This window comes from Pinus tabuliformis, chromosome 7 (genome assembly GCF_031772625.1).
Source record: "Pinus tabuliformis cultivar Carrire ecotype Pingquan chromosome 7, CPIR1, whole genome shotgun sequence".
NCBI classification, from domain to species: domain Eukaryota; kingdom Viridiplantae; phylum Streptophyta; class Pinopsida; order Pinales; family Pinaceae; genus Pinus; species Pinus tabuliformis.
The window spans coordinates 319,644,738-319,716,826 of record NC_142293.1 but is presented as its reverse complement, the minus strand read 5'-3'; the positions used below and the strand labels follow the sequence as shown (position 1 = coordinate 319,716,826).

The 72,089-nt window shown below is 37.6% G+C and overlaps 1 protein-coding gene and 1 pseudogene across 1 annotated transcript; both read left to right on the top strand.

Annotated features, from left to right (window-relative positions):
- The first annotated feature begins 37,901 nt into the window (after positions 1 to 37,901).
- LOC149247218 (uncharacterized) lies at positions 37,902 to 38,448 on the top strand. The gene is made up of 3 exons (XM_089443614.1): positions 37,902 to 38,007; positions 38,128 to 38,225; positions 38,395 to 38,448. Exons 1-3 carry the CDS (start codon positions 37,902 to 37,904, stop codon positions 38,446 to 38,448), a joined length of 258 nt encoding a protein of 85 aa, XP_089299740.1.
- Positions 38,449 to 41,861: 3,413 nt separating this feature from the next.
- LOC149247217 (general transcription factor IIH subunit 2-like) lies at positions 41,862 to 43,466 on the top strand (annotated as a pseudogene).
- Positions 43,467 to 72,089: the final 28,623 nt, after the last annotated feature.

The following is a 72,089-nucleotide window of genomic DNA, read 5'->3' as shown; positions in this document are numbered from 1 at the left end:
TATGCATGAAAGGTTAAATCCTGGAGGTTGAATTCCTTCAAAATATCTTTGTGTATTGTTGAATTCCAATTTGACTTGTAAATTTAGAGTTTTGTATGATCTGGTGTTCTCGTGTTTAAATTCCTCATTCACTGTGTATTAAGTTAATTCGAATGTTTTTCGACCCACAGAACTTTAATTAGCTAAACTCTAAATTCATTAGTGAAGATCTAAACCTGGCGGAAGCACTAAAATCATAGCAAAATGGGAAAAGTCTAATAAACTTGTGAGGAAACCCAATGAAGCCTAGAACCGTTCGATCGACGGAACCGTTAGATCTACCGTAGTCGCGTGCAAACAAATGCCGGAGTAAAAGAGGAGTAAAGCAGTCTTCATAGGTGGAAGATGTTTTCGTGTGGGCTCAAGGAGGTAAGCATTATTTTGGGATAGTCACGCAATTCCATTCAGCAGTTGACATGTAGCACGGAGAAACTACTTTTCTTGTGTGCTCTCGGCTTGATAAACTTCGGCAAGAATTCCACGCGATATTAAGCGTCAACCGTTGGATCAAGCGGGCTTGATCAATGGCGAAGGATTGCCCGGCTAGTTTGTAAGCAGGGAAGGCGACAACCATCGGATTGAAGAAAAGGGGATCGACAATGGAGAATTAACGCGATAAAGGCGGGGAGAAAGGCAGAGATGAGAAGTTTATGAATGGGGTGCTATTTTCCTTTCGGGTCCGAGGTAAGTGAAGTTCTGCAAATTTGCGGGTAATTTTAGCAATTCTGCTATTTTAGTAGAATATCTAAGTTTGGAGGCGGATGACTGAAACTCCAAGGGAGATTGAAGAAGAACTTCCACTTGCGCTTAAGGAGATCGTTTCAGGATTTGAACGATTATCCCTTACACCTAAAACCAGACCACCATTTCCTTTCCATCACAACAATAATTAAATTGTGGTTTTCTCCCTTTATGGGTTTCCACATATATCTGGTGTCAAGATGTGTCATTATTATGTGCTGATATGATGTTTTGGTTTTCTTATTAATTTTTGTTCACATATTCAATATGTTGCTCATCATTTGTTAAGTTGCTCATGTAATAGTTCAATTAATGAGATTAATGAATATAATTTTAATGTCCATGAATATACTAAATTGATTCACCCCCCCTCTTATTTTATTCAAGTTTTCATCAGTCATTCATGAATGACTAGCCCCACTTTAACATAGCTCCGTAGCTTTATGGGTCTTGCCAACTTCTACCACATGTTCATGTTGGAGTTATCTCATATTCTTGGCATTTTAGTCAAGTCATCAAGGGAGGAGTGAAAGCAAAGTTCTTTTGGTTTGAATCCCAACAAAAGGAGTTTTCCAAGTTGAAGCATCGCCTCTGATCTCCACCAGTTCTCACATTACGAGACCTGCAACAACCATTTGAGATAGAAATAGTTGCCACCAACTATGCTATTGGTGCAGTTATTACCCAGTAGTGGCATCCAGTGGCATACCACAGCGTGACACTTTCAGACACAATTTGAAAGTATCCCACCTATGACAAATAGATGTATTCAATTATACGAGTCTGTCGAAAATGGAAGCATTACATTCTAGGGAAGGAAACAGTCATCCAAATAGACCACTGACCCATGCAGTTCATACAAACATAAGGGAAGTTGGAGATCAGTCGCCATCAGAAATGGTCCACATACCTGCAACAATTCCATTTGAACATTAAGTGAAAGAATGGAAGCACAAAAAATGTTGTAGACTACCTTTGCCGACCGCCGGTCATGGCATTGACCACTGTGCTAAACTCTTGTGGGTGTGAGACTGCGGGGTGGCTGCATCTTTACAAGAGTGATCCAGAATTTGGAAACACATCCCAGACGCTCTTAGAAGGAAAGCAAGTTCTAAAATTTCACCCCCATGATGCATTGTTATGCCACCTGGTACACCTATGTGTTCCTTCAACCGAGCGTTCCAAGATGATTTTGGAGGCGCACTGCAGTCGAGTTGTTGGACATTTCAAGGTAGAGAAAATAGTGGCAATGCTACAAAAGTATTTTTATTAGCCAAAGCTTCGACAGGATTGATCCAGTGGATATTGGTGGCCACCCACCAAGTCCACTTGAACCCCCACCATTGTTTCTTTCAGCTTTTCAGTTTCCTTAATTGTAGCACAGTTTACTATTTTTAGCAGTTTTTCGGGTCCTGAACTTCCAGAGCCATTTTGAGGCCCTAAATGAAATTTTTCGGGAAAACTAGGAGAAACATGGGTCCATGGACCGATGTTGCTCTTCCCAAAGTTGTAGTTCTCGGATAGATATTTCTAACGAGATATTGTGCACATCAAACGGAGATCGTATGCCAAAGTTATGACCTCGGGAAGTTGATGTACCAATTTACCCAAATGGGGCCCACAGTTTGGTGTTTCATCTTCTATGGTTAGGTTTTTGGATGTTTAGAGTTTTCCATTGTTTTTCAACAATAAATAGGCCTTCGAGCCTCATTGTAGCAGAATTCAGAGATAAGCTACCATCACCCTAGCTAGAATATTGCCATTTCTGTTTGTAACCATATTTCAATATTTTACAGTAATGAAGTGAAGTATTATTTCCGTTGCATCTCTATATGTATGGTTATATTTGATATTTGTTTCATTCCTGTTTAAATCCAAATCAGGGATGTTGGGAAGTACATCATATCCTCCATTGCCTGCGCCATTTCCAAATCGACCATCAAGAAGAAAGGCATATATATTCATCTGCCTACTCTTAGTTGACCTTGGGAATCCAACTCCATGGATTAAATGTCAGGCCTTCCTTTTACTAAGCATGGCAACGACTTTTTTCCGTGGTTGTCAACAGATTCTCTAAGATGGCCATTTTGGCGGCCTACAAGAATAGTATCAAAGCATAAGCCATTGTTAAGCTCTTCTTTGAACGAGTGTGGTTACACTTTGGGATCCCACAGTCCATTATCTCATATCAGGACAAGAAGTTTCTAAGTACATTTTGGTCAAGTCTCTAGTCGATGTTGGATACCAAGTTCACTAAGTCCACGACTTTCCACCCCGAAACGGATGGCCAAACAAAGGTCATCAACAAGATGATCGTACACATTTTGCGCTTGTACAACTCAAAGCATCCACGCACATGGGATGAAAGCCTCCCTTATGTCCAACACAGCTACAACAGAGCTCTCCATAGCTCAACTAGCCACAACCCCTTTCAGGTGGGATTGGGATTCCAACCACTATGTCCCAATTATGTGGCCATACCATTTGTAGCTACTGGTGGGCTCCAGTATTGCAACAATAATGCTGCAACTCCTGGGACTCCCTTCTTTACTTTTATCAACCCGGTGGTTCGTAACAAACTTGGAAGCGACAATGCTATATGCACAAGTACTAGCTCTTGCCGTAAGCTGTCACTGGATCAGTTGGCACAAGTCCGCTAGGAGCTTAAGCCAACTTCTATGAGCTCTTAGAAGAAGCTTTTAACTGTGATGGATGAAAGTAACTCAAAGGAAGCTAATCTACTTGCAGAAAGAGGCTGAAAGCTGAAAGGAAATGCAAACCCTAGCAAACCCTAGTTTTATTGACTACCCCTACTGGTGCAAAAAAAGAGGATGAAACTACAGAAAGGGATGCCATTGACTCTTGGGGAGGTAAAGTGCATGTGTCTAAGGTACTTCTGCAATGAAATCTGAAAAGGAACATCTGTTTGTATTTTTGAGTAATTTTGTAAAAATCATATGTGCATGTGTTTTAACTCCCCAAGAGTCAATGGCATCCCTTTCTATAGTTTCATCCTCTTTTTTTGCACCAGTAGGGGTAGTCAGTAAAACTAGGGTTTGCTAGGGTTTGCATTCCATTTCAGCTTTCAGCCTCTTTCTGCAAGTATATTAGCTTCCTTTGAGTTACTTTCATCCATCATAGTTAAAAGCTTCTTCTAAGAGCTCATAGAAGTTGGCTTAAGCTCCTAGCAGACTTGTGCTAGCTGATCCAGTGACAGCCTGCGGCAAGAGCTAGTACTTGTGCATATAGCACCGCCGCTTCCAAGTTTGTTACGAACTACCGGGTTGATAAAATTAAAGAAGGGAGTCCCAGGGGTTGCATCATTATTGCTGCAATACTGGAGCCCACCATATTTTTGGCGCCATTGCTGGGAAAGCGTCAGAGTATTTGTGATTGCTGATTTTCTTCTATTTTCTACTACAATCTTCTGCTCAGTAGTTTATTTCAGCAAGCGTAGAGTAGTTGTTTCATTTCCATTCTGCAATTTCATTTCCGCAATTTCAATTCTGCAAGCGTAGCTTAGCATTTCATTTCCGCAATTTCAATTTTGCAAGCGTAGCTTAGCATTTCAATTCTGCAATTTCAATTCTACAAGTGTAGATTAGAATTTCAATTTTGCAATTTCATTTCAGCAACATAGATTAGTCATTTCCTGCTTTCATTTCAATTCTGCATTTTCAATTCAGCAAGATAGATTTTAGTTAGTTGTAGTTCAATCTATTTTAATTTTGCAAGTACAAGTAGAAAAGAAACACCAAAACTCCACCAAAAATATTCCATTTCATGCCTCGTAGGAACAGAGACAATACAGGGAAATTCTTACCCAACACCCCCACCACATCACTGAGTCACCCTTCTCTCTTCTTCGGTGGCAGTGATCCAAAAAAACCTATAGGTGAACCTCCAAAGATATACAAAGATCCTATAACAAAAGAAGAGCAAGAAAACATTCCTCTTGAGACCATGGCTGAACACAGAAACGGTATAGGAGATGAGGAGAGAATAGAAGGTGCCTTTCCCATCCGAGAGACCAATGGGACATGAAAATGAAAAACATAAGTCCCTCAGCCTTACCTCACTTCCATGGATTGACCACTGAAGACCCTGATACCTTCCTGTTTGAGTTTGTTGTCCTTTGTCGAACTTATGACTATGTAGAAGACAAGCAAAAGCTGAAACTCTTTCCCTCTACCCTCAAGGATGTAGCACTACGCTGGTTCATGGGGTTACCTGGAAACAGTATCACAACTTGGGCTCAGATGCAACAAGCCTTTAACAACAAATACCGGGACTACTGTAGGTCAAAGGAAACGAAGGGAGAGATCTTTCGGATGACCATGGGAAGTGATGAGTCTTTAGAAGACTATGAAGAAAGGTTCCAACTTAGTTATAAAAGGGCCAGGTGCACACTTGACCCTGAATCTCTAAAGTTGGTTCTGCTCCGAGGAGTCCCTGAAGACCTTCTAGATACCCTCCATTTTCTAGCTGGAGGAGACATCTACCAACTACCTTATGAGGACATAAAGACTGTGTTTAGAAACCACTCTAGGGTAGCCCGGAAAAGAGGTAGGGGGAATCCACTTTCAACTAGTGCCACCTTCTCCAAGCATGAGTTTGCAAATCAGATGGAAGACCTCAAAAGTGAGATGAGACAGACCATTGCCATGCAACTGGATACTTTCCGAATCCAACAGAAGAAAGAGGAAGCTGAGAAGGCTTTGGCCATCTTTTGTCCTAGATGTACAAGGAAGCATCCTAAGAACGAATGTCCATTGCACTCAGTGGAGGTATGTTTCGTTTGTGAGGAAGACCACCCCACAAACCAGTGCCCAACCTTACCCGAACTTAAAGCCATGTACCAAGGGGCTGAAGGAGCCACTTAACCACTCTACTTCCTAAACCAAAGGAGGCTGCATGGATCCAGACCTTACCAGCAGGGGATGCAAGGGACATCCCAAAATTATTACAACCCCAACCAATCCACTCACATGCCTTCTTGGGGCCCCCCTGCTCATCCTTCCTGGTCCGCACCTCCTCCTTGGTCTTATCCATCTCAATACCATACTCAACCTGCTACTCATTCATTTCACTCTCATGTTCAGCCACAACCTCAGTGGAATGCACCTCAACCGGGCTGGAGGCCCCAATGCAAATCTCCTCCCGTTATTTTGCCTCCATCACTTTCTCAACCACAACCATTACCTCCTGCTCCTCCAAGACAACCACGGATGCCTGCTCAACCGAACCCGAACCCCAACAACAGACAGGCCCAGCAGGTATACACTGGAGAGACGACATGCCCTACCTATGCTGTGGAGATTCAGGAGATCAACCTTCGATCTGGAAAGGTCCTTCCAGATTGCCAACCTCCTCCCCTGGAGGATGAGGAAGGGAAATAGGAAAGTGAACCCAAAGCCATTCCACCCTTTCCTGAGAGACTAACAGTAGCCACGCAACCAAACCCAGAGGAGACTGAACTTCTGGGAGAACTTAAACAGTTGTGTGTGAAAATCCCACTTCTCCAGGCCATAAAATATGTACCAATCTACAACAAATTGATCAAGGAGAAGTGTTTCAGGCACCCAGGTAGGCGCAAGAGAGATGCCCTGACTATCAATGTCATAGGACAAATGTCCAATCTGATGTTGGGGCAAATAATTTATCCAAAATATTTGGATCCTGGGAGTCCTGTAGTTGATGTCCACATCAATGGCACCATAATCCCCCACACCCTGATCGATCTAGGGGCTACCATTAATGTGATGACCAAGGACACTATGCTCAAACTCAACCTTCAGAGTTCCTTAAGAAAGACCTTGACAGTACTGCAGTTAGCAGACCGCTCCACCGTGACTCCCAGAGGGATTGTGGATGATGTCCTGGTCTCTGTTGATTCTTGGGAGTACCCTGCGGACTTTTTGGTCCTTTAGCGAAAGGAAAAACTCACTGGATACCCCCTCATTTTGGGAAGGCCTTAGTTAGCTACTGCGAATGCTTACATCAGTTGTCGAGCTGGGAGCATGACCATCAAGAATGGGCCTATGTCCAAATAGCTATTCCTATATCCTCCTGCCCAACCTTTGCTAGAACATGACTTACCTTTTTGGTTGGAGGAGGAGGATGAGGATGAATTCTACTCTGCACTAGTGTGCACAGTGGAAGCCACCAGGGGAGGGCCTCAAACTGAGGATGACCTAATTGAGAATTTGATTCAAAATCCACCTCTCGGTGTGCTGCCATTAAAGGAGTTAGTGGAAGGTACCCAAGCCAGCACTTTAGTGGACCTTTGTGTGGCTGATCCGACCTCTCCCAGAGTTAAGAATGTGGAATTTGGACTTGAAAGAACCTTGAAGATCAGCTCATCCTTATCTCCCTCTCAGGAGAAGGAGCTGTGTAGCTTATTGAACGCCATTTGGATGCTTTCGCTTGGAGCTATAAGGATATGAAAGGAGTCCATCCGTCGGCCTGTACCCATCACATTTACATTAAAGAGGATTGTAAACCAGTCAGGCATCCTCAGAGGAGAATGAATCTAGCCCTTAAGGACATTGTTAAAGAAGAATTGCGTTGGATGCAGGATTCATCTACCCCATCTCAGACAGTGAATGGGTTTCTCCTCTGGTGCTTGTGCCCAAGAAAAATGGGAAGTGGAGAATCTGTGTAGATTATCGAGAACTTAACAAAGCCACCAAGAAGGACCATTTCCCTTTGCCTTTCATAGATCAAGTGCTAGATGGGTTGGCAGGGAAGAAGTTCTTTTCTTTCCTAGATGGGTTCAGTGGGTATAATCAGATCCAAATCAGCCTAGAAGACCAAGATAAGACCACTTTCACTTGTCCATGGGGTACCTTTGCCTACCGGGTCCTTCCCTTTGGGCTATGCAACGCTCCTGCCACTTTCCAGAGAGAAGTACTGAGCATATTTGCTGAGCTGGTTCATGATTCGGTAGAAATCTATATGGATGACTTTACTCCTTATGGATCCAACTTCCATGAAGCATTGACTAACCTGGGAAAAGTTTTAACCAAGTGTATTGAAATGAACCTGTCCCTCAGTCCTGAAAAATGTGAATTCCTGATGACTGAAGGGACCGTGCTAGGTCATACAATCTCTCAGCAAGGATTACAAGTGGATCCTAAAAAAATTGCTATCATCCAAAAGGTTTCACCTCCTCAAAAGGTAAGAGATGTTCAGAGTTTTCTAGGCTTAGCATGATACTATAGAAGATTCATTAAAGATTTTGGTAAGCTAGCCTCGCCATTGTTTGGTCTTTTGGGGAAAGATGTTGAGTTTAAATGGACTAACAACTGTTAAGAGGCTCTGGATGAGTTGAAAGATAAGCTGGTAACTGCCCCAATCCTGAGAGGTCCCAACTGGGCCCTATCCTTCCACATCCACACTGATGCCTCGAACAAAGCCATAGGGGTAGCTTTAGGACAAGTTGAAGAGAAGCTACCATATTCCATATACTTTGTCAGCAAAAACCTGTCCAAGGCTGAATTAAACTATATTGTGACCGAGAAAGAGCTCCTAGCTGTAGTCCATTCCCTAAACAAGTTCAGACACTACATAACTGGTTATCAAACATTTGTACACACTGATCATGTTGCGATAAGGTATTTGATGAATAAACCTAAGGTGAATGCTCGTATCATTAGATGGTTACTTTTATTGCAGCAATTTGACTTAACCATTGTTGACAAGCCAAGAAAGGAAAATGTTGTTGCTGATTTTTTGTCTAGATTAGATTTGCCTGTAGGTGACGAAGGGATGGTGGATGATCAAATGCCAGATGAACACCTGTTTGCTATTTCAGTACTCTCTCCATGGTTTGCTGATATAGCAAACTACTTGGTCTCAGCACAGTTCCCTCCACACCTATCCTCAAAAGAGAAGAGCATAATTGTGAGGAAAAGTGCCCCCTTTACTTGGATTGGGGGCAACTTGTTTAAACTCGGCCCAGATCAAATCCTGAGGCGTTGTGTTAGGGAGGAGGAAGTTTTTGACATTCTCCTAACCTGTCACGATGGACCCTATGGAGCCACTTTGTAGCAAAAAGGACTACTTTCAAAATTCTACAGGCAGGCTACTATTGGCCCACTCTTCATCAAGATGTCAGAAGATACATCAGCCAATGTGACCAATGTCAAAGGATGGGGAAACCGACTCTGAGGGATGAAATGCCCCTCCAACCTCAAGTGACTTTTGAGCCATTTGAGAAGTGGGGCATGGATTTTGTGCGTCGTATCAACCCTCCTTCAAAGCAAAAGTCTTACATCATTGTGTGCACAAACTACCTGACCAAGTGGGCAGAAATAAAGGCAATCAAGGCAGCGATAGAAGAAAAAGTAGCTGAGTTTTTAAGGGAAAATATCTTCTACAAGTTTGGCTACCCAAGAGAATTAGTCACAGATCAAGGAATTCAGTTCACCTCTAACCTAATTGAAGACCTACTCGCTCATCACAAGATCAAGCACAAAACTTCTACCCCTTATCATCCACAAGAAAATGGGCAGGTGGAAGTCACTAATAGGGCTTTAGAAGAGATTTTGACTAAAGTGGTGAGCAGAAGCAGAAAGGATTGGGCATATTGCTTGGTTGAGGCCACCTAGGCCTACAACACCACTTGGAAAACCACAACAGATTTCACACCTTATGAGCTGGTCTACAGGAAGAAGGCTTTGATGTCCATAGAGTTCGAGTACAACACATTAAGGTTGGCAGCTCAGCTGGACCTGGATCTCAGCCATGCGCAATAGGAAAGGTTACTACAGCTGAATGAATTAGATGAACAGAGAATGCAGGTCCTCCTCCACTCAGAAGTAGTTCAACTCCAGAGAAAGATATGGCATGACCAGCACCTTAACGAAAAGCAATTTTAGCTAGGAGATTGGGCGCTGTTATATGACTCAAGATACAAGGATTTCAAAGGGAAGCTGAGGACAAGGTGGCTGGGACCATATGCAGTGGAGAAATGCAACGACAATGGTTCAGTCCTTATCAGGACCATTGATGAAGAATCTATCCCCATGCTCGTCAACGGGCATCGACTGAAAAACTAAAGGAAGCCCCTTTCCAAGCAAGAGTTCATTGAAACTATGGATAAATCAGTGCTGGTAGTGGAGCATGGCCCTGTCTCTACTCCACCCACACCTTGATCAAAAAAAAAAAGAGAGAGAAAAAAGAAAAACAGAAAAGAATAAAAAGATCCTTGGGTGAAAACCTCTTAGAGGCGCCCGGGGCAGACAGTGAGGGTGAAAACCTCCTGGAGGCGCCCCAGCTGTCTCACCAAAAAAAAAGAAAAGAAATAGGCCTAATTTCTGTTGAATAATTGCAGGTTGCAGGGAAGACATTGCAGGTTAGGAGGGTCGCGCAAAACAAGGACAGAGGTCAGCAATAGGCTGCAAGCATCCCTCACAGACACTTCCTCCATGACCACTCCCCTTTCCTAGGATTTGATCACATTCGGGTTAAGATTTCACCTTCTACAAGAAGTTTTGGGCCTTCTACAGGAAGTTCCATGTCTTCTACCGGAAGATCCTGTAGAACCTTCAGACAGGCCAAAACTGATCTTGGAAGGGAATCCGAAGGTTGGAATCTTCCTGTTAGGCCTGCAAACACCCCTATTTCCGTCCATCACCACATGTCACCCTATTTCATCTCTTTACACCTCCGTTGCACCCATCCTGTTATTTGTTCCTGCATAGTCACACAAAAAAAAAAACCCTGTTTTCCTCATACTGCCAGCAAAACCTTTTATTGACAAATCAAGAGCAGTTTTTTTCACTTACCATACCTGTCAATCTCCATCTGGACTCCTCATCAGCCGAACCCCTCGACAGCAGTATAGCCCTGCTCATGTTAGCTTGCATCCCAGGAGGAGAAGCAGCTACAGGACATCCTACAGGAATCCTGTAGCAGCTGATCCCTCTGGGAGACATACTCTGGAGACAGGGACAGCCGAAAACGACAAAGGAAACATGCAAAGGGCTCATCTCGAACAAGAAAATATCGTCAGCAGCTGAAGCCAAGAAAAACCTGTGCATGTAGCGGTAGCAAACGAAGGAATGGGTTCCAGAACCCGTGCATGCAACATCAACGAAGGAAGTAATGGGTTCTAACACCTGTGCACGAAGCAGCAACAAACGAAGGAGTGGTTCCAAGACCCGAAATCTGCATAACGCAGCCATGACCACGCTGGTAAGTGTCTAAACTCATTCGTCAATTGCATAAACTATATTTTAAGAGCTGCATGCCTATGGAAATGGTTCGGATTGAATGGAATCGATGGCCAGTCAACTCGCCACCCTCGGCTAGTTACATAGCCTCGTGGGATCCAAACGAGTCAGCTACATTCAAAATTGCCGACGAAGTGTGCAGCCGACACGTATGGAGTGTCCATTCAAGAAGAAATCGTTGGGACTGATAGTGCTGGCGGCGGTTAACGGCAAAGGGGAGGTGATGGCGGCCAGAAACACGCAGAGAAATTATGGTCGTGACGTCAGATCAACGATTCGGTCCAGCCACCTCATCCCCTCACCACGAATCACGCTGCAGTTAATAGATGCTCGACTCAAACTCACACCACCTTCTGTTCATTTTTCACTTGCAATGTCCTCGACTGAAGTACGCGTCCTCTACTTCCAAAAACTGTTAACCAGTCATCCTCCACTGGTTTTTCTACCTGTTTTCAAGAATCTCCCGCGTATCGGGCTCGCTCAGAGGCACAGAGACATTCTACAGGAACCGGGGGGTCTTCTACAGGAAGGGTTCTACAGGAAACCCTGCATAGCTTTCTGGAGCAGAGAAGCCTGGGATTTTTCTTCATCGAATTTGGAGCTCCAAACGAGGTAGGCTCGAAAAACTCTTCTATGCATGGTATGATTTGAAAAGGTGGTGAATTGAATGATATCAGATTAGGGAATCAGAGAAAAATATGCCTGGGAATTGGAAGTGAAACGTTTTCCTGTGTGTTGCAATGGGTTTCTCAGTTGTTTCTGCATCAAGATTCTCCTCCATGTTCCTATTTTTAAAATTCTCCTGTAGGGAAGATATGCAACTGTGGGGGCCAGCTTGTGTATGAAAAATTTTGAATTTGTATATCTGTATGTGTGTTGAGAAGAAAATTGATCTCTGTACTCTATCTGTAGAAACAAAATTCTTCCTTTCATAAACAACCAGCCGAGTTCTGGGCAACAGTAGTCTTGAAAACCAGGGAATAGTTGCTAATTAATAGTGGATACCCGAGAAATCCCCTCTTGAGTTCAAGGGGAAAACCATAAACAGCATTCCTTTTTCTAATCAAAGCATAAAAAAGAGCACTCTCACCATGCCAAGGGGATTCATAAGGAAAGAACCCTCGGACCCTAGCAAACTGCATGAGCATCCTGAGGTGGTGGACCTTTTCACCCGAGCCAATTGGATGTCATTCTTTGACAAAATTCGGGGTCATGACGAGGAGATAACGGAGGAATTTTTAATGTCCCTGAGACCTCAATCAAAGACACAGGCCACAGTTAGTTTTAGGGGTTTGACCCTAGAACTTACCCCTAGGCTCATTAGTCGTGTTACTCGTCTACCATTAGGGCTCCCTTGGAGCAAAGAAGAAAGGTCATTGGGCCAAGTTGCCAAGAAAACATTCTTCCTACCCGAGGAAGATCCTGTAGAAGACAAAAACGAGGTTCGAAGAACAAGCTTGCCTCCTCTCTGGAGTGACGTCAGTTTCCAAATTATGAAGTACATTACATATGAAGGGAGGTTTAGCATTGTCTACGGTTATCATTTCAGGTTGTTGTGTGAACTACGACATGGAATTTATCTGCCTCCAGACAAGAAACTGAGCATCCCCTATTTTCTTCTTCAGTCACTAATTGAATGTGGTACAAAATCGAATGAAGGGATCCCAGATCAGTTGTCCCATCATGGGCTCATCAAGCTATGAGTGGAAGATGCCTTGCACATCTACACTGTCCCCATATCTTGGGAAATCTTCTGAAACATGTCCCGGGATGACGATATTAGAATTTTGGCCGAAGACATCACCTCATCCAGCAGTGAGGAGGGAGAACACACTAAAGAAGGTAAGAAAACCAATGGTGAAGGAACACAGGACATTCAAGCACAACAAGGACAGAAAGAAAAAGGGGGAAAGGGCCAGATTGCTGAGCCTAAAACAAAGGAAGAAACAACAGCACAAACACCAAGGGAAAAGAGAATGCAGAGGAGAGCAGAGAAGGCAGAAAAACCCCAAATGAAGGTTGTCACAGCCAAAGCAGACACACAGAAACAAAAGGGAAAGACACATCCTGAAATGGCTGCAATACAGACAGAAATAGTTGACACAGGGACTTCTACAGGAAGCATGGAAAAAGAACAGAAAAAGGAGAAATCACTTGAAATATTGGCAAGGGAGGCAGCAGCTGTGCTTGCCACCTTAAGCACACCTCCAATACAAAAAGGGAAGCAAAAGAGGCAAACCTCCATGTATTTTAAAGCAAGGAGGAGCACACGGATCAAAGTGGGTAGACCCCAGCCACAGTCAAAGGAGCCAATTGTCATTGAGGACACAACACCTAAACCAAAAGAAGGGTCTCTTTCAAAGATATCCGTCACCTATGAACGAGGAAGCCCAAAAACCTCCACCTGGAGAGAGATAATTAAGGCAATGGACTCAAAGACAGCTCTACAGGAAGCTGAGAAATCTCTACAAGAAACTCGGGCTAAGCTAAAAGAGACTGAGAAATTGGAGGAAAAAGAGGCCAAACAATCACAGGAAGAAGAAAAGACAGAGGAAATATTGGAACCAAGCCCTCAGCCTAGCTTGGGCTCATACTATAACCTGTTAGAAGCCGGGAAAATAATTCCCCAGAAATTTGCGGTGCCACTCTTCTTTGCACTAGAAGAAGAAAGAATTAGGACTCACACTTGGATGAGGATCGCCAAGTCCAAGGGTGTGGAAGACATAGGCCACCTGGAAGAACAACTCAAGGAGTCAAGGAAAGAATTGGCCATGGTGAAGCATGTGGGAAGCAGTCAAAGGACCAAACTACAGGAAGAAAATGAGATGCTGAAACAACAGCTACGGCTACAGGGACGTTATAAGGAAGACCGACCCTCCATTCTAGGAGAACAACAGCAACAGGAAAAGCCTCCAGTAAACAAAGAAACCTCTGATGAATAGTAGAGAGTGGACGGGCTGCAAGTTGAGGTTGAGGCGCTAACAAAACAACTACAGGAGAAGGAGTCACAGGCAGCAGAGGAAATACAGTCTCTAAAGCAACAGGTACAAGAGAAGGAAGCCCAACTGGCCTGCATGGCTAGCTGGGCAATAGAGGCCTTGCAGTGTAGGCAACCTGCCAAGTCATATGCCTTATATCTTAAAGATCAATGGTTGCAGTTCCAGATTAACACCTTGGCCCAAAGGGGCACCATTCCATTTCAAAATTACCATCAATTCATGACTTTGTGTGATAGCAGCTCAGCAGAAGATAAGGCCAAGTTATCCGAATTCTATTTACACAACTTGGCCCTTCCAAACATGACTCTGTGGGACCCCAATGCTACATTGGGAGATGTGCAACTAATGGCCATGGCCTCTTGGTTAAATCACGAGGAAAAGAGGGCAGCAGAGATTCAGAATATTATGAACAGAGAGCTAAGTGAACCACTCATGATCAAGGCAAAACCAAAGGATACATTAGCTTTAATATATTCCCATCAGCACTTGGCCAACAACCCTCAAGTTTTACCAGATTACATTGAACGACAAGCTCAAGCCATTGCTCACTTTGAGGACATGGAAAGATTGTTGGGGGATAACTGCATTCATGCTTGCATAAGGAGGTGGAACACACTGCCCCACAGTCTAAAAATAAGAGAATACCACTCCCCAACCAGGATGAGGGAGGCCTTGGCAAGGGTACCCCTCTATAAACAGTCAATGCAAAATCTGTAGGCCAACTGGATTGGCCTAAAGTTCAGTCCTCCCTTGCTTTTAGGACTTCTGGAAGGAGTCAAAGAAGAAGAGGAACACAGGCAGTGGGAGGAAGTAGAAAGAAAAGCAGGATTTCATGACCGAGAAGAAGACATCACCTCGGAGGCCTGGGATGTGGGCTCCAGTATTGCAGCAATAATGCTGCAACTCCTGGGACTCCCTTCTTTACTTTTATCAACCCAGTAGTTCGTAACAAACTTGGAAGCGACGGTGCTATATTCACAAGTACTAGCTCTTGTCGTAGGCTATCACTGGATCAGCTGGCACAAGTCTGCTAGGAGCTTAAGCCAACTTCTATGAGCTCTTAGAAGAAGCTTTTAACTGTGATGGACGAAAGTAACTCAAAGGAAGCTAATCTACTTGCAGAAAGAGGTTGAAAGCTGAAAGGAAATGCAAACCCTAACAAGACCTAGTTACACTGACTACCCCTACTGGTGCAAAAAAAGAGGATGAAACTATAGAAAGGGATGCCATTGACTCTTGGGGAGGTAAAGTGCATGTGTCTAAGCTACTTCTGCAGTGAAATTTGAAAAGGAACATCTGTTTGTATTTTTGAGTAATTTTGTAAAAATCATATGTGCATGTGCTTTAATTGTTTTTAACTGTGCAGAGGTTGATTGGCGAAAGGAAATGGGGTAGGTGCTTGCAGGAGGTTGGGAAAGTAAGAAGAGGGCCTAAGATGTCCCTAACACCATTCCAGAGAGTTTCACAGTGTTCAGACCTCGAAAAATCACTCACGTGATCTTCTACAGGAAGTCTGCAGGGGTTCTATAGGATGTTCTACAAGATGTTCCGAAAGGGGATTTTGAAGGGTTGATGGTGGAAGAAAGGTGGAAAAGTGGAGATGGAGGTTGGATGAGGATGTGGAGGGGTCTAGGACCTAGCAAATGAAGCTGAGAAGTGATGAGGATGGCTAGATTTGTTCAAGGATGGATAGAGCAATGTTGCACAAAAATATGGAAATTATGTCAAAGTGAGAAAATTGGCAAACGAAGGGCAAGAATCTGAGTTAGGGGATGGAGCAGGTTGCACTGATGGAGGAAGGGTAGACAGGGAGGTATCACAGGTGTTCTGCACACTATTTCTTGAAACTAAGCAAACAAAGACGATGCAAACCAAATATCTAGCTATTCAAACCTACTTTGACCTAGGAACCAGCAACCATGATGAACAGAAATTCATTGGTAGGAAATCATGTAAAACAACTATGAAAACCAAGCAAGAATGGATCTAAGCATGTAATCGCATCTGGTATCAAATTTTGCAACTGAGAAACTAACACTAGCAATTGCATGAAGAAGCAAGAACAGTGTTTTTGTGGCAGCAAGGACACCTTGGTCTCAGCTCATGGTCTCGAGGAGGGAGAGGTGCGATCCAGGGTCGCCTGATGGCCTTTTTCAAAGATATTTTCTGTTACCAACCTATCAAATCACTCTGAAACATGAAAATCTTTTTTAATCATCAAAAATGACCTAGGTAACCAAGCAAGATTTTAATCTACTAGCAGAAATTATTTTATGAAGACAGAAAAAACATATAACAGTACACAAAGGAAGACCTGGCACTTGGGTTGGGCCCAACCCCAACATGCTCCTAAGAAGAAGCTCAGAGCTGATGCGAACTGAAACTAATTTCCATTACTCAGAAAATAACCATGTCACAACAAATGTTTTACAGCAGAAGCTCCAAAATGAGCTGAAAAGTAGTGCAGCACTAAAGTGAAAAATACAAAATGTTCCAAAAGTAAACTACAAAGGCTGGAAGCCTTCCTACTTATGCACTACGAGGACCTCCAACAGTCCTCCTTAATTCAAGGGGCTTAGCTGCTCAAAACTGCAAGTACTCAGCCACTTCACAAAAGCTACTCGGCTGCCCTTGGAAATCAACTGTGGTGGGCTGCTGAACTCTGAGCTGATGGTGGAGAGCTCGAGGAAGGGCCATTTAGTGCAGGAGACACCCTTCCTACGAATCCTCTTGTTCCCTTGTATTTGGCTGTCAAATGGCTCATAAATGCTTGACCTTGGTCCAAAAGTTGTCCAAAAATCTGCAATAAACACGTATTAGCCTTCATGGTCAAGTGACTATTCTCATTCATCCAATTAACATAAATATACTCAAAAGCATGCATAAACTATGAAGAATGGTGGATTTATGGAGAATAATAGGCAAAATGAACCCAATAAGTTACCCATTTTTGGGGCTCATCAGCTACTCAGGCAGATTCAACTCAGGTCCAGTCTGAAGCTGATAGGGGTAACAACTTCATTGATTGCATTCATCACATCTGCCACTAGGTATGTTACATATTAGACAAAGCCAATGCTAAGTAAAAGAAATGACATGATTAGCATCGAGTGTCACACAAGTTCCAGGTGGGCGGCAATGTTTGGCTACATCTATAGAAGGAACGCCTCGTTGGGCCCCACCACAAGCTTTGCCCACTCTGATATGGGTCATACACCATCACCAAGGTTGTAGGGGACAATGCCTTTAAGCTCAACATTCCACCATTTCTTGTACTGCGCCTAATATTCAATGTGTTTTGCCTTCGACCATACTTTCCACCATTGTTGGACACATCCAACATTGTAGAGCAACTCACACAAATGGAGTTAATCCTCGATTGCATGGAACTGACCACAACTAATCAGATCATGGACACATATATCAAGAACACTCACTAACAGAGGATCTAGCTATATTGATTTGTCAAGGCAAACCAACTCCTTCACCAAGGCAAGTGGTTCACCAGGGACCAGGTTCAACAAAAATTTCCTCACCTCATGGAGCCTTTGCACATAATGGGGACCATTGCTTCCTAAAGAGAGAGGGTTGATCTAGGTGGATATTGGTGGCCACCCACCTATTCCACCTAGACCTCCAGTCTATTTCATCAGTTTCCTTGTTTATAGTAGCATTTACTATTTTTAGTAGTTTTTCGAGTCTTGAACTTCTGGAGCAGTTTTGACCCCCTAAACGTTGTTTTTTTTTAAGGTCCGCAATAAGCACAATTCCAAAGGAAGGTTATTGCAGCAAATATTGTAGTACTCAGAGAGATCTTTCCAATGAGGTATCGTACGTGCCAAACAAATATAATATGATCAAGTTACGACCTCAGGAAGTTGGCTACCCAACTAACCCTGACGGGGCCCACAAACTCTTCGTGTTCCATCTCCTGGGGTTAGGGTTTTGGTTGTTTAGGGTTTTCCCTTGTTGTTCAATAATAAAAATGCCTTTGAGCCTCATTGTAACACAATTCAGAGGCATGTATCTGCCACATCTCTTCTTAGAGATAAGCTACCATCACCCGAGATAGTTTATTTTCATTTTTGTATGTAAGCATATTTCAGTTCTTTGATATTAATGAAATGAAGTTTTTTTTCTTCTGCATCTTTGTGTTTATGTATATATCTATATATGTATTTTGTTGCGTTCCTGCATAATTCCGGATTAACCCTTCTTAAGATTGTAGCTCATGAGAACTTTTCATAGTTTTTTACTTTTGGGGATTCCAAAAACACTATTGACTGGAATAATAGGAGAGTTATTATGCATGGACTTCATCTTGAATGTTGGTAGAGGAAGATAAGGGAATTGCAAGAACAATATGATGATTTACTTCTCAAGCATATCTTCAAGTATTCTAACTGTGTTGCCGATATGTTATTGAAAGAAGTAATGCTCTTAGACGTTGGTGAATGCCATCTAAACTATTAATATATGGGCATTTGTAGCTCAAACACTATTTTTTTTTGTATTTTGGTAGGTGTACTTAAAGGGTCACCATTAGATTTTTTGTAATAATGGTTGAATAGTACAATGACTAGTTATATATTAAAAAATGTAGGTGTACAATTTTTTAAAGCTAAAAACACTTGTATCTTTTGATTTAGTAATAACAATTTTATTTTTTGCCAAGAAAAAAAATCACTTTACTTCTTAAATTGGATCAAACTATTTTTCAGTGTTAAATAGATTAGATCAAACTATGTGTCAATGTTAAATATAAATTATAATCAATGTTAAAAATAAAATATTTAAATTAGGATAATGTTAAAAATTAAATAAAAATTAAATGTGTTAATTATAAATTTATAATTATCATATTGTAATAGTTTTATATAAAATAAAATTTTCATTAAAAATATTTATTAATTAATATGGATAATTATTTTTTTCTTTTAATTTATATTTTACTTTATAATATTTTGATATATATTTTTCAAGTAGCTTAAAGAGGCCACATTTTTGTCTAGAAAATAGTGGAAATTTTGGTAAGATTTTGATAAAAATCTGGAAGAAATTTTGGGAAATGTGGGTTACAACTGTCAAGTTTCAGGATTTTGGGTACCCCATGGGATTTTGATGGTATTGAATCCATTTCCACTATCAAAAAATGATTTAAACACTCCAATGGTTGGATTTTTTGGAAAAAACTTGACCAGATTCTGGCGAAAAATGACTTTTCGGGTAAAATTGTGGCCTCGTAAACAACGCCTATATTTTTTAACTTTAATTTTTATTGAGCCGAGAGATGCCTTCGAACCTAGTATGATAGAGATGTAATGTAATGTTTAACATTTTGACTAAGTCAAGTTACATAAATAAAATAAAATAAAATAAATTGATGTAATTTAATGTTAAACTCTTAACTTAGTAATAAAAAAATAAAAAAATAAAAAATGGCCCATGATATTGAGAACCCATGGTATTCATGTGGAACATAGCCTATTTAAAGGGGGAAATTAAACGAGCTTAGATCCATCTTAACTCTAGCTCTACCAAGCGCCTAGAGGGATCACATCTCTTGAGATGCAAACCTCTTTTAGAGTGAAAAAGAGATTTGATATCTCTCGATGCTTGGTAGATCCGGAGTTAAGATGGATCTAGGCTGGTAAATAGTTCATTGGATCAACCACTATGATGTCATATCGATGTTAAATACACTTTATAGTGAAAGCGCAAGGATGGTGTCATGTCAATGCTAAACAACAAGGAATGAACATCCTATTTTAATTTAAACTAGCAATTGCACCAAATGTTGCAAAAGAAACGTTGTAAGGCGTAAATTTGAGAAGAATCGTGACATATAGAAAATCACTAAATATCAAAATTAGTAAACAAATGCCATTCAAAGCTAGAAGATAAAGAGAAATCACTTACATTATGCCAAATTTATAGATTCTATAACCTTTCCAACATATATTTCCCCTCAACCTTCAAAGATGCTCTTTCAAGTTCGAATAGAAAATATTTGATAAAAAAAATGTTCTTTTTCAATATTGAAATGTGTCACTTGATCAAAAGCTTACAGTCTTTTACCACCTTCTCTTAAGGTGATTGGATTTTCCTTTGTTTGTCCTTGCTTAACTTCTTTTGGGCATTTGGACTGGTTTGTGACACATGAGGTTTATTCAAATATTTTTTCCATACATAGTGTTCCTAACCATTTCTGCACTATTTTGAACACCCATGATTTGCTGCAATGTTTAAGTCATAATTTCATATAAGACATTAAGTATGAGTAGTGTAACTACATTAAGTGTGTGCCATACTTCTTATGAGTAGTATGCATGAGATAATAAAATCTATATCACCAACATTTGCTACACGGATTGGCAAAACCATTCTTAGACCAGAGTTGCACAATTACATGGGATATTGCTTACAACTATACTTAACGACCTTATAAATTCCTCTTTTGAATCAGTACATCATTATAACTTTAACCTCTGCCTGTTAGTAATATAAGGGTTGCCAACATAAAAATGAAATAGTATGTGACAATACCCAAATGTGAGGTATCTCTTTCTTCAAAGACAACAAGGACTTTCACCTAGCCCCATTCAGAATGGTGGTCCATTGATGAAGAAACAATTGCAGAGTTAAGGACTCACATTCAACCAAATCGCCCTTCAGAAGAGAGGAGGAATATTCTTGTGCAATACATGTAAGTTCTTATTCACGATTGTTTCAATTACAAGGTAAGAGATATTTTGGAGGAATACTAGGAAAATTGTTGCTTCTAAAAGTAATTCAATACCATATCATGGGTTTCAATCGAGAATTCAATGATTGCAGTGAATCTATAATGAATTTGATGAATGATTTCAATGAATCAACTTTGGAGTTCGATTTAAACATCGAACAAACTGCTCTATTGCAAGGGTATGATTTGGATGTTGTGGAAAAATGCTCACTTTGGATCCTAATCTGGTATATTGTCACTTATGTTTACCTACTCATTATTTTCCTAAATCATGAATAAACCCATCATTACTGTGTCTGTTGAATTTCATTTCATATTTGATAGTATCTTTTCCATTTTGTGCAATGTAGAAGTTTTAATTCAAGCATGAAGAAATATTTACTAGAGTGTGATTAATTTATTTTGTCGTTATCTTGGTTTATAAAAAAATTATCCATGGCATTAGGGTCATATAATTTATAGGATCAATAATCATTGAGTATTTGCTTTCAGTATTTCAGATTGTAAATAATATAGCTTTTTGCAAATGATTTCCAAGAAAAGATAGAAAGATGAAAATTAAAATTAAAAGAGGGTATATATACAAAAATAAAATAAAATAAATGATAAATGAACCCCACAAAAATGAATAAAATTGAAAGTGATGCTAGCTTAAGTGCCACTACTAGCCTTCAAGATTTGTAAAATAATAAATAGATGAAATTGTGTGCATCTTGTTTAAAATGCAACAATTATTTTCTCCTTGAGACATACAATTTAAGCATGCTCAAGTTGTTTTCAATTTATGTCAATCAGGTTAAAGTGAATAACTTAACCAAATAGTTTAATCTTGGTTAAGATTATATAGGTAGAAATAAGTGAATAAGGTTAGTCCAACTGTTTAACTTGGATTAATTTAGCTGATTAGATTAATCTAGTGTTCAAAATAGATAGCCTTTGTCTTTAAGAATAAGAATTGAAGGGGTTTGCATACCCAAATGCACCCACATTCTCTTTTATAGCATTAGAATAGGAAAATGAGGATTTTATGTAATATGTCCGAAGTATTATCCAAAGTTTGAAATTTGGGTTATGTATTATGCGCTGAAACATTTGGCGGGCCCTCATGTGTTAACTCCCCATGCACATCACCACCACCCCATCACTCATCGCCAACATCTGATGGCCCACGACATTTTTCGGACCCCCCCCCCCCAAAGAAACAAGGTTTAACGACGGGGGGGGGTCCGAAAAGGGGTTTACTGCTCCCCGAGGTGGCACCCAGGTGAGTTTGGACCCCCCCCCCCCCCCCCCCCCCCGAAACTGGTTTTGACTTCCCCGCCTAACTCACTACTCCCACCAACGGTAGCCTCCATGTCCTATCATAGCCGCCACTCTCGTCACGCCACCTCATCCTACGTTCTGTCACTCCCGCCAACGATCCCACTCCATGCATCCACCAATCACAGGCTGTCATGTCAAAGACCATTTTAAACATCCACTAATCACTTATCCGTTTACCCACTCCATTACCAGAGTTAATGCCCCAAACATACCGTTAATCTAATAATTAAGGCATGTTCACTACAGATAAATATGGAATTTTACACTCTGATTATACTTTTATTTTCCCGCTCGTTCAATAGAATTCCTGGCTCTCTGTGCTGTAATTTCCCCACATCGTTTTCCCTTGCCTTTCATTTATCAATTAACAGAGGCTACCACCTTGAATTCCCACAAACTATTGGACGCACACCTTCCTATTGCTACAGTCTTCAATTCCCAGCCTGCGATCACCATGGCACCAAAAAAATATTTTTGTGATCAATCCAATGCTTAATACCCCTATTGATCTAGACCATACCCCACTTGTAGACCGAGATTATAAAATCATTGAAACACAATGCAAATTCGACTTTTTTGAATTGTGTTGTTGGTTCTGAGATAACTTCCTTGACCAATCCGAAGAGATACATCTCTGGCAATCCAGACTCCCTCTGTTTGTTATTCCCCAATCCTATCATTTTCCTGAATTTTTCCTAAGATTCCAATCCCCTTACCTTCCAAGCAAGAGGGCCATTATCTCCCCAAATGGTGAAATTATCTTCACCATCACAGCTGACAACATTAATTAAATAATGTAGGTTCCCCACTATGATTCCCTAAATTCCCCTTTCTCCATTGAAGCTCTCATAGAAATCTACCAGAAGTTAACTTTCCCCCAAAGAGCTGCCATCTTTGAAATTTTCCTCCCTGAAGACTCCCAACTCTTTAAGAAAAATCCCCCATATACCTCTTCTATGTTCCCTCAAAGAACAAGACAAATTATTGTTGTTTTGTCTTCCATTCTTGGTTACTATTCAGATGAGTGGGTAGATGAGCCTATTCTAGGTTTTTTGTCCACCCTTTCTTCAGAAGAAGGACCATCAGTCACCTTTGACTATGGTCACTTCTTATCAAATATAATTCATGAACAATTCCTTCAGTTTTTCACTGAAAGAATGTTTAGATATTCATATATTGTTATGTATATGTTTATATTTTCCAAGCATATAAGTTTCCATTCTCAATGTGGAAATTAGATCAGCAAGGAGAGCCATAGTCAGTTGTTTTATGGACTTCTTTAGTCAAAAAAAAATAAAGATAAATAAATAATAATAATAATAATAAAATAAAATAAATATAGAAAATAAAAATAAATAAAATAAAAAAATAAAAATAAAAATAAAATAAAAAATCACAAGAGTACATATTTTCAAAATTTATAGATCAATTTGTATATCTAGCCACTTGGGTGTTAAGTGGCCAGCCAGTTCCAAGGATCAGTGAAGAAATTCAGAAGGTTCTGCAGCTCAGTGAACAAGTTAAAACAGGGGGTTGGTATCTTTACCAATCATTCACAGAGATTAGAGTGTATGGTTCAAAATTTCCGCCATACAAATTTCCCAAACATGTGTCCATGAGGATATTTTCCTTGGAATATATCAGGCAGATACTTCATTCTGATAATATTCATTTTGTCGCAGCCAAAAATAAATCCCAGTTCAGGATCAAGACACAAGTTGTACCTTTTATTTGCAATAGTAGAGCAGCAGGAGAGGAAGCAGACCTCCTACTGAAATGAATGAACTTTCCTCCCAGCTTCACTTGGCCTTATGACCCCTTTGGGGTAATTTCCAAGTTGAGAGTATAGCAAAAAACTACACCATATGTGCACACACAGAGGCATGAAATTGAAAAGTATATGAAGCAGCACACTTGGGTGGAAAACACGTTGCAAAAGGCCAAGAAGCAGATACTTTCAAGGACAGCTTCAAAGACTCCAAAACCCAAACAGAAAACAGATAAGAGAGCAAGAGAGGATGATTCTCCAGTCACCTAAGTCTCAGCCAAGGAATTTAAAATATACACTAAGAAGCACAAATCAGGCTCCGATTGTAAAGTAGAATTTCCATCATGGAGGATACACAAGGCACTATTGTGCTCTCAAGCTTGAAGACTTTCAAGCTAGATAGTGGAACTACAAAATCTCTGACATCTTCCTCATTTACAAAGGATATTCTAGCTATTGTCCCTAAAACACCTGAAACTTCTATAGAGCAGAGACAGTTGGAATTTTTTCAAAGATACAGGGAAATCAAGCAAAGGAATGAGGCCATTCATGACAACATATCATCTTAGCTCATAAAGCAATCCTCCTCCATACAACACATACTCATTTCAGTATATGATACAGAGAAGGGAAGAATGCGTATGGAATTCTTGCATGCCCAGGTCCCTCAACCAAAGTCAGCAGCAGACTTCAAACATGCCACTTTTGAATTTGAGTCAAAGGATGTCCATCCTTTGGATCAAATAGATATGCATAGACAGGCAGGAGAGATGGTGTATTTAACTTTCACCCAAACTGCCATCACTGCCTCAAAATTACAACTTACTCTAAATAATGTGCAGTCTCAACTCAAATTGGAGAAAGTCTCCTCATTGGCCAAAGATACCAGAATCAAATACTTGGAGGAAATGGTAGTCAAAGCAACCCTTGATCCAGAAAATGAAAAAGCTACAGAAGATATAGTCAGAAAAAAGAACGATTATATTGCATCATTAAAAAATAAATTGAAGTTTCCAGCAACAGAAGACCCCCAAGTGAAAGAACTTGGAGAGAGAGAGCTACAAAAGGAAGAGATGCTAAAGTTACTAGTGGAGCAAGGTGCCCAGATTAAAACAATGGAAATGGAAATGGACAAGCTAATAAAAGAAAAGGAACAAAATTCACAACTTGCAGTTGTTCCTCTTGATGCGGTTCCAATTGCATCTCTGCTATAGACAAGAGCTCCTACAACAACTACTACAATAGGAACATCATCCTCAATAGTCCTTCCCACATCAGTGGTAGATGATTCAGTGAAATTAGCTCAGTCTATGGAAAACATGACTATACAGGAAGAAGAGCTAAAGAAACTGAAGCAGGAGATATAAGTTTTGCAGGAGCAGAGTACAAGGTATGAATAGAAACACAGAAAACTTAGACCTTGTCCCAAAGATTTCATAAAATGGAAGAAAAATGTGCTATGGGAAAAACATTGGCACAAGTGAAGGAAAACATCGGGAAAACAATTAACGAATACATGGGAGAAATTTGGCCTTCCATCCAAATCATTTTTGAACAGAAGGAAATTTTTGAAAGGTCAACTGAAGCCATTGAGAAAGTTAGAAAGTAGCTATGAGACAAACCAAATGAAGCTACTGAGATGATAAATTTTCTAAATTCCAAGAAAAATTAAGAGCTAGAAGAATTAGAGATTGAAGATAGAACTAAAACAATTTTGGAAGTCGGGAAGGTGCTGACTGAAAGGAACCTGATGAGACAGCTTGAAGAGAAAGGGAAAAACATGAACACTGGCATACATATATTCTTTGCCAAGCTGGAGCCTCTCTACAAGAAAGGACTTCCAAACTTATTAGTTATTAATGAAAAAATCAGTACATGGTCAGTTTACATTGTATAGATTATGAACAAGGCGAGAGATAGCTCGAGAGTTACCATTGGAAGACTCAACATGATAGGAAGGGTGTTCCTAGAAGCACTATCATTTGATTTTGACATCCAGTATGCAGTTATGAACTTATTCATCACTCAGCCAACATTTTCTAGGTATACCGAGGTTGACAAACTGTACAGGAAATTAATGAATATGAATATCCCAAGCAAGAAGCGCTAGGATAAACTCTACGAATTGTTAGAGTAAATGGTAAATTCAACAGCATAACTCAACGTTACAACACATCCATTTTTCTATGCCAGATAGCAAGTTGTTCCTTTATTTCAGTGCCACCACTTCAGACAGTTCAATTTTCCTCATTTTATTGTAATAAGTTAGCTTAATGCAGTCCTATGATTTTGTAGATACATCCTCATCAACTTGACAGAATATTTTTTGTAATTTAGTTATAAATACTTCAATTGTTTAAGTAGTATAGATTGGTTTTTGTACGAAGAAACACTATTGTATATCTTTTTGAAGCATCAACTGATTTTCCAAAGTAACACAAAGATTCTTTCACAAGATTAATTTGTCAAATTGGTGGTGAATTACATCTATCTGTTATATGTGTTTATATCTCTATGTTTATAGCACATGATGTTTTTCTAAAATCTAAATTATTCAATAGATAAATAAAGGGTGGAATCTGTTTAAATCTACACTCTGCACCCAACTACAAATTATTTCTATGTTTTCTTCTGATCTTTGAATATAGAATCCAGGTAACAATTCTCTATATTTTAAAGTGAACCTTAAATCTGTTCTTCTTCTCCATTTCACATACTTTAAAGAATCTAGTTGGTTTGGCTACCTTGCCTTGTGAGATCTATTTGTAGGTACTCTAGTTAATCATTATATTATGTATCAGACTCCATAGCCCAATGGAAATCTAAGTTATCAACCAACCACTCAAATACAAATCAAACCCTTAAAATTCATAACTAGCCTAATATTCAATCAGACATAGCTAAATCTTACAGAGAGAGCCCTCTCTAAAGCTAGAAGGGCTAGATCCCAACTTCCAAAGTTGGTTTGTGGTTACCTTGGTGATTTTCTTCTGCAACCTCAGAAAATTACTGAGTGCTAACGGTTTGGCGACCATACTGGGGAATAAAAATTAATCCTTTATTCCATCATCATAAGATTATTTCCCTAGTTTCTATATCCTTATTTCAATAAATTTAATGATTAAGACATGGAAATAAAGGATTAGAGGTTGTTTTACTTTTAAAAGAAAAAACAAAAAATCTAGCTCCAAGAAGAGTTTATACTCAAGCCAATCCTGATCCAGACCCACTTGAAATTCTAGACAATCCTGAAAGAATACTCAAAAGGAGAAGTTTAGCTGAACGCTGAGGAAGCAATAGCCCCCTTTCAAGGGCCAATTCTATTCCTGAGAACCTTGATACTATTCAAAATATTCAGTTTGACCTACCTTTCGAGCACAGTCTTTTCAGGACTAAATCTGAATCTTTTATCGATCAGATAGTGGTTGATGAAGCTATTCTTCAACCATATAAACCAATAAGACCATTTGTTGAACCTGATTTAGGTCAACAAGTCCTTCAGGAATTTGACAGACTGCAAGATCTTGTTTCATCCCTTAATCAGGTTGTCCATCAAGCTTACATACAATAGTCTGTTGAGCTCTCTGCTCTCACTATTGCTGCAACTGCTTCATCCTCTCAATCAGTTCATCCAACATCAGTTGACCCTTCCTCTTTTGTAATTTCAACTACTCATCCAGTAGTATCTCAAGTAGTCACTCAATTAATTCCAACAAATCCTATATCTACTCCTCCTTTAAGACTAAATATCATGATTGCTCTCTATGCACCTCTCGTTCTACCTGCACAGTTGCTTAATATTCCCAAAGACTATCAGACTAGAATACCCTAGTTCGATGGTACTATTCCTGTGACTGCATAGCAACACATTGACAAGATGAATGAATTCTTCGATCTTCACGAAGAAGATGAGAATGATGTTAAACTGAGGCTTTTTGCCCAGAGATTAGGTGGAGAAGTCAGAAAGTGGTTCAAAGACCTAACAACAGGTAGTATAACTGACCTTGTTGTTTATCACCAACCATTCCTAACTAGGTGGGAAATCAAAAAGAGCCCTCTACAGATCCTTAATGATTATAAAAACCTTAAGAGAGGTCCCATTGAAATTGTAGAGGAGTATTGTGATAGATTCAATATGGTTTATAATGCAATTCCCATTTCCATTAAACCGCCCCCGAGCTTGGCCTTGATACATTTCCTAGAAGCATTCATGACAAAACTCAAAATCCCTATTCCTTTGACATAATTGATGAATAAAACTCCTTATAGATCCCAGATAATGAAAACAATGAGCATAGGAGAAACCACTGATACAGTTAATGTATCAGATGATCAATCTGAATTACTATTTGGCCCTGAAGTTGATGGCAAACTTCAAGAGGGAGATTTTCCTCTCTTTTATGTTAGTTTAACTATTCATGACAAAATCTTACACAATGCTATGATTGACTCAGGGGCTTCCCACAACCTTATGCCTAAAGTAATTATGGAGAAGCTAAGGTTAGATATTACCAGAATTTATAAAGACCTATATTCATTTGATTCTAGTCAATTTAAGTGCCTTGGACTTATAAAATATCTGTGTGTAAATTTAGTCCAAATTCCTGCCAAAAGTGTACTTATGGATATAGTTGTTGCCGATATTCCACCCAAATATGGAATGTTTCTTTCTCGTTCATGGGGAGCCAAAATCCAAGGAACTTTACAAATGGATATGTCTTATGCAACAATCTTTGTCTTTGGTCATAACAAAAGACTCTATAGAGAAAAACTCATGAAATTCATGGTCACCACTCAGGATAGGCCTAACAATTATCCTATATATTATGTTCATTCTGATTTGGACTCATTTATTCTTTACAATGATGTAAGCACACAGGAACAAACTCAAAACCATAGTACTGATTTTTGTCTCAATGCTAATGGTAAAACATTAATCACTGACCAGGACCATTCAGATGAAATTTTGTGGAATTTGAGTTTTGATGGATCAGTGAGTAAAGAAGGGGCTAGTGTTGGTGTATGGGATTCTAATTCATATACTCATCACTCAGAAGGTCACTCTTACAAATTAAATTTTCAGTGTTCCAATAATGTTGCATAGTACGAAGCCCTGCTCTAGGATTACAACTCTTGAAGAAACTTGGTGCTAAACGAATTGCCATTCATGGAGATTTTGAGTTAGTGATAAAACAAATCAAAGGAGAATACTTTGCAAAACATCCTAGGATGAGAGCATACAAAAATGTTGTGTTATAATTTCTTGATTCTTTCACTGAATATAATTTGTCTGCAATTTCAAGAGATTAAAATATACTTCCTGATGGTCTTGCTACTTCAACAAGTACTTGTAAATTACCATTTCTTCCTACTCATCCATATACAGTCGAAGTGAAAAATAGACCTATTATACCTAATACCATTAGATACTGGCAGATTTTTGGAGATGATGCTTAGATTTAAAACTTTTTGCAGTCTAAAGATGAATTTGAAGATACTAATATAGATGTAGAATTTGATATAGAAGATATTGTACATACTAGTGTAAATAAATTAGAATTACATGAAATAAATGAAGAAAAACAAGAAACAAATATTTTACAACTGAAAGGCAACATCCTGCCTAGAGGACTTATTCCTTTAGAAGATTTATTTGATTTCAATGATGTAGTGAAGAAGCCCAAAATTGAACCCAATGGAGCTGGTGTTGAGGAACATAACATTGGGATTGAACTTCAACCCAAAACGATCAAACTGTTTAAATCCTTACCTCCTGTTGAAAATTTGAACTACATTAAATTGTTCAAAGAATACGTTGATGTTTTTGCCTGGACTTATAAAGACCTAAAATCCTATGACACTAGTATCATACAACACAAAATCCTATTGAAAGAATATCATAAACCCTTTAAAAAAAATTAAGGAGGATTAATCCAATTCTTATGCATGTATGATGCAAAGATCATAGTGCCTCTGAGATATTACAAATGGGTGTCCAATTTGGTTCCCACTCAAAAAAAGACCGGTGAAATCAAACTCTGCATTGATTTACGGAATTTAAATAAAGCCTCTCTAAAAGAAAATTATCCTCTACCTAAGATGGACCACATCCTACAAAAGGTAGTTGGATCCAGTAGGATTTCCTTGTTGGATGGATTTTCTGGTTATAACCAAGTCTTATTACACCCAGATGATTAAGAGAAAACAACATTTACTACACCTTGGGGCACTTTCATGTATGTGAAAATGTCGTTTGGTCTAATGAATGCTATAGCAACATTTTAGAAAGCCATGGATCTCAATTTTGCTGATGAAATGGGTCATTTCATAGTTACATATCTGGATGACATCACTAATTTTTTTAAAACAGATGAGGAACACTTAAATCACCTGAGAAGAGTTTTTGAAAAATGTTGAAGATTTGGCATTTCCCTCAATCCTAAGAAAACATTATTCAGTTTGCAAGAAGGAAAATTGTTGGGACACATAATTTCAAAAGAAGGAATCAAGATAGATCCCAGTAGAATAGAAGCTATACTGAAAATTAATCCCCCCAGGAATTTAAAAGAAGTTCTATCTTTTATTGGACAAATACAATTTTTATGGAGATTCATTATGAATTTAACTGAACTTTTAAAGAATATCACCAATATGCTAAAGAAGGATACTGAGGTGAAATGGAACATGGAAGCTAAACAATCATTTAATAGTGTAAAGAAAGCTTTAACTCAGGCACCTGTGTCAATTAGTCTAGATTCTACTAAATATTTTCTAATTTTTTCATTTGCCTCAAAACACACCATTGTTGCAGTTCTGCTACGAAAGAAAGATGAGGGCCATGAACAACCCATTGATTTTTTTAGCAAAGCTTTGAGAGATGTAGCCTCGAAGTATGACATTATGGAAAAGCAAGCTTTTGCCCTGGTAAAGGCTATAAAATACTTTAGAGTATATATTCTCCATTCACACATCATTGCTTTTGTTCCAAGTGTAGTAGTTAAAGATATATTGACTCATAATGATCCAAATGGGAAAAGGCATAAGTGGATTGTTGTTATACTAGAATATGATATTGAAATCTGACCCACTAAACTCATCAAAGGTCAAGGGTTAGAAAAATTAATGGCAGAATCTAACTTAAATGCTTTAAATATCAAATTTCTGGTAATATTTAAAGAACTAGATGAGCTGGCAACTCCAATGGTAGAAGAAGCTTTTGCTACCTCTCCCTGGTATGAAAACATTATTTATGTGTTACACAATTTACAAGCTCCTCCTGGTTTAACTAAAACAAAGGCTAGATTTATTAAACTTAAAGCCGTTAATTTTTGTATTTTGAATGAAAATCTGTACTGGAAAGATGTTGGTGGTGTTTTACTAAACTGTTTATTGGAAAATGAAGCAGATAAAGTCATGCAAGAGTTCCATGAAGGAGACTGTGGTGGACACTTGTATTGGAAAACTACTACAAAGAAGATTCTAAGGGCAGGTTTTTACTGTCCCACCCTATTTTATGACATCCAAACGAAAGTTACTTCATGTTACAAGTGCCAAATCTTCGAAGGTAAAAATAATTTTTTGCCTTTACCCTTGAGGCCTAGATATGCTGAAACTCTTTTCCAACAATGGAGCCTTGAATTTATAGGAGAAATCCACCCTACCTCATCTGCCCAACATAAATGGATTCTGACAACCACTGATTACTTTACAAAATGAATAGAAGCCATACCTACCAGACAAGCTTTAGATGCAGTCATAATAAAGTTCCTAGAAAACTATATCCTTGCTAGATTTGGTTTCCCTAGGAATATTATTACTAACAATGTTGTAGCTTTTAGGTCAAAAAAGATGATAGATTTCTGCAATAAATATCAGATAAAATTGGGACATTCTACAACCTATTAGCCTTAGGGAAATGGACTGGAAAAATCCTCCAACAAAAGCTTGGTTAACATCATGAAAAATTTGTTGCAGGACAATAAAAAATCATGGCACATAAAGCTGGTTAATGCATTGTGGGAAGACAGGCTTACTACCAAAAAGTCAATATGCATGTCTCCATATCAGCTAGTGTATGGGATAGATGTTGTTTTTCCAACCTCGTTGGGAATTCCTGTTTTAAATATGAAGCAAGATTTGGAGGTGGAACTAAATGATTTACAAAGGAGAAGAAACCAGACCATCCATTTGCATCAAACCAGAGAAGCAGTTCATAACAGAACTCAGGTGATCCAAGATAGCATCAAGAAAACATTTAACCAAAGGACAAAAGCTGATGACTTTCATATTGGTAATCATGTTCTAAAATGGATTCCAGAAGGGAAGAAAAATGAAAGCATGATAAGTTTGACAACTTGTGGATGGGACCTTACATTACTGGTTCTAACCGAGGTAACAATGCCTTTTTTCTAAAGAACACAGATGTGACAGAAATACCTGGAGGACTTGTCAATGGTAGGATGCTCAAACATTTTGTTTTTTACAGGAATAAAAAAGTTTTTATCAACATCATTGTTGATACCATTTACTTTTGTACTGTCATGAGTGGGTAGCTTATATCTCAAAGTTGAAGCCCGTGGAGAAGGCCCTAAGCTTGGAAACATTTTGCCACCATAACTACAAAAAAAAAAAAAAATCATATGCAACAAATAATGAAGAGAAGGAATCATGGCTATTGGTCTACGGTGTTCTTGACACTTCACCAGGAAGTGCGATCCCCAACTGGAGCCACTGTTAGGGTCCTATAATTTATAGGATCAATGATCATTGAGTATTTGCTTTCAGTATTTCAAAATGTAAATAATATAGCTTTCTGCAAATGATTTCTATTCATTCTTTCTTTCTATATTTTTTTGGTTACTACTCAGATGAGTGGGTATATGAGCCTATTCTAGGTTTTCTCTCCACCCTTTCTTCAAAGGAAGGACCATCAGTCACCTTTGACTATGGTCACTTCTTATCAAATATAATTCATGAACAATTCCTTTAGTTTTTAACTGAAGGAATGTTCAAATATTCATCTATTCTTATGTATATGTTTATATTTTTCCAAGCAGAAAAGTTTCCATTCTCAGTGTAGAAATTAGATCAGTAAGGAAAGCCACAATCAGTTGTTTTCTATACTTCCTTAGTCAGAAAACAATCACAGGAGTAAAACTTTTCATAATTTATAGACCAATTTGTATATCCAACCACTTGTGTGTTAAGTGGCTAGCTAGTTCTAAGGATCAGTGAAGAAATTTAGAAGGTTTTGGAGCTCAATGAACAAGTTAAAACAGGGGATTGGTATCTTTACCAATCTTTCACAGAGATTAGAGTGTATGGTTCAGAGCTGGCACCATACAAACTGCCCAAATATGTGCCCATGAGGATATTTGCCTTGGAATATATCAGGTAGATAATTCATTCTGATAATATTCATTTTGTGGTAGCCAAAAAGAAATCCCAGTTCAGAATCAAGACGTAAGTTGGACCTTTTATTTGCAATAGTAGAGTAGCAGGAGAGGAAGCAGACCTCATGCTAAAACAAATGAACTTTCCTCTCATCTTCACTTGGTCTTATGATCCCTTTGGGGTAATTTCCAAGTTGAGCGTAGAACAAAAAACTACACCATATGTGCATACACAGAGGCCTGAAATTGAAAAGTATATGAAGCAGCACACTTGGGTGGAAAACAAGTTGCAGGAGGCCGAGGAGAAGATACTTTCAAGGACAACTTTAGAGACTCCAATACCCAAAGAGAAAACAGATAAGAGCAAGAGAGGATGATTCTCTAGTCACCGAAGTCTCAGCCAAGGAATTTAAAATATACACTAAGAAGCGCAAATCGGGCTCCGATTGTAAAGTAGAATTTCCATCACTGGAGGATACACAAGGCACTATTGTGCTCTCAAGCTTGAAGACTTTCAAGCTGGACAGTGGAACTAGAGAATCTCCATCATCTTCCTCAGTTACAAAAGATATTCTAGCTATTGGCCCTCAAACACCTAAAACTTCTACAAAGCAGAGACGGTGGGACGTTTTTCAGAGATACAAGGAAATCAAGCAAAGGAATGAGGCCATTCATGAAAACATATCAGCTCAGTTCATAAAGAAATCCTCCTCCATCCAGCACAGACTCATTTCAGCATATGATATAGAGAAGGGAAGAATGCATATGGAATTCTTGTAGGACCAGGTCCCTCAACCAAAGTGAGCAGCAGACTTCAAACATACCACTTTTGAATTTGAGTCAAAGGATATCCATCATTTGGATCAAATAGATATGCACAGACAAGTAGGAGAGATGGTGTATTCAACTTTCATCCAAACTGCCATCACTGCCTCAAATCATGTGCAGTCTCAACTCAAATTGGAGAAAGACTCCTCATTGGCCAAAGATACCAAAATAAAATACTTGGAGGAAATGGTAGTCAAAGCAGGCCTTCATCCAGAAAATGGAAAAGCTACAGAAGAGATAATCACAAAGACAAATGTTGATATTGCATCATTAAAAAGGCAATTGAAGCTACCAGTAACAGAAGACCCCCAGGCTAAAGAACTTGGAGAGACAAAGGTGCAAAAGGAAGAGATGTTAAAGTTGCCAGTGGATCAAGGTGCCCAGATTAAAATAATGGGAGCGGAAGTGGACAAGCTAATAAAGGAAGATATGTTAAAGTCGCTTGCAGTTGTTCCTCTTGATGCAGTTCCAATTGCATCTCTGCCACAAACAGGAGCTCCTACAGAGGAACATCATCCTCAACATTCCTTCCCACATCAGTGGTGGATGACTCAGTGAAATTAGCTCAGTATATGGAAAACATGACCATACAGGTAGACGAGCTAAAGAAACTGAAGCAGGAGATAACATTTTTGCAAGAGCAGAGTACAAGGTATGAAAATGCCTACTTGACAGAAACACAGAAAACTCAGACCTTGTCCCAAAGATTGCATAAAATGAAAGAATACTGTGATATGGGAAAAAAATTGGCACAAGTGAAGGAAAACATCTTGAAAACAATTAATGAAGACGTGGGAGAAATTTGGCCTTCAATCCAAATCATTTTTGAATAGAAGGAACTTTTTGAAAGGTCAACTGAAGCCATTGAGCAGGTAAGAAAGCAGTTAGGAGACAAACCAAATGAAGCTACTGAGCTGATAAAATTTCTAAATTCCAAGAACAGACAAGAGCTAGAAGAATTAGAGGTTGAAGGTAGAACTGAAACAATTTTGGAAGTCAGGAAGGTGTTGACTAAAAGGAACCTAATGAGACAGCTTGAAGAGAAAGGGCAAAACATGGACACTGGCATACAAAGATTATTTGCCAAGCTGGAGCCTATCTACAAGAAAGGACTTCCAAACATGTTAGTTATTAATGACAAACTCAGTACATGGCTACATTACAATGCACAGATTATGAACAAGGCGAGAGATAGCTCGAGAGTTACAGCCGGAAGACTTAGCATGACAGGAATGGCATTCCTAGAAGCACTATTGTTTGATCTTCACATCCAGTATGCAATTATGAACTTGTTCATCACCCGGCCAACATTTTCTAGGTATACCAAAGTTGACGAAGTGTGCAAGAAATTATTGAAGATGAATATCCCAAGCGAGAAGCGTTGGGATAAACTCTCCAAATTGTTAGAGTAAATGGTAAATTTAGCAGCACAACTTAGCATTACAACACATCCATTTTTCAGTGCTAGACAACAAGTTGTTCCTTTAGTTAATGCAGTCCTATGATTTTGTAGATACATCCTCGTCAACCTAACACGATATTTTTTGTAATTTAGTTATAAATACTTCAATTGTTGAAGTGGTATAGGTTGGTTTTTGTACGAAGAAACACTAGTGTATATCATTTTGAAGCATCAACTGATTTTCCAAAGTAATACAGAGGCTCTTTCATAGGATTCATGTGTCAAATTGGTGGTGAAGTACATCTATATGTTATATGTGTTTATATCTCTCTATTTATATCACATGATTGTTTTCTAAAATTTGAGTTATTCAATAGAAAAATAAAGGGCATAATTTGTTTAAATCTACACTCTGCACCCGGCTACGAATAATTTCAAAGTTTTCTTCTGATCTTTGAATATAGAATTCAAGTAATAATACTCTATATTTTAAAGTGAACCTTAAATATATTCTTCTTCTCCATTTCACAGAATTTAAATAATTCAGTCAATTTGGCTACCTTGCCTTGTGAGATCTATCTATAGGTACTCTAGTTAATCAATATTTTATGTATCAAATTCCATAGCCCAATGTAAATCTAAGTTATCAACCAACCACTCAAATGCAAATCAAACCCCAAAACTTCATAACTAGCCTAATATTCAATCAAACAAAGTTAAATCTTACAGAGAGAGCCCTCTCTGAAGCTGGCAAGGCTAGATCCCAGCTTCCAAAGTTGGTTTATGTTGATTTGGGGTAGCATTAGATGTGATATAGCCATGAAATTTGGTGGAGAGGTTGGGGCACATGAGATCTCCAATACGCAGAAAGGGTTTGGGCAGATTCTAAACAGATCAGGAGATATTAAAATAATTAATATTTTTAATGGAGTCCCTAAGTCTAAACTTAGGGAAAATAAAATATTAATATGTATTAATATGAATCTATGTTAGAATGGTCCAAAAGACATGGATCAAGCCAGATCTAATCTTAGTCGTTGATTAGGCACTTAATCTCGGGCGTTGAGATGTCAATAGGAAAAGTACAAGAGGAGGCTTGAGGGTCACTTGGAGAAGACACCAGAGTGATCAGTCATTCTATTCTCTAGAGCAGTGTTTGCTAAGAGAGATAGAATCAGTGATCAGAGAGCAGTTGAGGGGCACTGAGTACAGAGACATAGAGATGTAGAGATAGTGTCGGGAGAGCAGCAGAGTAGCCCGAGAGAGTGACGCAGGAGCAACCAGTGCTCACGCAGGGTCACGCAGAGGCAGCTAAGTGCTACGCAAAGCACCAGAGAGGCCATTGTAGTTGACGCAGAGGCTGAGAGAGCTAACGCAGGGCCTCCTGGGGCTGACACAGGGCCATCATTGGGTTAGGAGAGGCTGACGCATTCCAGATTGGGTAGACGTTGGGGTTTCTAGGGCAGATTGGTGCTGAGTAGCTGCCGGAAGTATTATCTGGGGTTTCAACTAGTAGATTTGTCAGAAACTGAGAGGTATTACTGCCAAGGAAATTCTCTGTTGGTTAGGCCAGTTTCAGCAACCAGATTGTACTCTGATATTGCTTAATAAGAAAAGCCTCAGATAGCTGCACCAGTTTTCCCACATTGGGTTTTTCCGGGGACATTAGTCCAAAAATAGTGGTGTCATATGGTGTGTTTGTTTTTGTTTCTTTTAGTTGTTGATTTGTAACATGTTGAGCATGCACTGGTGTTTATTTTTAGTATTTACATTGTAAATAACTTGTTAAGGAAAATAACAAGTAGGTAGGAATAAATCAGATAAAATGCGAGGGTTTCTAACTAAGTAAACTTAGAAACTTCAATATTTTGTAGTTACCTTGGTGATTTTCTTCTTCAACCTCAAAAAATTACTAATTGCTAACACATGACACTTTTGATCAAATGTTTTTTCTACATTTTTTCCCCTCGAAAATCATTGTTTGGTGCTGGAATTTTTTGATTGGTCTTTTAATTCACATAGAGTAAGTGCAAAGGATCTACTTGATGCACCAAGCAGGCTGGTTTTATTTAAGTATATATACATTAATTGTCGTTCTGTTAGAATTAAATTTCCATTCATGTTTAATTCTGGCTTTGGAGGGCTAAATATTTTGTTCCATAATATAGAAAGAAAATATTGATTTGTTGATGCCTTCTTTCTGACGTCACAACTTTCCAAGGTATGAACCATGACATGATTTTCAAACAAAGAGGAAATGACAACAACTGAGACAACATGATTAAATGACCAATAGACAGAAAATTCACAACATCCTCCACAACATCATGTTAGGCTACCTCCTATACAAACTGCTAGACAAGGTCATCTTCCACTAAGGCCAGGTGCAAATCCACCTCCTCAGTATCCAGTCGGACCTAGTCATTATGCAGGAGGACGTGGGGGAGCAAATAGAATCCTACTGGCCTGGTCTTTTTTCCAAGATTTTAGAAAAGGGAAACATTGAAGATCTCCTTATGAGTGTGGGATCTGGTATGCCTATCTCTACATCAATGCCCACTATAATTGAATGCACAGTTTGATGCATGCAGGGATGTACATTAAGTTGGTAGTTTATTTTAGTAAACATCAATTTTGATGACTGTGATGCAGGAGTTGGTGGTGCTTCTGCAACAGTTGCAGTTGCTCCTTCTGGTGGTGGTGGTGCTCCTGTCACTGCCACTGTTGCCCCTGCAGCTGAAGAGAAAAAGGTCAGTCTTTTGTTCTAAAATATATAATTATAATTTTTCTTGAGACTTGGCTTTGGCACTGCTTTGACTACTTTGAACTTTCCATTTACTCTTGCTTACAAAATTTGGGTGGTGCTGCTAGTAGTTGATCGGGTTAATGTGTTTTTGATACCATTTTTTTGTTCAATAGGAGGAACCCAAAGAGGAGAGTGATGATGACATGGGATTCAACTTATATGATTAAGAAACAATATATATTGGAAAGATAAATTTTGTAGTTATAGTACAAATGAGTAATTTTCCTCTCTTTTCAGTTTCACAATGTGAAGAGGCAAATGATATCAAGTGAAAACTGTTGTGTTGAATAGGTGTTTTTTTGGTTGGAGGATTTATTTTATTACAAACTTCAGATCTTACTAATGGGTCTTTTAATATGATCTCGTTCTTGGAGGTTCAAACTCATCATTAAATTTAATGGAATTGTTTTACTTCACTCTTATTTGTGATTAACAATTTCTCTGGGGTTCTTATAAGTTCTTTGTCATATCCATCTTCTACACATTGCATAAGTGATTTTTCATATCCATTTTCGACACATTGATATATTATTATGTTGATAATGTTTAACAACAATTTAACTGTATTAATTCTTACATAGTGTTGGTTCCTCGTGATGCAATTTTAGTTTATTTTTGGTTGGAGGTTAGCATCCATTCTATAGCACACAACTCGATCTAAGTAATAGTTGTTGTGAAACAAACATTTTATCTATTACTAGGCACCAGTAAGGGAAATTACAATAGTATCTAGGAGGCATCGGTAGATGCATCTTTAATAATACCTAGGGGCATTAGTAGCTATAATCACAATAGGATTGAGTAGCCCATAGTAGGTACCCTACTGCAAGAGAATCCTATGAAACAACAATAACTTGGAATCATTGTTTCCAAGTCCATAGTGGCACTTCACTTGCAGAACTTAGGCTTCTATGAGCATGTGGAGCATGCCCTTGCATTGTTTCCTTACCCTTTGCACTTGTTTCTCTCTCCATGATGCCTTGTTTAGATTTGTCATTCCCAGTGTTTGATATCACAAGCTTCCAAGGTCTAATATTTTATTTAGTAAGACATAATTCTTCCCCTCAACTTGCACAATCCTTTGGTATTTTTTGAGATAAATATTCTTGATTTTCTTTTGAGGAAGTAAATCTAGAGCTTGGGTTTTGAAGTCTATAAATTTCCAGATTATCATCATTGAACAATTTCCATCATCATAAGTAGCTTAATTTGATATTTTCCAAGCACATCAACTAAGTCAGAGCAATGTGAAAAGTCATGTCATAATGTACATATTTTGCAACCATGAACATTATTTAGGTTATATTGTAGTATGACAACTTGCAGAGTGTAGAAACACAATTTTTGACCTCCTCAAGTGCAATTTATCCTTATTTGGCTTGTTGCAAGACTAGAGAAAATGGAAAAGTTAGCCCCAACCCACATAAGCCTCACAAATATTAAGTTTGACCTTCACTATATTCGATTCAACCATTTTCTTACCTCTGCTCGAAATACATCTAGTGAAAATCCATTGAAGCAGTTGATTACTACTTGCTGAACATCAAGCCCAAGCCCATCCAGTTCCCTCATTATGGAGAGTAGCAATCCAGGCTGTCTAGCACAAAACATAATAATATTTAGGGCATGCCCTTCCCTCATCCAGACTTCCACCTGCATGAACATAAAAAATGAAAATTAGCAATATATCTCTCTCCTCGAGACTAAAGGAATTATAAAAGAAAACCAAGTATGCATTTTAATTGGTAAAAGATCCACAACAAGTTCATCCACCCCACCCTCCAAGTTTCACTAGGAATCTAACAATATAATTTGCAACTTAAGATAGAAGTAGGTCTTGCAAGTAAAAAGACGATGCAACATAAGGAGCATCATCTAGTAGGTATAACTACTAGTATCTTGGAAGTTGAGTTCATACATACCTATTATTCAACATAGAATTGGTATGCCAACAACTATAATTACTGGTACGTATAACTTGGAAGTAGACTTCATATTTTACATTACTATTATTCAAAATAGATTCGATATATTGATTCAAAATTTTTATAACCCAATTATATCAAAAGAAAAACATTCAAGCTTACATCCAGGAGAAAAAATGCTAGCCCTAAAAAAAAATAAAAATAATCACAGTGGCATGTTTAAAATTGGTATCTCAGCAGCAATTGTGACAGAGCAATAAAAATGGTACTAGGACATCTCTAGTACAAATGTTCTTAGCCAAGGAGATAGATCCAAAGAAGATCATTGTTGTTGAGCTTCTTATTTTTAACTATTGTAAAATTGTATAGGAATGTTGAAGCCATATGTGTTGACCCAACCTTCATTCACACTCATCTTGGATTTGGAATTGAACTTGAAAGGATCATTCAAGAGATGCATGTAGCCAAAATTCAAATACTTCTTTTTGTTATCACACTTCTTATTCAACTTTACTTATTCACCTTTACTTTCTTTTAGTTTTGTTATCACACTGTTTGTTCAACTTTACTTATTCACCTTCACTTTGATTGCATTTTTTTTTGGTAGTGCTTCCTTTGAACTCAAGAGAAGCAGTACAACTGGTCCAAAGAGATCAGGCAACACAAGCAACTCACTTGCACTGCCAAAACAATCTTCAATGATTAAAAATTTCTAGGCAAGCACTTCCATTTGGCTAAGTTTCCGCAACAGGGGGACACTCTTCAACATCAACCAAAAGTTAGAACTTGCACCTGGTCCCAACTGCTTCTTCATGCCTCTGGGAGAACTGAACCTTGGTAGGTAGTTGACATGCCACCATATTAACCATTGAATTACAACCCCATCAACATTCTATACTACAATTTTATTTTCTGCTTCACCTCCCATTGTTATATTCTGCTTGAGCATTGTGTGCTTCTCACTGTGCATCTTTCACATGCTTCAATATCAAGATTATCTACTATGTACATTGTATGCTAAGCCAAGGGACCTAACAAATGAAATCAAAGGTCCAGTTGATGTACCTAGACCATATAGACAATTTAGACCAGATTAAAAAAATATAGAGAAAAGTTGAAGTTGTTTTATTAGAAATTTGGTTGCTAACCAAGGGCGACCCTACAGGATTGGATATTTAAGAATGCCTACTTGCAACCTCACCATCTTTGTTGCACCAATAGTAATGAGGTACATATACAACCTAGTTTGACATAAATATTATCATGTTTGTCACGTGGGGTGACAAATGTATCATCATCTATCAAATTCAAAAAAATTGTAATACCGATAACCAATAAAAATAATAATACTAATACTAAATTTTAATACTAAATTTTAACCCATAAATTTTAATACTAAATTTTAACCCATAAAGATTAAAAAAATAAAAATTAAAGATATCTCTAAGTACATGAAAGATAGATATTTATAATGTATATCTAATATAAAAATTGTTATATAGAGAGATAACAATAAAGATAGTATTTCTATGTATATTCCGAGATAGCATTTATATTTACAAGTGTGAACTCTGAATTATACATAGGTGAGTGAAACTACAACCGACCTACTGAAATGCAAATTTTAGCAACAATAAATTAGTCATAGTCAGTGGGGAAGAAGAAGACCAGTACAGAGCATAGAATAATGGAGAAGGTAAATAAAAGGAAGAGTGGGGAGCATGGAGAGGAGGACGACGAGGAGGCTGGGAAGGAGCTGGAGGCGTGGGAGAGCGCATACGCTGACGAAAGGTCATGGGAAACCTTGCAGGAGAACGAGGAGGGTCTTCTCAACTTGGACAAGAAACAGCAGCAACAGCAACAGCGCCAATACAGACGCCGTCTGCAATCTGCTGCAGCCGCGGCTTCAAACATTCAGCGAGGATTGATCCGTTATCTCTACATCCTCATCGACTTCTCTCGGGCGGCAGCAGAGAAGGATTTCAAACCAAATCGAATGGTGGTGGTTGCAAATTGTGTCGAGGCATTTGTGAGATAATTCTTTGATCAGAATCCACTAAGTCAGCTGGGTATTGTTATTATAAAAAATGGCGTTGCACATCGTTTGACAAATCTTAGCGGTAGCCCGGAATCACACATTAAAGCTTTGGGAAATAATCTTGAATGCTCTGGAGATTCCTCTCTGCAAAATGCGCTGGACCTTGCTCATGGTTATCTGAGCCAGATTCCATCATATGGTCATCGGGAAGTTCTAGTCTTGTATTCAGCACTAAGCACTTGTGATCCAGGGGATATCATGGAAAGTATAAAGAAATGCAAGGATTCGAAAATGCGATGCTCAGTGGTTGGATTGTCTGCAGAAATTTATATTTGCAAACACCTCTGTGAGGAGACGGGAGGATTCTATTCCGTGGCACTTGATGAGTCACATTTCGAGGACCTTCTGCTTGAACATTGCTCTCCACCACCAGCCATAGCAGAGTTTGCAGTTGCTAGCTTGGTCAAGATGGGATTTCCTCAGAGAGGTGCAGAAGGAGTTATTTCTCTTTGTGCTTGCCACAAAGAAGTGAAGATAGGTGGAGGATATACATGTCCCAGATGCAAAGCACGTGTGTGTGAACTTCCAACCGAATGTCATATCTGTGGTTTAACTCTTGTATCTTCTCCTCACTTAGCAAGGTCATATCATCATCTTTTCCCAGTTACACCATTTGAAGAAGTACTCGGGACATCATCAAATGACAGGCTTCCAAGGACTTGCTTTGGGGGCCAACAATTTCTGCCAAATCCAGGAAGCAAAGTTGGGGTGCGACTTGCTTGTCCCAAATGCAAACATCATTTTTGCTTTGATTGCGACATTTATATTCACGAGAGCTTGCATAATTGTTCTGGTTGTGAGAGCTCGCCAGCAATTACATTATAGAGAAGCTGTAGAAGGATGATACTCATCATTTGATTGGCAGTAAACATGCCTCTGTTTTTTCTCATTCCTCAAGAAATGCTTCATTGACCTCGGAAACATATTTCCGGACTCTTCTGGCCAAAGATCACTCCCTTTCACCAATTTCTATTTTCTTTTCTTGAATCAAATTATGATTTTGGGTAGGCATATAATTTTGGCATTTATGGTCTCTGCCCAAATTATGTAAGCTTGGTTGTGGGTCTGTCCCATAGCTTAAGCCATTGTTTTGGAATGTTGTAGTAAATTAAAGTATTAGTAATTACTATTATTTAATAGTATGCTTGGGCTTTTCAAATTATATGTTAATTGGCAGATATGTAAGGAAGTTTGCAGTTGATTGTTGCTTTGATATTTCATATTTTACAGTTTCTTTCTTGGATTAAAAAAAAAATTAGTCTGAAGGACGAAAAAGTTGAAAAGATTCAAATTCTCTGTATGATGCATGAGGATTTGATTAAATGTTTTGAAAGGATTGGAACTTGTATGATGCATGAGGATTTGATTAAATGTTTTGAAAGGATTGGAACTTGTATGATGCATGAGGATTTGATTAAATGTTTTGAAAGGATTGGAACTTGTGTGTAATGCACGAAGATCTGATTCATACAACAGTAAATTAGTCTGAAGGATTCAAATTATTTGTATGATGCATGAAGATTTGATTTAAAATTTTGATTTATTAGCACTGATGGCAAAAATCAGGAAGGACTGCCACAGTCTCAATAGACCAATTGCTTTACAAAACACATACTCTTAATAGTGTATTTTTACAAGCCCATTGGCAACCCTGATATCTTTACAGTGGACATTTTCAAGAAATCTCTGACCAAGATGTTGGTGCCCTTTTATTCCATGGAAGAGAGACTTAAAAAGGCCCAACTGGAGGTATGGAAATTTATTGTATTTGTGAAGGGGTTCTTCTGGCTGAGGTGATGACAAATTCTACAATTGATGATTTTGGGGATTTTGCCCCCATTGGGGAGCTGACACAACTTTTTCTCAAATAGCTACTCTGAAGACACCTGCATATCAGTCGGTCTTAATTCACCTAAGATGTTGCATGGTCTTTGCTTAAGAGGTGGGATGCAGTCTTTAGTGATAATCCTTTTCAGCAGAACTATCACCCTAGGTATGGACAGGTTGGACTCCATTCACATTGAGAGACTATGATCTAGGAAGCACACATATGACATGTTGTTACTTTGTATTCTATTAGGGCTATTTAGGAATCACATATAGGACATGGTGTTACAGTGTATGATATATTAAGGCCTATTTAGGAAGCACTATTTGCAGTGTCTTTCTTCATAGCCTGATAAATCCCATGTGGTATTCTTTGTAGGAGCATCTATAGTTCCGATAGGTCCTGTTCAATGCACGTTGCATAATCCCATAGTTCTGATAGGTCCTGTTGAGTCAATGCACATTGCATAATCCCAATTTCTGATAGTGTCATTTTCGGCTAGTGGGTTTTCTCTTAAATTAAATCTTGTTTCAAGATAGCTTCACGGGTTTTCATTTGTGGAAATAATATCATTTCTTCATAGTTATTTTTGGGTTATTTCCGTGTTAATTTTTTAGGATCTAACATGTTTCATCGAGCGCTGAAGGCCTCAATCAAGTAATCATATTTCCTCTATGTTTCAGACTTTCCTAGTACTAAATGACTCTATAAGGATCTCTGGATTAATGTGCTTGAATACAAATGTAATGAACCTCAAATGGATACATCTGTGTGATCCATGACAATCCAGAAAATGTAAACTAGGAAGCCATCCTAATGATCTTCTCATGGCTTTAGCATCCCTGTGAATTTTATGTTCTCTAAATCAGTTCATAACTTCATATGCAAACAAGTTAGTGCTATGTTATATAGAGTGAAAATAAATTAATCATACATATATGCATGATTCCAAGCACTAAAATAATAAATCATCCCATGAAAGCACAAGAAAAAATAAATACATATGAAAGTTAATTGCATTGTGTGATGTGAATGGTTACCCATGATGACAATAAATACCTTATCTGAGCTCCTCCTATTCTTTTCGGCTGGAATGAATCAACCAACAACGAAGATGGAGAAACCCCTGCTCCGCTATTTAGTTTTGGGGAAGGCCCTGTAGTGTCCTCCCCTTCAGTCCATATGTCAACCCCAGCCTCAACCTCCATGTCATCATCCCACTAAGGGGAATATTCAAATGAAATCGGCCTCAACTACAAAGCTAAACCTGGTTTTCTCAAGAAGAAATATAAAGTAGATGGAAATGGGTTTACAGGACTATTGGACAATGATGAAGATATGTATGTGTCTGCAGATGATTGTATTTCTTCCATTGGATTTTACTGCCAATAAAAAACAAGCCTTCTTCAAGGAATTGGATTGCCATTCCCAATCATGGTGGGAACATCGACAATGAATAATCCCTATTGGAAAGTAAGTGAATGGTTTCCCTTCTCTGCATTCACTTCAAATCTATACATGTAAAGAAACCATATTCTAGAACTACCCTCAAGCTGACTGGTTAAAATGAAATTCATTTACATGTAATGGTTTCCTGACTTACATATAATTTTCTTGAAATTTATAGTCTGCATTGCCCCTGCTCCATGCTTTATAGTTTATCGTTTTGAGTACATTGTTTTGATTGCAATTGTTTTGCTCGAACCCCAGAGATGAAATTAGAAACTCTATTTGCAGAGTGTTTCTTCGAAAAGCAAGAGTTCGAATGGAGCACAATCGTCGCAAGGTTCTCCCTCATGCATATATCCAGCGTCCCATGCAACAATGGGCCATTATATCATAATCTAAAGTAAGGTATGGGTGCCAACATGCCGACTTGTGGCATACAACAAAGAAGGAATGAGAAGATATCATGCTACCCAACAAAATGAGAGAAAGCACATGCAATGGAAAAAAATCCTTCTTGAACAACAAACCTGCAAATGATTAAAAAAAGGAAACTAAGTTAGTAGGGGTGTGGGTCGATGGTTAAAATCTTAAGAAGAAACATAATAATAATGATAATAATAAGTAATCGAAAGGGTTAGGGTTGCAAGAAGATTACCTGGAAGGCAACCATGATCCTTCGTATACCCTACGGGATAATTAAGTGGAAGCACTAAGAACTTTGGAATTGAAAACCCTAGAGTGGAATTACCAAATTAAAGAGTAAACGAGGTTGAGTTGTTAACAAGCAAACCTAGCATTGAAATGTTGAAATTCGCTTATAACGTTCCACACAATGCTTGAACCCTAAGGATGAAATCAGCAACTCTATTGCGGAGCATTTCTTTGGAAAGCAAGAGTTTAAATGGAGACACAACCGTCTCAAGGTCAGGAAACTCTTATACCCTTCTCTCTCATGTATATATCCAAAGGCCATTCTGTCAAAGGCTAAGTTCCAATGCAAAGTGGAAGGGTAGGTTTGGACAAATCGGTTGTTTGGCGGGATCTTGTAAGCTTCCTTTCCAATCTAAGAAGAAAACTAAGAGTGTAGAGAAAAGTAAGAGTAGAGAAAGTGAAACTGCCTAAAACCGATGATTCAACAACTCAACACTACTTGATCGTCTAACAATACATCAAAGGACACACGACGAGACATAGTGGCAGCTAGGGGAGTTGTTTTCAAAGAGAAACACCTTATAATATAATTAATTAATTAATTATATATATATATATATATGTTAAGATTAAATTCATAATTATTATGATAATTTTATTTAAAATAAAAATTTAATAATTATAAAAAAAATTAGAAATTTAGAAATGTTGAAAATTTTTAATTCAAAATATATTTATATATTAATTAATATTTATAATTATTTTATTTTATTTTATTCTATATTTTAATTTATATTATTTTCATATATTAACATAATTTTTATAAATAATATATTTGTAAAGGTGTTGTTTAACTTATAGACAAAAATATTATATTATTTAAAATATTGGAGTAGTTTTAACATTATTGAGTATAGATTGATTTTAGTGTTTAGAAATTTCAAGTTAAATAATTTAATTTTTTTTATATTTATAAAGTTAAATTTTTTTTTAATATAATACAAATTTTTTTTAATTGAAATTGTATATTTGTATTAATAAAAAAGAATGTGAGATTACAAAGAAGTTGGATTGAGGATGAAGGATGGGAGTTGTAAGTTTCTCCATGAATATTGAACCACATTGCCTCAGTCTTTCTTTCAACCAATACCAAAATTCTATATCTATATGCAAAATTTTCCAAAATGTGCCTAAGAACAAAAAACATTTGAAATACATGCACTTGTCAATTAACAAGATCAGTGCTGACTCTTGCCTTGTTTTGGTCCATGAGTTGAGTTCGAGTTTCCATAGGATTTGTCATGGGAGATATTCAATGATGGGGTGAGAGTTCAAACATAAAAACACAACCCCCTTTTTGTATGCGTGGTTGGCCAAGCTATCGACCTCTTTATTAAATCTTCTTAGAACATGAGATAATGAAATTAACTAGAATTTAGTCATCAATTTGCAAATTCGAGATATAACAATAGTCAATTGCACATCCTTGGGCATGTGATCGATGACCAAAGCTCTTGTAATATTTCATGAATCCCCAGTTATAGTGATCTACGCAATTCCTTTACTTTGAGTAATCTTTAAGCCTTAAAACAAGGCATAGCCTTCTGTCATAGTGTTAGTCAAGTTGTCGAGACTCCACATGATACAGTTTATTATAAATTATAAATAGATGTTTTTTTCCTTGCGCATTATCATTTTAAAATATAATCATATTTCTTTAATAAAAAATAAAAAGCATACACAGAACCACCGTGTGTCTCAAAAAAATTAAAACTATAAATCATGTGCAGAAAAATGCTAAAAATGTATGAAAAAAGTCAACCATTATATTTTTTGGGGGTGTTGCCCCTAAATCCCCGCACAAGGGAGCTTCCACCTAGTTATGCCAACACAATATATAGCACATGGAGATAGTTGTGAGAAAAATATAACACATACCCAACAATAGATGTGCAATAGAAGATCTCAACTCAGTACAATTAGAAGATGAAAGAAATAAACAAGCTCTATATTAAGTGGTGGTATATTTTGGGGGAATAAGCTCCTCTACAAATATAAACCCTACCTCAATATCATTCATAATCATATGGATAACTCCAAACTTCTAATTATTTTATTAATGTGTGCCACATATAAATACATTGAGATATGACATTTGGTTTATCTTCTAAGAGGTTCAATGGCTATTCCTATCATATTTCTCCTAAATAATAACATTTACAATATATAATTATCCCTATGATTATGTATCTAACATGATTAAGGTTGACCATGGCTAAATTTGATTTCCCATATTTGCCTATGGTAGACTACAATTGAATATATTTGATTATCGTTGATTATAATGGAATGTGTTTGTCTATGGTTGATTAACCAGGTTAACTTTGGTGGACAACATTTGACTATGGAAAATAATAATTGAATATATTTGACCATGGCTTATTATGGCGAGCATGTTTGACTATAATTGACGTTAGTTGCATTTGATTAACTTTGGCTATCAATTGTTGAACATGTTTGACTATGGTTGGCTTTAGTTGACCTAACTTAACCTTGTTGACTATAGTTAATAACCATGGTGAATATGGTCAACTATGGATGATTATGGTTGAAAATGTTTTACTATGGTTGTCTTTTAATGACTATGGTTATATTTGGTTGACTTTGGTTTTACTATGGTTGACTATGATTGACCATGCTTAAGTTTGGTTGACCATGGTTTATTATAGATGACTATGGTTTTCCATGGTTCTCTATAGTTGATTGTGGTTTAATTGATTGACCAAAATTGACCATATTTTACTATGGTACTGTTGACTTACATTGATCATGATTCACTTTGGTAAACCATGGTTAGACATAGTTAACTATGGTTGACCATGTTTATTATGTTTAACCGAGGTTTACAATGGTAATATCACATTGCAATGTTCTAATGATTGACTTATGATGAATTTCTACATAAATTAATGGTTATCTTGCATTTCAATGTACAACAAGGGTTATGTTGCCTTGGAACATTCCTTAAGGGTTATGTTTAAATGCAATGCTCCTAAATAGTCATGTTGCATTACAATATTCATCTTGGTTGGCATATATGGAATTTCTATGTTCCTCAATGGTTATATCACATTGTGAGGTACATCTTGGTAAACTTATGTCGAATTGTTATGTTTTTTAATGTATATTGCATTGCAAATTTCATGAAATGATTTGTTAGATTGTGATGTTCATCAATGAATATGTAGCATTGTGAAATTCATATTGGTTGACTTGTATCAAAGAGTTATGTTCCTAAATGGTTATGTTGCAATGATATGTTACTTAATGGTTAGGTTAGGTTCTGATGTCATTAATTGTTATTTTATATTGAAATCTTTGTCATGTTTTTCTTTTGTTAATCATGGTTGTCTTTAGTTGGCCATGGTTCATTATGGTTGACCATGTTGATTATGATTAGCCATGATTGAAAATGTTGATTATGTTTAACCATGGTTACTATGGTAATATCACATTACAATGTTCATCCTGGTTGACTTATATTGAATTGTTGCATTCAAGGGTTGTGTGGCATTTTGTTATCCATCAAGGGTTATGTCACATTGTAACATTCAAGAAGTGATATGTTGAATTATGATTTTCCTCAATGGTTGTGTTACATTGCAACATCAATCTTAGTTGACTTATGTCAAATTAATAGTTCATAAGTGGTTCTCTCACATGTGATGTTACTCAAGGGTTAAGCTAGATTCTGACATTCCTCAATAGTTATTCCATATTCTAATCTTTGTCATGGTTGAATTATGTTAACCATGGATGTCGTTAGTTTCCCATGGGGGGGGGGGGGGGGAGAATCAATTGGCAATTGCCGTGTTATGAAGCATTGTGTAAACCATGAATTTCAAGGTTCAAATCTCCCATGGGTCAAACCAACAAAAAAAACCATGGTTGCATCTAGTTGGCTATGGTTTTGTATTGTTAACTTTAGTTGACTATGCTTTCTCATGTTTATTATGGTTATCAATGGTTTCAAGTATGGTTTGACCATATTGATTATGTTTAAGTATGGTCTACTATACTAATGTTGCATGTGAAGTTCATCTTGGTTGACATATGTTGAATTGCTACATTGCAATGTTGCATTGTGAAGTTCATCTTGGTTGACTTATGTTGAATTGCTACATTCCTCAATGGTTGTAATATCACATTGTAACATCAAGGTGCGTGTCACATTATAATGTTCCTCAAGGGTTATGTCACATTATGATGTTCCTTAAGGGGTTACATTACGACATGGTTGACTATGGTTGACCATGTTTATTATGTTTGACCAAGGTTTACTATGGTAACATCATGTTGCAAAGTTCTTCATGATTGATTTATGATGAATTTTTATGTTCCTTAAGGGTTATGTCACATAGATGTCTAACAAAGGTTATGAAACATTGTAATATTCCTAAGAGGTTATGTTTGATTGAGATGTTCCCCAATGAATAGGTGGAATTATGACAATCATCTTTATCGCCTTATGTCGAATTTATATATTCTTAAATGGTTATGTCACATTGCAACGTTCATTAAGGGTTGTGTCAATTTGTGGCATTCCTTACGGGGTATGTTTAAGTGCATTTTTCTTGAATATTCATGATGAATTGTAACATTTATCTTGGTTGACATATTTCGAATTACTATGATCATAAATGCTTAAGTCATATTGCAAGGTACACCTTGGCAATGTTATGCATAATTGTTATGTTATTTAATCGATATGTCACAATGAGTTAATCATGAAAGGATGCGTTAGATTGAAATATTCCTCAATAATTTTGGAGTATTTTGAGACACATATTCTTGGTTAACTTATGTCAAATTGCTATGCTCTTGAATGATTGTCTCACAATGTGATGTTATTCAAGGGTTAGGTTAGATTGGCATGTTCGTTAAAAGTTTCTTTCTAATGTAGTCATTATATGGTTGTGTCAAACATGGTTATCTTTAATTGGACATGGCTTACTATGGTTGATTCTAAATGACTACGGTTTCCCATCTTGATTATCGTTAGCATTGGGTTACTATAGTCAACCATATTGATTATGTTTAACCATGGCTTACTATGGTAATGTTTCATTTCAATGTTCATTGTGGTTTATTTATGTCCAATTTCTACATTCCTTAATGGTTGTGTCACATTGTGATGTTTGTCAAGGGTTCTGTTCCATTGTAATGTTCCTCAAGGCTTATGTTGGATTGTGTTGTTCCCCAATGATTATGTAACATTGCAACATACATTTTCATTTTTTTATGTCAAATTGCAAAGCAATTTCTCATGGGTTATGTCACATTGAAACATTTCAAAGGAATGATATGGTTGACTTCAATGTTATGCCACATTGCGACATTCCAAGAGTCACAAAAGAAAATGTTATATTTAAGGTTGACATAAGGCTACAATGTTATCACATATTGCAACACTTTAATAGTAATAAGTTAAGCAACTCACTATAAATTTATATCATATTTTACAATTTGAAAATAAAAATATGATTAACTTGAATTTAATATTACAATGTTACACTGCAGGTGTAATAAAATTTATATTTAGACTTGTTATTGTCATGAAAAATAGAAATACATAAACAAAAGTGTTTGAAATAAATGTTGTAACAGCTTTATGTAGCACCCCCTCCTCCCAGGTCCACCCAAGCAACCAGCCAGCCGGGGCAAACATGTGATGAGAGAGGTCACTATAAGGGATTCAATTTCCTTTGTAACCTTAAATAAAAGGAATCGACGAAACAAATTAAACAAACCCATCCACATTAGCAACAACACCTTGAGGAGGCCTGTTAGCCACTCAAACATCTTGCCCCTAGGTCCCACTGATGTTTTAAGCATTTTTAACTCAAAGTCGCTCTCATGTTATAGGAAATACAGCGACCAACAACCCAAAGTCACTCTCATAGGCCTATGTTCCAACGACTGTGGACTTTTCTCAGTAGACCTGTGCTAATGACCCCGATATTTGAGCCACTTTTCTAGCCCAAAATCTTGGCCTCTTCCTAGAAATTGCTACAACCTTCAGAATCCATCAAAGACATGATAACAATGTTGATAAATCAAAAATAAACCTCAAGACTATGCCTGAGCATCCCCAACCGGAACTGACATTCTGTCAAATACTTGGCATTAATGCAACCTATAGGTCTAGGATACAAGACATAACATAAATGACTAAAAGAACTTATGAAACATAACCATAAGGATCGCCTCCTTCTCCATTGAACTATTATATCATCAATTAGGTCTTGCATTCATCCATTTAACAATTACAAGTAAATACATGCAATAACCATGACATGAACCAGTCATTTAACCATGCTCATAACCAACATAAAACCATATAAATATCAAATATATGACAACCATTAAATCCACATATAAATTGGTGCAAAAGTAAGAGAAATTATCTTTTATTAATCATAGGCAAATCCGACCAGGTTTGGGACTTCCACATACCACCCGACCATAGACATGGCTGAACCAAATCTCTCTTTCAGTCAGTCATCCCCATGCCATATTCCAAGCATGAATGTGGGATCTCATAGAACAACTAATCAAAGAACAACCAAGGGAATCCAAAGGTTAAACCACCTCCACACTCATCAAATCGTGATCACACCAAAATCGATGCTTTGATCACAATCGAACCAAACTTGGAATGACATCCAGAATCCATCATTGTCCTTGAGGAATTTTCTGTCTCCTTGTCTCTCAGGCTTTACAACAATCCAACCCTGGATCACTAGGCCCTAAACTGAGAGTTCTCCCTCATGCTTTAATGTGTATCTCGCCAAAAATTGTCAAGGGATTCCTAGGCCTTTGGGAATGAACCTTGAGACCACCTTCACCCCAGATTCTGAAATCCATCCGACAAACTAAAGCTCAAAAACCGAAATAAACATCCCAACACCATGGCATCCAGAAAAATATAAGGCTAGCCTAAAAACCACTGTCATAACCTGGAAAAACCATGCCACTGACAGCAAGAGAACCATACACCAACATGCGAAGCCATGCATGTCCAAACCAACTAGGAAATCACACATGCAAAAAGTTACCTACAAGTATTCCTGCTAAAGGTTCTTGATACTGCTTTCCTTTCCTTGATCCTTTCTTTCCTTCCTTTCCCTTTGCTTGATTTTCCTTCCATGATCCAAAGCTAGAGTGCTCCAAGAAAACCCTAAGTGACCAAGAGTGAGAGAGAGAGAGAATAATGAGAGAGCTCCAAACTTGAACCAACTAAGAGCTTAACACTGACCAAGCCTGCCAACTGATCCTCAGAATCCTTTTTATTAATGAGGCCTCTAATTTCTTCATTTTTCCATTATTTTCCTTCATTTTCTTCCTCACATGCAACCTATGACTTTTCATCTTCCTTTTCTCCTATTTTCCTTTATTTTCATAAATAAATGTGCCAAAAATTCCTTTTTGCCAATTTTCCTTAGCCAAAACACACATCGAATGATGCCCACTAGGATATCTTTGCCCAAAATTGAGCTTGGCATAAGTATCCCTTACCTGTGGTCTTATTTTGCCTTTATTAACTTTTATTACATGAAATTTTCACCAAGGTTGTTAAGCTTTATCACATTTTGAAAGTAGTAAAATAAGATGAAATACATCTTTTAAATAGGATATGATATATCTTTGATAATCCCAACATACGTCTTTGAAATCTAGAAATGTTGTTACTGTTAATTTAAAGAAATCACACATATAGTTTGAAATGTAATCATTTGAATGAAAAATTAAAATAAAAATTCACATTGAAGCATTCATGCTCTTTTTGAAAAAAAATACTTTTGAAAAACATACATGGAAAAAATCATACTTTTATTGAAGACAATACCATAAAATTCAAAGTTCACTGCTCTTTAATATATTCATTATAGAGTCATTTATTCTAGTGTGTTTTATCTCTATCAGCCATTTTATCACTATAGCGTTGAGTGTTTCTTAATACCAGATTTGTAATTGAGATAATTTATATATGTTCACATTCAAGAAATCAATGTCAAGCAAATCAAACTGACCGTCTGAAATCTATAAATACCATCTTGAATTTTAGGAAAACTTCTATAAATAATTAGGTTGTTGTAAATTTTTGACCAAAAACAAATATATCTGCGACCTTCCCTTCTCTGTTATACAGTCCCTTGGGAAATCTAGGCACCCCCTTCCATGCAGTCACCCACCTTCCAAGTTCCCCGACATCCCCTATCCTGGGCGATCCATCCCTTAGCAAGGCTTCCTTGCATCGGAAGATCAAACAACCAAGGCATATACCTACCTAAACACCATAATACCAGTCATAGCATGCTCATAACAATCAATGGACACTATTGGGTACCAGTGTCCCACAATGGCCCTGCTCCTGAAGTGCTCTACCAACATACTATTGCATGTTCCAAATTATTTTGCTGCTGTTACCAATTCTTGCAGTCGATTTCAACCGCCCAACTAGGCATGTTCATGCATTCCTGTTCCAAGCACATAATTTCCATTAGATTCAAATAAATCAAAATAACCTCAAATCATACCTCATTGGTAGTTTGTTAATGAGGTACGCTGACAATCTTGTTCACTTCCTGTCACACAAGTCAAACTAATTGTTTGATCAAAACATCATGTATAAACATATCACATCTAGTTGGCTCAAAACGCAACCATCATAGATCAATATCATAAATCACATGTAACCATCATAAACCAGAATCATAGATCTCATATAATCATCATATACCATAGTCATAAATCACATGCACAATAAAACTAAAATAAAATGTTGATACTTATCCTTTCATCAATCCTTATCTTCTACCTTTGTCTTTATTTCATACGCACTCAGGATCGGTTGCCACACCAGACAAATACCTAGTTATAATCAGCTTGGCTTAACGCTTCGGAACATTGTAGGAATTATAATGCATTACTTACGTTGATATACAATTCGAGGGGCATACTTTCTCCTCAACCATGTGCACATAAACATAATGTGCTTCACACACATACACCCACACATGACATATAGCACCATGCAATACATGCACCTAGTACTGCATGCCTTCAACACAGCATGTATGACATGCGCACAATATCACATGTACACCAGTACCATATGCACAAAGCACCACCTGCACAACGTGTGCACAACATCACATGTACACGACACAATATGTACATAACACCATATGTACACTGCATCAATGTACAATGAGTACACAATACCACATGTTCATAGTACCGCACACACGACCTATATGCGACAACACATGTATATAATGCTACATGCACAACATGTACACATCATCACCTGCACAGCGCCACTTGTACAACATGTACACAACACCATATGCACATAACACCACTTGTACAATCATACACACACAACACCACATGTACATAGTGCCACATGACAACATGCATGCAACATCATCTGTACATAACATTGCATATCCAACATGTACATAGCATCATCTGTACACAACACTGCATATCCAACATGCACATAGCACCATATGTACACAACACCGCATATACATCATGCGCACAGTACAATATGTACATAGCACCACATATCCAACATCTACATGCACATAATATCACGTTCACAACAATAGTACCACGCATCTAGAACCACACTGTCATTGCCAAGAACCTTGCTTCCTGTGTCTTATCCATGCTTGTCCCAACATGTCGCAAACCACACTGCTTTCATTTCGATGTTGTATCCCTCGGTATAACTTGTCCATAACATAAGCATATGCATAATACAAGCATACAATATAAATTCATATTCACATGATATTGACCTCATATATTTGTCATGACTATTCTTCCCACTTAATTCCTCATAGCCAAGAAACTCTTCATGCCATTCGCTTGCATAAGAAATCATTCCTCCACAAGGATGATTCTTGATAAACCTGTCATAAAGTGACATAGATATGTATATACATACATATATAATCATTAGCATAAAACAATTATCATTCTTTCAGACAACGACATACATACATACATATATAATCATTAGCATAAAACAATCATCATTCTTTCAGACAACGACGTACATACATACATATATACATATGTAAACATCAACATGATCATGATCATAGCATAATTACCAGATAACATAAGGTCTAGGTTAAGAGAACTTCATTTATTCATGCACAACATGCACAAAATTGAGAACAATCATTCCCAACATAGCCAAGGCATCTGACACCTCAGATACATTTACTTTACCTTTTCTAGTTACTTTTCACGTGTTTGTACAGCCACCGTCCGTTTACCACTATGGACCAACAAATCCAACCGATTGTCATAGCCTTGCCTTCATCTATGCTTACTCATGCACAAAGCTTCATCTAAGTCTTACATTACCTGTTGGGTACCACACAGCTCTCTTTGAGCTCCATTAACTATCCTCTTTCCCAAAAAATTCCTAAGACTCAAAACATAAAAGGCAATACCAAGAAACAACCAAGAACAAAACCATGAAAACCAATAACAACACGACACTGCAATAAAGTGGCATAGCTATGCATTAGACACAATCAAAATCACAAATCAAGCACAACAATTGCAAAATACAGAAAGCACAAGACTAACCACAAACACCATGACTCAATCCCCATGGTTCCCAAGGAAAGCTCAACCAGAGCCTTCTTCAATATTTCATGGCAATCTCTCTTGCCATGCAACTCCCTACATCATACTACCATAAATACATAATTGTTAGTGCATAAATAAATATAATAATACACCAGATACCTTATCTTGTTGTGTCAAGCACGTTGCCTTATAGTTGAACACATATGTGTCATGTTTCAAGGGACTCCAACTCCCTTGACAGATCCACCTGTAGCTAGAGACTAGCTAATATACCTGTCAAGTACATGTTCATGAATCTAGCACATATCCACATAATGTCATACAATATCAAGGTTAAGAAGTCTTCATGTATGCAAAGAACTGATTCATTTGGAATTAGGGTTTCCAAACCTAGCCAAAGGAATTCTTGTCCAATTCCTTCCTTTTACCTTTTTACTTGGTTGCAATCGAGGCTTACTAATAATGTCACATCACCCAGTTGTTAGTTATATAACACAACTATCACATTTTCACGTTAATACCAAGCATGTTTCCCTGCGTCTTGCTCACACATGTCAGTTTCACGTTCTAAATATCAAAACAATCATCTCTAACAGTTTGAAATCAACGTTTACCAAGACCAACGATCATGTCATAATCCATAGTCAACTCATAGTCCTTAGACACAATGCTATAATTATCACCTACTATACTCAAGTGCATATCAATTGTCTCAATATATATGTGTTAGTACAACCATTTCAAAACAAGATCATTTGAACACATACCATATTATGCAATTCATTAAACATTCGACCAATTTGCAACATACCATGTTAAATAAATTAACTAAACGACATAATCAAACAGTCAAGCACCAAATATACGACATAAGAAAACTTGTACCTTACTGTATCTTAGGGGAGACTATCTTCTCTGCACAATCAAGCTAGTTAGTACGATATAACTTCTCAACACATCAGCTTAAACATAAATAAGATCATGCTATCCATAACAATCACTAACTAACATGTTTGCATCATAAGCTCATAAACAAGTACATTTATGCATAAAAATCACACATGTACGATCGGTCTAGATTAGTACGACACCAAATCACAAATATGTTGGCTCATACCTGAATATCGCAACCATAACCATCTGCATAGGCCAAGCTAGGTTAACACAATACATATAACATCAAGATCTTCAATGCAATGAACATAACCATCACGCATATAGCCAATCCAAATTACAACATCAAGATCTCAATGAGATAACCCTAATCATCAAGTTAATAGCATATAAAAACAATAAGCTATATATCATGCTCATCAACAACATACAACCTAGTCATCAGGTTATCTAATGTAAAAAAGCAATAGCAATGTATACAAACACGAGTTACCATCATTATTAACTATCTGACACACGTGCCTGTGACTATGCTAATCAACTATCATCTATCATGTATGTAACCATAACATCAAAAAACATGTACATAGACCTAATGTATATAAACCTAATGCATATAACAATCCTTGACTTACATACCTGCATGCCAAACATACAATCCCTGTATGACGATCTACTCTTACCCCAAAGTCCAATGTTGCAATCTCATTATGATGATCTGCATCTCATGCTCTATCTCAGCCAACACATTAGCATCATAACATACCAATATCACCCTAATGACCTAAATTTCATATGATGAGCTGCATAAGGCATTTTTGACCTACTATTAATGCATAATTGTAACCAAGACCATACATGCATAACCACTGAATATAGACATATAACATATCAGTACCAAACCATATACACCTCATTCTAACTAGAGTCCAGTCATCAATGCATGACCATATCAACCACACAAACCATGACCTCATGCATGACAACAACCATCACTCTATTATACACATTACCCCATGTAACCATCAACATGCATAAGCAATGCATAATCAGTTACACATATGCATGAATGCATGTAGTCGAGCATAAGCGGTCAATTCTTGTAACCAAGCTACAAGATTGATACATGTAATCAAACATACAAGAATGCAACCTAACATATAAGGATGTAATCAAGCTATACATAATCATGTAACTAGTCATATACTCCCGACAATGCATCCCATAAAATCACATCAAGTTCCTCATGACAACCTTACTACAATCATGATCAACATGATGCAATGCAACAAGAACATGGAATGCAAGTGTAAGAGACATACATGAAACTAGAATGCATGCATGACCAACACATTCACCCAAGGAGAGTGCAACCATGCTCTGATACTAATCTGTAACACCCCCTCCTCCCAGGTCCACCCAAGCAACCAACCAGCCAAGGAAAACATGTGATGAGAGAGGTCACTATAAGGGATTCAATATCCTTGGTAACCTTAAGGAAATGGAATTGACGGAACAAATCAAACAAACCCATCCACATCAGCAACAACACCCCTAGGAGACATGTCAGCCACTCAAACATCCTTCCCCTAGGTCCCACTGATGTTTTAAGCCTTTTAACTCAAATTCGCTCTCATACTATAGGCAAGACAACAACCAACAACCCAAAGTCGCTCTCATAGGCCTATGTGCCAACGACTGTGGACTTTTCTCAGCAAACCTGTGCCAGCGACCTCGAGATTTGAGCCACTTTTCTAGCCTAGAATCTCAGCCTCTGCCCAGAACTTGCTACAACCTTCAAAATCCATCAAAGACATGATAACGATGTTGATAAATCAAAAATAAACCTCAAGACTAAGCCTGAGCATCCCCAACCAGGACTGACATTCTATCAAACACTTGGCATCAATGCAACCTACAAGTCTAGGATACAAGACAAAGCATAAATGACTGAAAGAACTTATGAAACATAACCAAAAGGATCATCTCCTTCTCCATTGAACTATTATATCATCAATTAGGTCTTGCATCCATCCATTTAACAATTACAAGTAAATACATGAAATAACCATGACATGAACCAGTCATTTAACCATGCTTATAACTAGCATAAAACCATATAAATATCAGAGATATGACAACCATTAAATTCACATATAAATCGGTGCAAAAGTAAGAGAACTTAGCTTTTATTAATCATAGACAAATTTGACCAGGTTTGGGACTTCCACGTACCACCCGACCACAGATATGGCTGAACCAAATCTCTCTTTCAGTCAATCACCTTCGAGCCATATTCCAAGCATAAATGTGGGATCTCATAGAACAACCAATCTAAGAAAAACCAAGGGAATCTAGAGGTTGAACCACCTCCACCCTCATCAAACTGTGATCACACCAAAATTGGTACTCCGATCACAATCGAACTAAACTTGAAATGCCATCTGAAATCCATTACTATCCTTGAGGAATTTTTTGTCTCCTTGTCTCTCAGGCTTTACCGCAATCCAACTCGGGATCGCTAGGCCCTAAACCAAGACCAATCTCTCAGGCTTTACCGCAATCCAAACACAGATCACTAGGCCCTAAACTGAGACTTATCCCTTGGGCTTTACCGTGTATCTCGCCAAAAACAGTCAAGGGATTCCTAGGCCTTTGGAAGTGAACCTTGAGATCACCTCTATCCTGGATTCCAAAATCCATCCGCTAAACCAAAGCTCAAAAACCGAAATAAACATCCCAACACATGGCATCCAGAAAAAGGCAAGGATAGGTTAAAAACCACTGTCATAACCCAACAAAACCATGCCACTAACAACAAGAGGACCATACACCAACATGCAAAGTCATGCATGTCCAAACCAGCTAGGAAATCACACATGCAAAACGCTACATGCAAGTATTCTTGTTGAAGTTGTTTGATCCTGATTTCCTTTCCTTGATCCTTACTTTTTTCCTTTCCCTTTGCTTTTTTTTCCTTCCTTAATCCAAAGCTATAGTGCTCCAAGAAAACTCTGAGTGACCAAGAGTGAGAGAGAGAGAATAATGAGAGAGCTCCAAACTTGAACCGACCAAGAGCTTAACACTGACCAAGCCTGCGAACTGATCCTCAGAATCCTTTTTATTAATGAAGCCTCTAATTTCTTCATTTTCCATTATTTTCCTTCATTTTCCTCCTCACATGCAACCTGTGACTTTTCATCTTTCTTTTCTCCTATTTTTCTTTATTTTCATAAATAAATGGGCCAAAAATGTATTTTTGTCTTTTAATGCCTTTACCTTATTCTTTGTCAATTTTCGTTAGTCAAAACACACATCTAGTGATGCCCACGAGGATATCATTGCCCAACATTCAACTTGGAGTAAGTATCCCTTACCTGTGGTCTTATTTTGCCTTTATTAACTTTTAGTACATGAGATTTTCACGAGAGCTATTACACTTTATCACATTTTGAAAGTAGTAAAATAAGATGAAATACATCTTTTAAATAAGCTAAAATATATCTTTGATAATCCCAACATGCATCTTTGAAATCTAGAAATGTTGTTACTGTACTTTTAAAGAAGAGAAATCGTATAATTTTTTTTTTTTGAAATATAATCACTTGAATGAAAATTAAAATAAAAATTCACATTAAAGCATTCATGTTCTTTTTGAAAAAAAAATGAAAAATCATACTTCTATGGAAGACAATATCATCAACCCACTGGGCTTTGGATTCACGGTGAATAGATACACTATTAACCTACCAAAAAAAGAAAATACCATCAAATTCAAAGTTCACTGCTCTTTAAATGCTCACTTCAAAGTTCACTGTTGTTTAATATACTCATTGTAGAGTCATTTATTGTGGTGTGTATTCTGGTGTGTTTTATCTCTATCAGCCATTTTATCACTATAGCATTGAGTGCTTCTTAATACCAGATTAGTAGTTGAGATAATTTATATTTGTTCGCATTCAGAAAATCAATGTCAAGCAAATGAAACTGAGTGCCCGAAAGCTATAAATCAAACTGAGTGCTATAAACACTGTCTTGACTTTTAGGAAACCTCCTCTAAATAATTAAGATGTTGTAAATTTTTAAACCATATGATTTCAAATGAGATTATAAATTAAGAGATTTTGGAAATTATAATTTTAAGTTTAATTTATATAATTTCATTTTATTTTTATATTAAAAATATAATTTAAAATAACAAAACATGATAATTTTATTAAAAAATAAATCATTAAATTAAAAATAAAATAAAAATAAACACCTCTTATTAAACCATTCCCTATAATTTTATCAAATACAAGAAATGAAGATAGCATTCATTCAACAAATTTAATTTGTATAAGAAATGAAAAGAACTTTCAATTAACATTGTCATTCCCATATTGAAATAGTAGAAAGTTTAAATATAAAAAATATATAGAGTTGTTTTTAGTGTGATTTTTTGAAAGTTTTTCAGGTGAGTTTTTACGGTGTAATTTCTCTAAAATTCGTCAGAAATTTCTTGCAATTACAAATTTGATGGGTAATTCTTGCACAATAGAAGTGCCTTAGAGGTTTTCCAGGGTGCTGAATCCATATATACAGTGAAATAACCAGTTTAAATAACACAAATCAAGATTTCAGCTCAATTTTTTTCTGATGGATTCCTGAAAAAGATCGCTAAGAGATTGTTAAAATATTACTAGTTATTTATCTAAAATTTACTTCTTCATTTAAAATTTATCTAGGATTAAAAACAATTATATTTTACTAAATTTTATTGTTAATAAATAATTTAACTAATATTAATAAAAATATGATTTAAAATATAAATAATTTCAAATTACAGTGAATTAATTAATTTTTTTTTATTTAATATTTATGAAAAAAAAAAAAACTTTTAATGATACTTCACTTACATCTATAAATATAGGCTAACTCATTACTGGTATTCAAAGAAAACTACACCCTGATGATTGGTATTCAAAAAAAACCATGCCACCTGAAATTACCCACTTGTGATCCATAAAGGGGCAGAGTTTCACTCTTTGCCAAATTCTTTTAGGTCTTAAGTCATTAACACCTTTCCTTGCATTAAAAAACAAACTCTCAACCAAACCCAAAAAACAATCAAGATGCCTATACACTCTTTTCATAATAATAATTTAAATTATTAAATTTAAACTCTATACACTCTTTTCATAATAGTAATTTAAATTATTATATTTATAATCCACAAATCATTTTGTTTTAACCGTTTATTATTTTTTATAACTACGGACATATTTTTAAAACCTACCGATTTAAGCTAACTAATTTAAAACCCATCTACCATTCTTCCAACAACAACTAGTTGAGTACCTTTTAAATATTTAAAAATAATTAATTCAAATGCCCAACAAGCCTTTCCAACAACTTGTCCAATACTTTATAATAAATAATTTAAATACGTTCGGCGACTTGCTGGAATAATACTTTAGAAATGATAAAGTAGAGGGCACATGCATTGCATTTAGTGGTCTGTACATAGTACCTACAAACAAAAACGTTGCTCTCTGAATACACTGTATAAAGTTTAAGCAGCAGTACAGTAATTCAAGCGGGCCCACTGCGACTTTTTGGAAAAGTTGAGAGCATTACTGTAATTAGTGGCCATTCATCTGCATACGATGAAACAAATGCCAGACTTCGGCTCTGCCTCTTATTTATACTGATGATCGATTCCTTAACAATCCACTTTCATCTTCCACCTGCACGCCCAGAGCCATTGGAAGATGAAACTTGATCATCTTTTGCAGAGACCTTGTACGGGTGTTTCTGGTTTCTGGCAATATTCGATTGATGGTCTTCACAGAAGCAGCACCTCAAGCAGAGGTGCTGCTTCAAGAGATCATAGATTCGGGTACTAAATTTGCTCAGATGGCACTGCAGAAAAGGCTTGCAGAACCTTATCACAAAGCTTGTGTGATGGGTACTTCGAGTTTAAATGTCGAAGGGAGTTCTGTTATTGACATGCGGAAGATGAAGTTGTCCACATGTCAAGAAAATAACAGATTTCTTCTCATACTGGACGACATGTGGAGTCCAATGGATCTAAACACAGTGAGTGGGAAAGATTAGGCAACAAAGTCTTAATCTCCAGTCGCAACAGAGATGTGATTGAAAGAATGTTAACCCTTGTACACAGAGGAAGGGTGGGAGTTACTTAGGAGAAAAGCTTTTGCAGATGGGGTTGTTTTCAGGAAGGGTATAAAGACTGCTGCCAAAAAAATTGCCCATTTGCTCTCGGCTATAAATTGTAAGCTGCAACAATGAGTTCAAGAAGACACTAGATGAGTGGCATGATGCTTTAATTTTAATAGAAGATGTAGATCATTCTAACGAGATGTTTTGTTTTCTATGGTGTGTTTCATTTTCTAAGGATGCAAAAATTGATACAGAGAAAATAGAGTTGTATTATTTTCCATATTGTGCTGCGTTTTATGAGGATGTAGAAATTGATACGGAGAAAATTGTTCATCATATGTTTATCCTTTTTTAGTTATTAAAACAAATTAATCGTCATAATGTTTATGTTTTTATATTTGTGTCCCTTGCACAATGTTGTGTCTTCTGATTAAATCAAGCACACATTCGACATCTGCTCTTATTCAGCAACCATCCAAGACTTACCTGAAAGATTACTCAGAATGAACACTACGCCATATTTAGTTTATAGTTGTCCAAACAAAAAAAGGAATTCAGAAGATTATACACTCTTCACATAAAATGATAACATATTTATGCCTAACTGGCAGAAGATTTCTCCAAGCTAAGGAGCAGAAACAAAAAGTAAGTCTTAAGTACGGACTCTTATATGTATGAATAATCTCTATGACAATCCCTGTTTGAGCATGCTCTATACCTTCAAAAGAAGGAAATAAAACTGCACATAAACATTATGTCGAACAACTGCACTATAAAATCAATTTTAAAAGTGACATGATAGTGTTTAACAAGCGTTAATCCCAGAACTCATTTAGCAGATTAGAGATGCTGTCTGCGATGGAGCCTTGGCAGCTAGAGATACACCATTTTGGCCGATTATAGTTGACAAAAACCCTTTCCCCAGGTCTGTGTTTTCTATCAATACCCCTCCAGCTTGCTGGAACAATCCAACTATCTTACCAAAATGCATTCTGCCATCCCCACTAACAATTACACCGTTACTGACTCCTTTATCCAGATTCAGATCATGTCATTGGGCTGCCTGCCAGACAGGCTCCATTTTGGTACTCTTTCATTTCCCCTGTGTTAGTCTCCATGAACAGACCTCTTTTAATAGAGCATCGACTACAGCATTTACCTCTATATGCTTCTAAAGAAATGAGGGAAGGATTACATGCAAACTAAGACTTCATTCATTTTCCCTTGTTCAGAACAGGAAGAAGCCTCAGGTTAACCTTTTCATCCAATTGATTGCAGCTGACGACTCTCCGTACACCTATAGTTTTAGTAAACCCTTTTCTGCTGCCAGCTTCAATAATCTGTATAATTATTGGAGCCAGACCCCAATCCTACATTGAAAGTAATATAGTAAGTTTCATCCAAATATAATATGCTGCCTGCCCCATAGGGTGAATGCTGGACTTGGCATGCACCATTAAAAGGGTCCTAGGCTTCAGTCTTGTCGATTGAGGGCTGTACCAGAGTCCTCACCTTCAAAGGTTTGTCGATTGAGGGCTGTACCAGAGTCATTATATTCACAGTTTTGTAGATTGCCTTTAAGGTTCCATGGAAGGATCTAATATGAGATGCACATGGAAATGCTAGCTGGGGCTTGCCTTGGAATATCTCAACATTTTTGGTGAACCAGATGCCCCTTGCAACTACCATTGGTTGTGATCTGAATGTTTTGAGATCTTTTTGCTGGAACCAGTTCCTTATACGTTGCTCTATGAGAAGATGGTCAAGAAATTCTTCCTCCAGTGTACACAGGATACAGTGTACACCATTGAGGGTCCTCTCTGCTTCTCCTTTTAAGGACATGTCATGTTTAACACTTTGTTCCTGAGCACGAACCAACATATAAAATTTGATTTTAAGTGGGACTATTGAGTTTCCACAGAGCCTTCCACCACCAGACCACCTCACCTTACTTTGGAATAACAAACATAACTTTGCATCCTAACCTTGGAGCATAAATATTAGATCCCAAGTATTGGGTTCTTCGACCAGACTAAACAATCCTTTGTTAAACAAATGCGACAAATTTTTAACCTATTAGTATAAGCTTTCCACCTCTTTGATTCTTCTTCTATCAGCTCAAAGCCCTTTCTAGCCTTCCATTCCTTATGCTAGAGAGATGTGTTGCTAGCTTCTGCTACATGGACAAGTTTGAAGATCCATTTACTCTGAAACTTTTCTAACAGATTTATGGGTAGAACATGAGAACACCCACAATTCAGTCAAGGATATATACCAACCATTTCTCTGTTCCATGCTAACCAATTCTCAACAAAAGTAAAAGACATGATCATGCTTTCCAAAAGATTGATATATTACGCACAAATTTGGATTCTTTGCTTACCCATTCCTCCACTGATGGAGGGTCAAAATATTTTTTGAGTAATAACTTAGAGTCTTGTCTCCACAGTCCCCTATTGGAGATTAACCTCCAAATACTTTTGGTTGCTAGAGCTTTGCCAAAGGAATGAGTATTCTTTAGTCCCCACCCTCCACAATCATTAGGTTTTGCCAAAGGTTGTCTTTTAACCAAAGGTATTCTATCCTTCTCTCTCTTGCCTCTTCTAGGAATTTGAAGATTCTCTCTCTTTGATTCTGGAACGCCTTTAGGGACTTGAGCCATGAATAACTAATAAAACAGAATTACCTCCAAGACAACCTTAACTAGGGTAAGCCTTCCCCTAATGATAATGCATGGCTACACTGAAATTTTCTCTATTGATCGCTGCCAATCAATATTTTTGTAGCCATTTGGCTTCAAGAAGAGGCCATCGTATTTAAAGCATGTTTGAAAATTCATTGACTGATAAGGAAGGTCTATAATTCACGATTTCTGAATATTAATCTCCATACCTGACGCTAGGTTATAGAGATCCAGAATCTATTTGAGTTTTGTAACATCCCTTTTAAAGCCATCATAGAAAGGAAAAACATCTATCTACAAAAAAAAGTGACTCAAGATGAAAGCTCTACCTATCTTAATGCAGTCTAGAGATCCTATGCATTTTGCCTCTACAATTAGCTTAAACCCTTCAATAATAATTAAAAATAATAAAGAAAACAAAGAATACCCTTGCTTCAGTCTAGAGAGCCTGAAGAACTCGAAGGAAAATCCATTAATCAAAAACAACAAAATAGATAGGAGGATAAATGACCCATTATCCAGTTCACCATCTGGAGACAAAAGTCAATATGAACTGACATGAGTTTTGAGTATAACCAATTAGATCTATGAAATGCCTTGAGGAGGTCCAATTTCATTACCATTGCTTACATTTTATTAGATTTAATTGAATGTAATCCTTCTTTTGCCAGACCTATGGCATCGTAGATTTGTTTACCATCTAGGAAGCCAAATTGTTTTTTTTTTGGATGTGGTTCACAGAGTCCGGAGATCGGCGACCGCTACAACGTCCACAGAAATGGTCCCGGGTAGATCCCAAATGGATCAGTCCCGCCAGCTCATATCGGAGCCTAACCCCTGAAGGTGTCAAGGAGAATTGACCCCGTGACCTCTCATAGCGAGGTGCTTATGCGACAGATACTCAACCAGTTGAGCTAACCCTCGGGGCTATCAGGAAGCCAAAATTGTTCCTTAGAGATGGACTCAAATTAATCCTGTGCACCCTAACTATATTAATTTATGCAGCAATCTTATAAATGCAGTTGCATAGTGACATTGGCTTGAAGTCTGCAAAATAAATTGAAGTGTCTTTCTTGAGGATTATAGAAAGAAGGTGAGATTAAAGCCCAGCCCAAAACATCTGCGTTCATTTTGTGTCCTACACAGCCCTTAGCAGTGCCTCACCCGGAAAATCATAAAAGTTTGAAAAGAACTCAACAATCCATCCATCTGGAGCAGTGCTCTTGTCTTTCTGAAGAGTAGCGAGGACAGCCTTTAATTCTTTAAAGACACCTCCTCCACAAGCAATTTGTTCTCCTCTTCTCCAACAATGCTCGGAAAGACCGAGGTGATCTTCACTATTTCTTCTACATTTACTCTATTTTTCTTTGTACAGACGTTTAAAGTGAGCTACCCCAGGTCCCCAGCTCTACAATTTCTTTGAAAAACATTGATTTGCTTTTATCAATATTTTGCATTCCCTTATGGTATCTAGATTTCTTTCCGAGGTTAGCAACATGAAAATACTTTGTGTTTTCATTACCACTACGACTAGCAAGCCATGGTGCCCTACTCTTAAGCCTCCGTTGAAATTATTTATCCTCCTGGGAGTGTCCTCTTGGACTATTCCAAAGGCTTTAGTCTTTCTCTAGTAGTTACATCATACTATCCTTCATAATCATTAGCATAAATTTCTGCTACTTTGACTAGTTCGTGTACATTCAAGTTTTATTTTCGCTCGAGTCCAATTTGATATAATCCCTTCTCTTTTTAAATATGCAGCAAATTGATTACCTGTCGACTCCACTGAATTGTCATCGTACCTCACCGAGTTAGCATGCACAAGGTTAATGAACCCCTCATCTTCAACCCACCTTGGGTTAAATTTGAAAGGACTAAGGAGGTTGTTGTCTCCTCAATTTGCAGCATAATTGGCCAATGATATGAACCCCCTCTCACCTCAATCCATGAGCCAATTCTTTCAGAGTTGCTCATCACTACTTTTGTATATCGTTTCCTTTCCAGTCCTTCCTTTTCTCTCGGTTGAAGCCATCTTGATTGGCTCAAAATCAATAAGACCAACTTCCTCAAAACTGTGCAAAGTGTCTGCCAGAGGCTAGAGGCAGTCCTCCTTGGCTAAATTTCCCCATTTTTCTGCTAGTTTGGTTGTAAGATTAAGGTTTCCCCCTAATATCAGAATGCTAGTGCTTAAAAAGTTCAGACTTAGCATTTCTCTCAGAATGTGATCCTTTCTTGGTACGGTCCATAAACATTTACTATTGAAAAACTTCTCCCCAGCTCCAGGGAAAATATTTATGCACCAATAGATGAGGCCATAAAAACAGAATTTGTCTTTCTAATTGATTTTTTTGTCTCTTGCTTTGCTTGATTTATAGTTATTCCTTACAAATTCACAGACAAATAATAAAAGCCCTTCACAGACAAATAATAAAAGCCCAGCATTCCCAGCATGACCCTAACGGGGTAGAAGGTTGATTTTTCCGAGCCCCTCCTTCAATCAGGCCGAAGTGGTGTAATAATAGGACCGAACATGTTCATGCTACCTAGAATGAGACTTTTCAATATTAGACACTGTCAATAACAAAAATAAGACTTTGAAGGAGAATGCAGGACATTGACTAGTTAATAGCGAAAAGTTGGCAAAGGAATCATACTTGACGAACTGCAAAGACTGCTCGGACTTCTCCAAGCAATCGAATTAGTTTGTTTTTTGTAAGAAAATATCTAGTTGACGAAGTTCAACACTTTGGTTCAATGTTCCTTCAAGCCTGCTAAATTTCACTGTACAAGTACAAAACCCAGAGGAACTTGACCTACAGCTCCTATTTTGCAAGTTAATCGATTTTTTCCACCTAATTTCTTTCATGTGGACAATAAACTGCATCAACGTGATATCATTCCAAAACACACTGGTTTTTCATTTGAAACCCTAATCCAATAGATTTTGTGGCATCACTGATGAATAGCAATAACTTGGACATAATCATACAATTCTCCACTTTAGAAAATGCCCTGTCTAGCTTGTAGAAACCCCAGTGTGTCTTGACAATCCAACGATGGATGAGTTTTGCTTCTAAACTTTAAACTGATTACTAAATAAACTAGTGTAGATTGATCTTAAATACGGATCTAATAACATGACATGAGCTGAATCCAATGCTGAATCCAATTTCTTCAGCTCAAATTTTCTTATGAGCTAATATTATTTAAATATTTTATATAGTTATTTAATTTTTTTTAGAATTTTAGAATTTTTTTATGCAAAACTTTAAGTTTAATGATAACTGAAAGATAAAGTTACACATCATACCGGCTGTAGCCTCTGGGCTTAATAAGCCCTTATTCTTCATCCATGGCCAGCCTAAATCTCTACACATTTCTTATCAAAACCGCTATGTTCTGCTGCAAAGAGCTCCAACTTTTCTCTGAGAGCTCAGGCTTGTAGCCATTGTTCTTTGCTAAAATAGCTGCAACATGTGCCTTTGACAATCATGTGACATCAACAAACACCAAAGCATAGAACCAAAACCTGGAAAAACAAACGAGAAGACCATATCTACGTTCAAGAGGTGCTCGCAGTCTTTAAAGACTGAATCCTCTTCTGCCATCTTTTAAAAATAAAGATGCATTTCACAACATCCGTCGGTGAGTCTCGGCATACCGTTATGGAAGTTGTTCAAAGTCATCGAGTCTGTGATGTCTTCCTGCTTGAAACAAATGAGAATCTCAGAGCAAAATCAAGCAGGCTTGAATTGAGGAATCTTTTGGAAAAAATATATATCTTAGACAATTGTATAAATTTTTGAAAAAATATATATTCGCATTTTGATTTTGGTTTATAATACAAATTAAATGATGATAAATACAACTGATAAACATCAATCCATAATTGTTCGGAGAAATATCAATTTATAATTGTCTCCAGCTCTACCCCTATGACCTCATTATGAGTTAGATATCAAGCGTAAATGTTTAACATTTAACAAATTTACCGAAGGAGTAGATGTGTTCTACCCCATATGACCTTAACAAATTTGATATAATGGGTAGATGTGTACCCGTACATGTTTAACATTTAACATTTATATGTCAGCTAAACTAAAAAATAATAATAATAAAAGTAATTAAAAAAATTAAAAGTAATAAATAAAAAGTTAAAATTCACCTAGATGCGGGTGATTATCCAGGTAATTAATTCGACAAGACGATCGGGTGGTGGATGGGCTGGCCACATGGCCGCCTGCGTCCTCCCCCAAGCCCACCTGAGGCACACTCAAGGCACCTTGCAGGAGCCATTAAATGCGTCCCAACGCCGAGACTGCTCCACCTCTTTCATAGCTATGGAGTCTGCAGAGCATTATGTTATCTCTCCCCCCTTGCTCCATTGTGTTTGTCCTCCGCAAGCCTTTGAGCCTTGCTCTTGCACTGTAACTGGCTGCCGATGTTGGCTGCTAAGTTGTATTGACCTGGGTAACGGATTTCATTATTCTCAAACCAGGCTTTGCAACTTAGCTCTGGCTCAATTGACCACCTCCTCTGCTGCTAACCTTGCCTTCAATCCTGCCATGGTTCGTCATCGAATGCGAAGCAGGAGGGGAGGCACGTACGGTGGAATCATCCGCCCTTCTGCTACTCCTAGCCCTGACTTTGTTTCCCCTGCTTCTTCAGCAGACAATCCCAATCCTTTCGGATCTTTCCATGGCCGATAACCAGACACCCGAAGCGGAAGGGGAAGAACTCGATTTCAAGGTTCTGAACAGAGGGACGTTGCAGTTCATACAACAAGCTTCCCCCTTACCCCACATCCAGCACCCCATACCACTCAATTCCATTTTTGCAGTACTCTGAACCGGCCTGTCATCACCGCTACTGTTACTATTACATTCACTGAAGAAATGGACCCATCGGAACCTCTGCGTGCACACAACGAAGAGCTGAACAGGGCAGCGCCAAGCAATAGAGGTATTTGCAGCCCAAGGGAACAGCAACCCGACGTTGATAGAGCTACCCTGCATGGCAAAGCACCGACTGGCAATCAGCAAGCTGTGGGGAGAAATCTTGGTGACACTCAGGCTTCTAGCAGCTGACAAGGTGACACGTCTGGCTTGCATGCGGGCATGGGGAACACTGAAACCGTCCACCCAACTCAGGGCGAGGACACGTCAGTTGAAGAGGATGATTGGTACAAATATGCTTGCAAGATTGAAGAAGAACTGGCCCAGGACAACCTCTAGCCCTGACACTTGGCAGCCAGGTGTCGCTTTTTTTGCTAGGTCGATGCTTCTCATGCTGACTGGGAGTTTACGGTTAAATTTATGTTTTATGATTAGGTTTATGCAATGTCTGAGATGTCATTTTGTTTTTTGGTCAAAACTGTTAACCCATATGTGGGTCTTTTTAAATTCCTGGACTGGTTTCCCCTCTGTTGGGGTAGT

Bases quoted from the DNA above. Each gene is read 5' to 3' on its own strand.
- LOC149247218 (XM_089443614.1), top strand. From the start codon at position 37,902: ATGCAGGAGGACGTGGGGGAGCAAATAGAATCCTACTGGCCTGGTCTT. The intron at 38,008-38,127 runs GTATGCCTATCT...ACTGTGATGCAG, and splicing joins CCTTATGAGTGTGGGATCTG to GAGTTGGTGGTGCTTCTGCA. The intron at 38,226-38,394 runs GTCAGTCTTTTG...TTTGTTCAATAG, and splicing joins CTGCAGCTGAAGAGAAAAAG to GAGGAACCCAAAGAGGAGAG.